A 72089-nucleotide genomic window follows, 5' to 3' on the forward strand; every position below is an offset into this window, starting at 1 on the left:
TCAACCATCCATTCCCATAAGAGAAGGTATAGTTTATGTCCAAACTAAGAGTACATCCAAGAAACACACATGTAACAGCATCTGTTGCTGTCACGTCTTCGTACGAAGCATTTGTATAACGATTGGAATTCATGATATCCATTGTTTTATGGCGCTAAACGATAAGTTACTTTCTTTGAATAAAACCGTATAAGGCCTGAAGACGGCAAAATGAATTGCTGTAACTGGTTGCTTTCAGAATAAAATAAAATATCTTAAAGTATACGGTCGTCGGTGAAGTTCATTGACACTGTAAAGTACTTACCAGCCGATGTCTCCTGGCCATGATGAACCAACAGAGACCCTAAATATATACAGTGATCATGCTGCGAGATTTCGATTACTTCTGTATATAAATGCGGAACTGCATGTACTCCCATTTTGTATCCATATTTTTTCCATATTTTGGTCACTTTTTCCTTATTTTCTAAATTCTCCATATTTTCCAAATTTTTCGCACACTTTCCATTTTTCCCCTTTTTTGCCATATTGTATGTGTAAATATGCAGTAATTTATTATGCCCTTATTGCGTACCCAACCACGTTTTTGAGCATTCAATAGTGATTTTGATGCCTCCAATATACCAGAGAGTTATTACAAAGTGTCTGAAATATCTCTTCTTCCTCAAAATGGCAACCCAGAAAGGAGACCCCCATCAGCATATAATGCTAACTACCAGATCTAAACTTCAGATGTACTAACCAAATAATACAAAAATCCGATCCAAGTCACACAAATATGGCTTCATTCATAACCTCTGAACAATATGGAAACAGCCATTTTGGATTCCACAAGTCTCAGCACAATTTATGTGCATGTTGCAAGCCAGAGTAACATAGGGTGTCAGTCAGCATTGCTCTGTGCACATATATGTACAAGCTGCTGGCAGATGGTATGACGGAGACCACAGCACATGCTCACCTCCCAAAAGCAGCCCCTAGCAGCCAACCAGTGCTGATACAGTTGGCAGGGGATTCAAGGGCACATGTGTGGTGACACACGCTAGGCACATATCCATTAGTAGTAGGATGCAGCACATCTCTCCCTGATGCAAAGTGGTATCCAGTCGATAGAGGAGATGCAAACAGCCTGACAAGAGACTTATACATTGGATCTGGAACAGAAGCAGCCAGTGCCAATGGAGGGGACAGGACGATGTGGCTGGTGGGCACCAGAGCATAGGTCTGGAATGCATGAGGATGGAGGCTAGCCTGAGAGCAGTGGGCCTGCATGGCGCCCAATGACAGCATGGAGACAAGGGTGCCACTGCCATCTCTGTATCATCATCAGCAGTCAGGTCCTAGTGCCAAGGAGATGGGGCTGGACCCACCAGCGATGATGACGAGAGGGCCAGTGGAGATGGCCTGACCAGAACAGCAGGCTATGGCAATGGACCTATGGTTGGAGGTGTACCAGCACCCAGCACTGGAAAGCTGGAGCCCCAGGGCACCACCCATGGAAGAGATAACCACCTCCATAGCAGAGCAACAACAGACTTGAATTGGAAGGTGGCAGAGTGGGCTGCAGTGACAGGGACCACACTTGTGAACTGGTAGGTTCCAGTGGGGAGCAGGGATACAGCTAACTGAAGTGGTGAGCCACCAGCCCATCGACTGTATGAAAGTCACAAAGAGAGCGTCTATGGCGGCGGACAATGGTGATCAGTATCCACCTGGGCCAGCCGCACCCTCACTGGTGATCCTGGCATGAAGCAGCCGGACGAAGGCAACTGGGGCAGCTGCTGGAGAAGGTGGAGGAGCAGAGCACGCATGGCTGCAGGCCATGAAGCAACTCAGCCAGGCTCCGCTCCCCCTAAGTGTGAAGTGATAGGTCCTCAAAAAGTGGAGAGAGGCATCGACTAGGGAAGAATCCACAACATCGTTTCTCATTTGGGACTTGAATGTATGCACTAATCATTCCGCCACGCCACTTGATTGGAAGTGGAATGGCGGAGCCGCAAAATGACGAATTCCGTGGAAGGAACAAAAAAATTGAAAAGTATGAGAAACAATTTTTCTTTCAGTCCCAATATGTTCGTGCCTCTGTTTTTTCCACATCTTTATGTAAAAAAATTGTCTTGAGACGCTTTTATACATTACTAGAGGCAAAAATTTTGACATGAAAGTACTCTACCATAGGCTAATAGAGATGTGTAAAAAATTTTCGGAATTTTTACTATTATTTAAAATTATCACTAATTAGAAGTGGTACAGTGAGTTGACCTTGATCTGCACATTTTCATGATGGTCACTATAGTTAATGTACTTAATGTGAACTAGGAACTCAGGAAAGAGAGCAGTCTTAGAATCTCCCTCTTGAAAACTGCGCACAACACATTTATACTACAGCAGCGTATCTAGGAGAGAGGGAAGGGACTACAGACATGTAGCCATTGTCCTCGCTTAACAGGAAACCAGTCAGGTGCATTGGCGAAACCACCTCTGAGAGGAGTGGGCTGCGTCTGCACAGCTTTAGGCAGCTCTCACACGCTCAGTATGGTTGACACAATAACATTGTGTCAGTATATTGCATGCAAGTGCGAGGTCAAGATCGGCACAATATCGCTGCTCAGTATTTATGTACAGATTAGATTTTTTAGATTTAATTTACTTTCATTCCAATTGATCCGTAATGAGGAGGTCCTCCAGGATGTAAAACAGGTCAGAAAAAACAATGATACATGACAAATATTTACAAATCAAACAAATAAGCTAATGTATCATTCCACAGGTCCCAAGTGGAATGATCGTAATTTTTTAATGAACACTATATGAAAGAATCATTTTACAAACAGTGATGCACTGAATTTAAAATAAAAAAGTTTTTTATTTCTAAGGTAATAAATATATAATAGAACTACTGTAATACTTATTTACAATGAACACATTACTGCACCGAAATGGTGCACAAGTTAGATTGTACTTTATACTCGTATATCTTACACACACGCGCGCGCGCGCGCGCGCGCGTAAGCTACTGAGAAATTCATCAATGGAGTAGAAGGATTTGGCCACCAATAAATCCTTTAGGCTTCTCTTAAACTGAATTTCATTGTTTGATAAGCTTTTTATGGCTGCTGGCAATTTATTGAAAATGTGTGTTCCTGAATAATGCACACCTTTTTGTACAAGAGTAAGTGACTTCAAATCCTTGTGAAGATTATTCTTATTTCTAGTATTGATTCCATGAATTGAGCTGTTGGTTTGAAAAAGTGATATATTTTTAATGACAAAGTTCGTTAAGGAATAAATATATTGGGAAGCTGTAGTTAGCATCCCTAGTTCCCTAAACAGGCTTCTGTAGGATGTTCTTGAGTTCACACCACATACAACTCTTACTGCACGTTTTTGTGCCCGGAAAACTTTAGTTTAGCTTGATGAATTACCCCAAAAAATAATCATATATGACATTATGGAATGAAAGTAAGCATAGCATGCCAGCTTTTTCATTTTTATATCCCCTGTGTCTGACACAATTCGCATTGCAAACAGAGATTTGTGAAGACGCTTCAGCAGTTCTGTGGTGTGCTCGTCCCAGTTTAATTTGTTATCAAGCTGTAATCACAAGAATGTAACACTATCCACTTCTTCTATCTGCTTGTCAGCGTATGTTACGCACATACTCGTGGGACAGCCCATACAAGTTCTGAACTGAATGTAGTGTGTTTTTTTCAAAGTTTAGTGACAAAGAATTGGCTAGGAACCAGTGATTAATGTCCACAAATATTTTACTAGCCGATCTTTCTAAGACTACACTTGATTTGCTATTTATTGCAATGTTTGTATCATCAGCAAACAAAACAAAACAGGATACAACAGCTAGAATTATGCCTTCGTAGTAAATATACCGTTGCTCAAAGATGTGTAACTCGTATGTACAGTGACTGAGTTGCTTGTCTCGCAAAACACAAGCAGAAACTATGGAGAAAAAGCAAAACCGCTGTGGAACGCTTACAGTCGGCATCTCAATGGGTCATGAATTATTCGTGGCAGAATATTTTCGTAAAAAACAGTTAATTACGAACTGAACTAGTGAACCGCGTAATTTATCGTGTACAAGTGCCGTTTTTATGTATTTCTCTACAGAAACTACTGTTACAGACGAAACAACACAACTATTTATTGATTACAGTTTGCAAGCTTACCTGATATTGCAGAGCCTGTTATTCTGAATTACGATGCAAAGTTTCTTTGGACATGCGTGCATGTGACTTTCAAGTTAGTATCTACTTTGCTTTGTTTAAATAGATTAAGTACTTTTTGCAGTTGTTTAGATAGTACAGTTTATTGAAATGCAACAGACCAGAAAATGATACATTTTAAACGCTTGCTGCTATCTCTTAAGCAGCAATGTTGATGACATTTGGATTTTAAGCTTCTTCTTCAAACAGATGACGTATTTTTTGTCCTGGATCTCACCCAAATTAGAAATGGGGTTAGGTAGTGTGGTTCAATGCTCGAGTACATATGAGACAGTTTCCACACATTAAAAAAGTAATCTACAATCGGAGTTGTATCAGTGAGACTCTGTGATCATCGCAGCAGGCTTTCAAAATCTGTTATTGTGATGTCACTACACTATTTTAGCAGAGCTGCCCCTCTACTTTCTTGTGCGCATCTTATTTTCTATAAATAACAAGTGACAAAATAAATAATTCACAGAACACTGGATATTCTTGCATTCATAATCGAATAGGTACGTATTATATTTTGTTTTAGTTAGTTAGTTGTTTAGCAACATGTTCCATGAATTATTTTGCACAATAGATCGTAATGATATGGAACGAGTCATTATACATTCACATCGCACATTAATTTGTACATACGGTTACATTCTGAACATTTCTAACTTTTTTTACAAAAAGGAAAAAAGATATACAAATGTGAGTTAGTAATTCCTATCCACCACCTCCTACACATTACAATAACAGAAATTCTTCTACAGAATAGAAGAAGTTGTCAAGGAGTTTCTCAGTTTGTTATCAAATTTTACTTTGCTGTCTGTCAGACATTTTATTGCACTGAGTAAATGATGAAAAATTTTGGCTGCAGCATTGTGCACCCCTTTTTGTGCTAAAGAGAACCTTAATGTGGAGTAATGAAAGTCATTCTGGTGCTGTACTTGTGTACCTCATTGTTCCTCTTGAACTGCAGTGGATTATTTACAACAAATTTCATGAGGGAATAAATATACAGTGAGGCAGTATTCAGAATGCCCATCTCCTTAAACAGATGTATTGCAAGGATACTGTTGTTGCTACGGTGAGATACTATTTCAGAATACATCACCTACTCAAAAATTTTAGAGAATGATGTCAGCAGTAATAGAGATTGGAAATTATTGCCATCTCTCTTATCACCTTTCTTAAAGAGCAGTTCAACAGCAGCATATTTCAGTCTGTCTGGAAAAATGTGCATTACATATTTCAGGTAAGACTGGGCTTATTACATGGGAACAAATTTTAATTCTCTACTGGAAACACCATCAGAACCAGATGAAGTTCGAGAGAACATATAATTTTCTTAATTTCAGAAGAAGAAGTTGATGATAGATTCATATGACTGAATTTTGTGAAGTTACATTTTCAACATACTGCTGTGTTGTTGCCCTTGAACAGTTTGTCTCTATGCTTTCCACTATGTTTAAAAAATGATTATTAAATGCATTTGCTATCTGTGACGCATAATTTATAGCCCTTCCATCCAATTCAATAGTGCTGATGTGTTGTTTTCTGACTGATTATAATGTCTCTCGCTTCACTACTCTCCAAGTCTGTTGTCGGAAGTAGAGATTTCTGACATTATGTGCATGTTCTTTGATTTTTTAATAACCTTCCTTAGTAATTTTAAGTATTTTTTGCGGTGTGTAACTGCTGCAGGTTCCCGACTTTTTCTTGCTAAAAGATACATTACCCTTTTCCTTTCACAAGATATTTTAATTCCTCTAGCGATCCACGGTTTTGACCTGCTTGTTTAGTGTTCTTTCTGACTGCCTTATGCGGAAAGCTATTTTAAAATAATGATATGAATTTATCATGGAATACGTTAAATTTTATGTTAGCTTTCGGTTCATTATAAATTACATCCCATGTTGTCTCCTGTAAACAATTCTTAAAAACATTTGTCCTGGAGTCATTAATTATTCGAACTGATTTCCACTGAGAGTTGATGGACATATAGTGGTTGGTCGGTTTGTTTGGGGAAGGAGACCAACGAGGTCATCGGTCTCATTGGATTAGGGAAGGCGGGGAAGGAAGTCGGCAGTGCCCTTTCAAAGGAACCATCCCGGCATTTGCCTGGAGCGATTTAGGGAAATCACGGACATATAGTGAACCAGAATTAAATAATTAAACGAAGGGGTTAGACAGTTTCCGAAAGTCATATTGATTTCATAAAAACGGGAATTGAGTGTTTTATTTGAATTTTTTGTTCAAGTGTAAACGGAAAAAATATTGTTTAGTTAGAACAAAACAATTAGAAGACAGCCTGACTTCGTTTGTTTTCCGTATTTTGTTTTGTCGCGAAGCGTTTATGATCCCCAAACTGAATTCGAGACCCAAAATCCTTGCGTAACAGAAGAGATATTGTGAAAGTGCGGGTGTGAATGGTGACTCACCGGCAGCCTCACCGTGTCGGAACATGTTTTTGCTTCTACTGCACCTCACACGAGTCTCTTATATCTACTGCCTGGTACTGAATGTTTTAAATAATTCTGAATGGTTTACGCTAGCGGTAGATGATAATAGTCCCGCTTTCTTTTTATTATCTCTTTTCCGAAGCTTGTTTAATTAAGAAACTGCGTCAACGAAGATGCCAGCGAACAGTAGCCTCCAAAAATGGACGCAAGCACTTATGTAGGTGCAAATACGTCAGCATCACACAGTGGAGGATGCTGTGGAACAGCTGTACAGATCCTGCAGATCGAATATGGAATGTACCTCCTAAGATCTCATCCATATAATCATTAATTGAACAAAACGCAGTAGATGGGCGGGAAAACTAGAACGACAACTTCAAGAGAAGCAAGACTGAAAACTGTCGTTTAAGGTGTACTTCGAAGAAGCGATGAATTTAAAAAAAAAATCGAGAGAGGAATAACAGCAAAAGGGGGGAGGGGCAGATACAAAAACGAATGAGCATAAGTGACGCAGTCCGTCAGGCCGGAAGTATCAGAACTACCGCGCAGACTACTTAACACAGAAAATAGATTGACACTAGACAAAAGAATAACGGAAGTGAAGACGACTGATAGGAAGGAGAACAGTGACTTGCCAGAGGTTCATTTAGAACAATACAGTTGAATAATTGAAGTAATTTTGCTGTAATAAAGGCGAGATTTCACGAGATGACCGAAGCAAGGAAGATATAAAATAGATGGGCGCCAGTGGAGAGAACAAGAGAACTTTGCGTATCACAGCATATCAAATGGTTTTTAGTACTGGAGTGAAATTACAGAATATGTTACTGAAACTTTGTATGAAAGTGAGACAAGGAGTGGGCGGGGGAGGGAGGGGGGACGAGAGGGAGACGAAACTGTAAATATTTCAAATGTAGTGCCACTCAATAGGCTATTTAAAAATATATGGACGGGTAAAACGCAAACTGAAGCGCTAGTAAGAACAACAGGGGAAAAAGTAAGCCTACGTAAATCCTTACCGAGAAAAGGGGAACGACAGTGGTACCTTTGGTACGTAAATCAGATTGAGTTAATGAGCAGAAGAGGGTAAATTTCTTTTGGTGGAAAAATACTAGTTCAAAAGAACTTGCCAAAATATGGATTGAGGTGTAACCGCTGAAGAAGCGAAAGATTTTTGCTAAGTAACAGCGAGATCACACTAGGTCGCCGAGGGAAGAAATACATCAGAAGCAAGTATATGATGACGTTGTGTTTAGTTATTATCTAGAAGTAAAACGTCTATAACATCGTAGGAGAAGGCGGAAAATGGCGTCACACAGTTCAAACGAACAATCCCTACATGAATTCAAAAGAACAATGAGCAATCTAAGTAGTGAAAAAGCGAGAAGGTAACATTCAAACATTTCAATAAGATTTTCATTCAAAACGTTAACATTTCGATAAGAAATTTTTTTGTTTCAAACTGTCATTAGATACTTTCAGTTATTTAATGCAAATGTAACTGAAATTGACAGGTGTTGAGTACATTATATTGAAACTTAGTATCTTCTGTTTAATGAAGAATAAACAGTTTTCACATATATGTAACACCTTTCATCTCCAAGAAAACATTTAGATTAAATCTTCAGTTACGAAATGAAATAGTTTGGGCATGGTTTTTACCACTGAATTACCCACGAAGGCGTTAGATTCGCAGTATTATCATAATAGGAACAGAAGAAATACCTTTTGAGACTTTCTTGGTATATGTTGCTCTCCTGAACGAAACAGGCATTTATAAAACCTGCAAACGGGAGCAGTCAAATACAGCTTCGGAGCAGATTCAGTTGGTATACATGCAAGTATGGAAATGAATGTAAAAGAAACTTAAATGACAATGGTGCTGGTTTCTAGGGTAGTCTATGGTTTCTCTTCAATTTGACTTACGATTCTCCTCTCGAGGTATAAATAAAAAATAATCTAACTCCCTGAGGAGGTCAAGGGCCCCCGTCGGTCTAAAGAAGCAACAATAAATTGTCAGACGCAAGGAAGGACTATACTTCCCACACCATAGGTCGGAGAAAAACACCACCTTAGTGGTCATTTTTACTTTGTCGCGTAACCGCAAACAAACAGAAAAATAAACTGCAGTTTGACCACAGCAAATTTTTTCCGTTGTGGCCCTTTGTTCACTGGCAGCCAACTCTCAGGTAAAGGCTGTGCGAAACGATTAGTGGGAGAGATGGCTGACTGAGTACGCAGATTGATTTGACGCTGCCAATCTACGCCACTGACAACACTCAGTCCAGCACCGAGTGGACGTAATTACGTAACGCTTGCTCTGCAGTCATTCGCTCTCGACTTTTAATGGTGGCTAACCTGTTCCATCCTAGCAGGTGTTTCAACAAAGAGGGAGAAGAGAGCGTGATCCTATCCTACTACAATGGAAAAAAAGCAGGCTTGAGGAGAAGAAAAACAAGAGCACTGCACGCCGATATCACCTTGGAGTGTGGAGATGAGAATTTTCTGTGTGTTCGTAACTGTTTCGCGTAAAGGTTGAAAAAAGCTGCAAGCGGTACAAACTACGAAGGTGTCCAACCATTTTCGGTTGCCAGTAATATCCAGTCGCCACGCAAGTCACGTACTCCAGTCATAATTTCTTAATCTATAGGAAAGTTTTTATGTAAGTGTTTCTATTGTCAGGCCACAAAATCAACAAAGGAGAATTTTAGCTTCGGAAGCTGGATTTAATCACGTTAATTTGCAGTTTAATGTTGAATGAACGTAGATCTGTCATGTACGGTATGCTAACTATCAAGTTGATAAATCAACAAATGAGGTAGGGTTGCCGCGCTGCCGTTCCAACGGCAAAACACAATTTTATAGTAGTGTCAGATATCTGACAATATTGCCTACGTGTAAGGTCGACGACAACGGGAAGGTTCAGATGGATTATTAACCGCAACACTACAAATAATTACAAGTATTTGTCACTCGGTGATGCGAAGAAGAAACAGTCGATAGAACACGTAGAGCGACTGTATTTCACTGGCTAAGCTCACAGCTGTCTGCCAACAACACGTACGTGACCCTGCGGTCAACCAGAAAAGCAAGCGACACATTCTTGAAATACCAGAATTTAATAAGTACGTTCCACGACCTCTGAATGCGCTAAGTAAGTACGATACTGGCTGAAGATCGCAGTACTGGGAGTCGTTTTGGACCAATGGGCTACAAAGTAATGTTGTCAAAAGGAAAATGATTTAGTACCTTCAGGATCACTTTGACCCAAATGGATCAGTAACCTAAGATGATTTTTTTTCAATGCACAGCAGAGTCAATAAGTTTTTATGCCATAGCAAATTAACAAACCAAAAACTATTTCTTTTTTACGTATACCCAGTGACCAAGTTGCTCTGAATATACCCTGTATGTCTCACACGCCGTTGTACACAGTGTGAAAATAATAGAATAGGACCTCAAGATTTTTGACACTCTCTGTAGGGACTAAGCAAAGCTTCTTACCACGTTTTTCAGAAGGGATAGCTGCAGTTGTTTGTTCGTAACAACCCCTTCCCACAATAAAGAGATCGTCTACAACGTCACATCGCAGATGACGCCTTCCGCCCAGCAAAGAAAAAGTGATGTCCACTAGACCTTGTATAGTCTTTACATACATTTTGCAACGTGTCAGTCACGTGCATGAACGTTGAAAAGACAGGAAAGGCAGTGCGTCGCGACACAGGGAAAACCGATGTTCCACGTTTTTATGTAACGTCCCACTTACATTGAGCTTAGCATCTTCACAATTCATTTGAGGATGTCCTACCTAAGCATTTATTTTTATTCCTGACTCACTGACTTTCTGACGTATTATTCTCGCGAACATCAACGTGATTTGCTTCGCAGGTGGAAAGCCCTGAGACGAAGCACTGCTCCCTGTCACACAACTCAGCTGGTCAAGTTCACGGGAGACCTTACACGGCGGGCCCCGCTGTCGTCACGAGTCCCGTTTTCCGACGCAACACCGCACCTGACACGAGCACTTAGTCTAATTCAGCGTATGCGTTGTAGAAACCAAAAGTATCAATATATATTTCTCTCAGACGGAAATAATAATTCTTCGTCTGTCTCTCCATCACATTTTATAGAAATAACGGTGATAGTTCGTGTGACATTCACGTATATTCTACGACTAGTCTTAGAATTAGTTTCTCGCAAGTATAAAATGCTCTGAAACGAGTCCAGTATTCGCATAAAACTGTGCAAAATATAGCTTAAAATTTATCTATTAAGATTTATTTAGAGTTGGATAGGTTTGGATGTGGGAACCGACGTCTTAATAAGGTATGCTCTCCTTTATTTCTCCTAATTACTTATTTCCTTACTGTTATCACCTCTGTAGTGAAGCACCTAGTGAGATGGTACAGTGCTAATGGGATGAGCGATGTTCAAAACCCCTTCCGGCCATCCACATATAAAACTTAGGTGATTTCCCTAATAATTTAGTATGAATGTCAGGATAATCCTTTCCCTTCCTTGTTCCATCCGAACCCGTGATCCGTCTCCAATTACCTCGTCATCCACGTAACACTAAACTTTTTTTTTAATTCAGTCAACCTTCATTTTAAACAGCTGGAAAGAACTTTCCTAGTCTAGTAAGTCACCTGTCAGACTGACATGTCAATTGTTTGCTAAGTCTGCACATCCTTTTTTCATCACATCCAGTAATGTGGAAGAGGTTCATTAACGTTTATAATCATTATAGTGTGTACTGGATACGATAAATACGGATAACTGATATTTGCATTCGTTATTTTATTTACTCCCTCATGAAATGAGAAAATTTAGCGAATAGGTCTGCCGAATAGGAATTACATTTGTGTAGAATAACGACACAACTTGAGAAATAACTTTTTACTACGTGACCAACTTATGGAATAGTTATGGGTAACCTCGATGCTAATTACTTTCGTCGTACACCTGAAAATGACTACAGCAGCTGATGATATTTTTGTCAGTTCAAATTCTCCAGTTTCGAGTACACAGAAGTAATCACCAATTGTCTCCACACCATAGCTAATTCTCTTCATGTACAACACAGTACACACCGAAGCGTAAGAACACACTATTGTATTTAGTAAACAATATCCAGATGTGCAAACGTATAAAATATGGAAAAATCTAATTCGCTTTATTTGAAAAGAAAATGAACAACGAGGCTCAATTCCATGTGACTCAACGACGCTGTAAATAAACCTATTACGAAGCACGTATTTCCGAAACATATTAACATTTCTGCCCAATAAAGAATTCGCATGAGTATAGGACTCAAATTATTTACTCTAGAGGACAACGCTCTCCCACATGACAGGTCTCAGTATACATCGCGGCCCAACTACAGCGGAAAAAAAAAAAACTGGCGTAGGCCAAGGATCGCTTTAATTCAGACACGGAGAATCTAAATCGTGATTTTCGGACAGGAATCTGATTCGCCGTTCTACTTAATGAGAGTCCTGTGGCTTATAGGCTTGCTCACAGCGTCAGGTCACAACTACAGTCTGCAGGCAATACATTGATAACGCAGCATTCGCTTTAAGTCCTTCTCCAGATACTACTGACATCTAAACAATAAAGAAACGAAGGGGAATAATAATGCAGTCTTCACAAATGGCAGTGCATCGAAACTGTTACGAAAAGCACATTCCAAAATAGCAAAAAGGGTTATGCATGGAAGAAGACAGGCAAAATATTTCAGTCGAATGTCGAGATCACGTATAACTGGAGACCATCAGTCAAGACCATCAGTTACTTTAGCTTTACGACTCCCTTGCATCAACACTAACAGAAATTCTCGTCTATATTCGTCACATTAGGTTACTAGTCCAAAGGGAAAAAATATTGGTTCAAATGGCTCTGAGCACTATGGGACTTAACATCTGAGGTCATCAGTCTCCTAGAACTTAGAACTACTTAAACCTAACTAACCTAAGGACATGACACACATCCATGCCCGAGGCAGGATTCGAACCTGCGACCGTAGCGGTCGCGCGGTTACAGAATGAAGCACCTAGAACCGCTCGGTACTACGGCCGGCGGAAAAAATATTCTACGAGTTTTGCAATAGCAGTCGTCACAAGCCATTTCCACAAGGTATTTATTTTGCCGCTGTTCACTCACTATTCCCAGTGAAATACTCATATTCTCCTCTCGCCGCTGAATATTAAACGCTCATTATAATGACTTGCAAGGGGTCGACATTTCGACAGTGCCAAAATTGTAAAGACACTCAGAGAACTTTCAAAGACACTGTTACAAACATTTTCAGAAATGACTGCAACCAGTCGCCTTTTGTAGTGGTAGAATTTTCATTTTACCTTTACAGGACATCATATGAAGCAGTTGGAAGCCTCTGCAAAGTTTGTGCCGTGGTGTGTAATTAACATAACTCGAAAATCACAATTCAACCAGAACAGTGATGTCCGTACCAACAACACTAGAGACAAAAATAATCATTGCTACCCATTACTAAAGTTGTCAGTGGCTCAGAAAGGAGTTCAGTATGCAACAACAAAAAATATTTGATCTATCCAATAACATAAAATATCTGACAGGTAGCAATGCAAGTTTTAAATTAACCTAAAATCATTTCTCCTAGACAGTGCTATTCCACGGATGAATTTCCATTTCAAAATTGATAGCCTGAACAAAAAACACTTAATATCAAGTGTAGCAGCACGTATAGGACTAAAATAGCATTAATGATAACACTAATCATGTATACGTGTCTTGTAAACTGACTCGTCCCACATCATTTTGATGAAAAAAAATCGCTCAAATTATTTATGAAACATGTAACTAACATAAACTACGTTTTACGAAGTTATTTCTGCCCAAGGATTCAAATAACATTACACAACGCCTCCGCAACCTCCTCCACAGTGTTATAAGCAGTCACTAAGAGCTGTGTACCATCTGATGACGAGTCGCTAGGCGACTTGATAGCTGTAGTGTTCAAACTGGCTCTGAGCACCATGGGACTTAACATCTGAGGTCATCAGTCCCCTAGAACTTAGAACTACTTAAACCTAACTACCCTAAGGACATCACACACATCCATGCCCGAGGCAGGGTTCGAACCTGCGACCGTAGCGGTCGCGCGGTTCCAGACTGAAGCGCCTAGAACCGCTCGGCCTGTAGTGTTAAAAGCACAAAAGGCGAGTGATTGCACTCATTCTCAAACCCTTTAGTCATCACAGTCACAGTGTCCCACACATCCATAAATGGAAAAAGCTTTACTGAGACAAACGGTCTACACGAGAGAAGCCTACACGTGCGATTTTGCAATCCTGCACGGCGCACACGAATTCAAGTTATCACAGTACCGACACTAAGAAACTCAGTCACAGGAAGGAAACAAAATCTACGCATCCGTTCGGAAGATAGTGGAACAACGCTGGCACACGCGATCTGGACGCGCGCTGAGCTCCGCGCGACGCTGCGGAATGTTTACGTGGAGACGCGGATGCTGCAGCGGCGGCGGCGGCGGCAACGGTGGGCGCACTGGCCACCGCGGCGGCCGCGGCAGGTGAGAGCGGCCGTGACGTCAGAGCGCTCGTCTCAACCTCATTTTCCTGCAACCGGCAGTGCAGGCTGCGACAGCGGGGGAGGCCACAGAGGGCGGCGCGAGGATTTTCGTCGCGGTGATTCAAAGTAGTTTTCCCGCAGCGCGTCGGGCAGGGCGCTCGCGTCCACCGCCGCCCCCGATCCGCGCAGACGTCCCCGCATTCATTCACGCAGTCGCGCAACAGCCTCCGCCGCTAAGGTCAGCCACCGCCAATCGCAGGCCGCGAAGGAGGGGAACCCCTGTCACACTGACCAATAGGAGGGCGGCCGCGCTGCCGGCGGGAAAAAGGGCCCCCTTCGCCACGGTGGGAAGGAAGGGGGCAGCGCGGCGCTTCGCGGCCGTCGCAGCCCACGCCGCCGCTCCCGATACGTTTGGGGCGAGAAATTTCGTAATAATTGCAGGCGGGCGGCGCGCGCGAAGGCTAGGGGGCGCTCGGGGGCTGCGCGCGGAGTGGGGGCAGCGCTGTATTTAAGGGCCCGCGCCAGCGCCGAGGGTGTCTGACGAGCTGCGGCCGAGTGGTGAAGTGTACGACTAGCGGAGTCAGTGGTCGTGCAGAGTCTGCCGAGCGGCAACACCTCACCTCAGCTCAGCTCAGCTCTAGCTCCCTCTGTCTCTGTCCGTTCGGCGACAGTCACCACTCGCCTGCCAGCCTGGAGTTCGCAGCGTTCGGCGTACTGAGCCACAGCTTCTCCCCGAGACCCTCCAGCCCCAAGACGCGACAACCCTCAGACATGATGGCCGTAGCTGCTGCCCAGAAGAACCGCGAGATGTTCGCCATCAAGAAATCCTACAGCATCGAGGTGAGTTTCCTGTCGCGTCCAAGTTGAAAAAACTGGCAGTTAAAGCCTAACACTAGTATTCGTTCGGGAAATGCAGTTATCTCATACTCTTATGCATTCAATATTCCGAACTAGAATCGCATTCTATGACTATACATTTTCATTAGCTCTTTGCGTCACATGGAAAATTTTTTGCTGGTTCTCCACAAACTTTCCTGTATCACAAACAGTTAACGTCAATTCATAGTTGCAGAATGTGTATGTATTTCGTAATATCTCCCGCAGCTGTAATTGTTAGAACAGTATCTGTTCTTTCAGACCTGCTTGCATATCTGAAGGAAACTGTGACACTGTATAACCACGGGCATTGTAACCATCAGTTATGACTTTAACTTTGTCTGTATTTCAATCTCGTTCAATGTGCGAATCTGTTACTAAAATTAGAAACTTTCGTTTGCCATGAGGGAGGGTGGGGTGTTACCTTCAAAGATAAAGAACTAACTCTAGAGCTGGAAAAGACGCATACTAAATCAAAAACCGAAACCGTTAAATATTTCACTGTAGGCACTGGTGATATGTTGCCTGCGTTAAAATTTTAAATTGTTAAAAGTCGGTATTTCATTAATACTAAAACAAGTTTCTGCCGTTACTCCGATGTTGGCAACGGCGGCCGATTTTTGGTTTTGATTTTCCAATTAGCACAAAATTTAAATCCACCGAAACTAACTCCTGATATAAAAAAAATCCCTCTCAGTAGTTTTTAAATTTAGGGCAGCGTAAAGTCTTGTTTACTTGGAGCGCATAAATGGCATTACAAAACAGTATACCAGTTCTGTGAGATGGAACCATAGTCAAATAAGATAACGCAATCCAATTTTGTAGGAACAGTGGCTGTTTACTTACCTGCCTGAGAAACAACGGCCCGCTAGCAGCATGTAGTTACAGTTCCCTTATGATGTTTACACTGTACCGTATTAGCTTCTGTCGCAATGAAATGCACGCGGAGTGAACGCGGTAAACTGGGAAGCAAGGCAGCTGCACAACTTGTTACCGGGCACTTCCGTACCCATGCCAGGTATTGCAACCCAGAGAACTGTTTCTATAAAAACGCGGATGCTTTCAAATGAACACGAGCACACGGTCTACTAACTCTCTCCATGTTTAACTTTCTTATGACCATTCTCTCCTAAAATTCAAAACATAATTTCGCAGAATTGTATTAAAATGTCACTCTGATTGCAAGAATAATTGCGAAAGATTGTAGTGATAGCTCGGAGCTGACATATTTTTGTCTACATACTCGTCCATACCAAGAAGCTCGGGAAAATTGTCTCCGACAAATGAAATTTAGTTTTAGTTAATAATTGTGGAGTTTACTTTTAATAGATTTATCTTCTGTTCTAAACTTTTGGCTTATCTGTGCATTTAACAGAAACATTCATGTCATCTTCAAAAGCTATATCGCAAAGATTTGTCTTTCTAGTCATTGTGTACTGTCTTAAACTTTGGCACAGCTGAAGAGGAAATATCTCAAAATTCACACATTAAGAGTTACTAAAACATTCATGCCAACTCTCATAAGTTTTACTTACATTTACTGTCAGATTAGTTTTTAAATAACGTAATTTTTTTCGCTCATGACTTCATATACACTTTTCTACCGAGAAATTTCGTTATTTCAGCTGTTTAATAATATTAACGGCACTACTGCGAAAAAATTGTTCACACTTCATGGAATATTCTTTGATGAAAGGATATTAGGATTCCTTTAATTTCTCTAGCGTCGCATAGAATCAGAGGTGCAAAAAATTGTAGATTTGTTTTCTGTAAATAAAATTTAGGGAAAACCTATTTTCGTTGTATAATTACTAACTGTAAATTTCTATAAGGAAGCTAAAATTATCCAGGTTTACAATTGTACTGGTGAGTGTTTCGTAAAATGAGAAACAGCAAACTTGTTCTAAAGACAAAGGCTGGTCCTATCGGAGGTGGTGTGCCCTTGGCTTCTTCAGGCCATCTAACAGGAACAAGGGGAGCTACGGTTTACCGTGAAGTCACTGTAAAGCACTGTTTTTAATACGAACTATTTCCTAAGCGATGTGCTAGGAGCAACTGGGGACTGAACCTGGTACCTTGATTTATGGTCTGACACGGAGCTGCTCTCTCTGCCATAAGGAAAAGAAACTTAAAATTCCAGTAGTTCAGTTATCTTTTATTTCCAAACCCCACGCCTCTCCTCCGGCAGCATATTACTTGGATAAACTGTCCCGCTGAAGGGAATAGTGGACGGAAGGTCATCAAATTCTTCGCGTGGCCATTCCACTTTAAGTTTTCGCCAAATTCGCTTGAGGCAAAGTTAGGGCGGTTCCTTTCAGGGTACACCGCCACTTACGTGGTTCCTGTACTGACGTGACGACTGACGGTAAACAGCCCTCTGCCTTTCTCGGGCAGGGCGCCGCTGTTTGCCGATCGGGCTTCCTCCCGCGCAACACCTCGGTGAGACGCCGTCCCGCTGTGTTTACTTTGGGCGCCAGCCACTCCCGAGCAGCCAGCTTAGCCCCTGCATGCCGCAACTCCGTTATCAACTCTGTCTGCTAGTTTGTCGTCGCGTTGTCACATCGCCTCCAGACAAGTTTAGCCTACAAGACCAGCTCGCAGCATTCTAATAATTCCATTGTGTGCAATATTAAACTGATGCTAATGAAAGTTTCCATTTCCATGAATAACAGATAATCGTTCAAAATACCAGACCACTACTCAGTAAACTGCAATGAATAACCTCTGGAACAAACACGAAATAAATGATAGGTAAGTTACATTAGCGAAGTATTGTCGGTAAGAAGAACCGAGGTAAAGTAGTGAAGAAAAACGTAAAACGAAACGAGGGTGACGTACATCCTGGCTAACGAATACAGTAGATAAACCGGCAACATAGTAAAACGGGAAGCTTCCCGACATATTAAAGTAGTGTACCGGACCGACATTTGAATGGGGGACCTTTGCCTTTAGAGCGTCAAGTGCTCGCAACAAATCGAAAAACTCCTTAATGAAGCAGTTCAGAGTGATAAGTTTTCACTGACATCTATGGAAGTTTGTTTTCCTTGGGGATGAGGAACAGTTGAAAATGAAATTAGTATAAAGGATGCTGCGCGATTTCTCTGGAACCTTAACTCGCCCTGCTAATTATTATTTTAAACGGACATATTTAATGGAAAAATGCCATTTGTTTCAAATACCTGTTAGCTTCTCCAAAACAGAAGTCTTCACTGCAGAAAAACTTTAATCAGGCATACATTGGCCAAACAAGTCATATCAACAGTATTAGCCACACGATGGCAGAAACAGTTTTCATGTAAAGTAAAACTGAATACGTAACTCCTGTTACGTACTGTGAATACTTTATTTCTCGAACATGGTATAATTAGTTCTCCCGTTCAGTCGAACACAGGCACCTGTAATAATTAAGTTAATGACACTCTGCGAGTCGCCAATTGCGGTGAAACAACGCCAGTAGAACATTTAAATTGTGAAGTACCCCATTGTCATCTGAAAGAAATTGGATAACAGGATAGGATGGTTGGCGTATTAAGTAGCGTAGCTTGCGGTAGGTAATTGCAAGATAACTGATAAAAGGCGTACAACAGTGGAAAAATTTTAAATGTTGTCCACAAACCCAGTGAAAGCCGTGCTAAGTGGAATAAAAGCCTAGCCATGCGAGACAGAGGAAAGTGAACGGGAAATTTTCACTAGTGCTGTAGAGGGAAGAGGAGTGTCTAAAAGGGGATAAAACGCTTATTTCTGAGCAGTTTGGTTATCGTTAATTCTTGCTCTTCATTCGTGTTTCGTGAACGAAGCGTAGCAAGAGCGGGGAAATATTGCTCCTTGGGACATCGTTTGTGTATCGCAGACCACTGTGTGAACATCGAACGTTTAGTGGAAGACAATTCTTCTAAATATTCGTACAAAACAAACGGTGAAATTCCTTCACGGAAAAGGAACAGGCAGCTGCAGAAGTAGCGCACCCGTAACAGGTGTCGGCAGAAGCGGCCAGGCCAGAGACTCGCGTGTCCTGCGCGAGGACGGCGAAACCTTGGGGCAGCTTCCTCGTGCGAGGTCTGCTAGCAACAGTTCCCGGTTCGTGGGGAACCAGTTATTGCGAGAAACAAAGAATGTCCTCTACGCGTCGCAGTCACTGCTCTTGACGCAATCTGCGTAGTTTGCGTCCCTGGAGAACGTAGCCAGCCAAACAACCTGCGAGAAACTTCTGCATAGCACCAGCTAAAAAAGGGACTAGTTCGGAAAATTAACAGGCCGTAATAGGGCAATTACAAAACTCTGAACTGCAGCAAAATTGTCACTCTCCCTTAAACGTAGCTGACGCAGTGGTAAAAACCTCTTGAGTAGGTTGAGTATGTGATCATCTAGAGTGGCTTTCCACAGAATTTATATGTTAAATCTTTAGTAAACATAGGATTCTCCATTAACCATTGTTCTCTCATCGCTTGTCATGAAATAGGGATGTTTGGTTAAGTCTCGATTGGATGGTACTGCAAACTTTGACTAGGAGAATTCAGTCTTGCTTGTCGTACTACAATCTAATTCGCGTAAATGAAACGAACAGTTCTTTAAACGACAATCAGATACGTGTCAGCTTCGTCCTGTAACTCTCATACTGGTATTATGTAAATACATTTCTTTGCTGTGTAAACACTTGTCCCTCCATAGCTTCCAAAAATTATATTTTTATAAGTCATTCCGATAAACTAAGATTCTAAACATTTAAAAAAGTTAAGAGGTCAACTTCGGAAACGCGTAAAAGCATATCCTAGAATGGCAAATATTTGAATTCCAGAAATAAATGGTTCGAATCTAGGTACTGTAAAATTTGCATAAAGTTCTGCTGGTGGTTCACTTCCTGTCTGACGACATAGTTCTCCACACTTGACGCCCTTTGGCGGCATGTTAAGAACTCTCCTTTCATAGAAACCAGTTCCTTGAACCATGGTGGGCTGCAAGCAGCATCTGATGTAAAGAATTACATTGAGGCAGCAAAGTTAGTTCGTTTCACTAAGAAAGTCGTCACGTAATGGTACTCTTTGCTGGCCGGCCTTTGTGGCCGAGCGGTTCTAGGCGCTTCAGTCTGGAACAGCGCGACCGCTAGGGTCGCAGGTTCGAATCCTGCCTCGGGCATAGTTCTAAGTTCTAGGGGACTGATCGCGGATGTTAAGTCCCATAGTGCTCAGAGCCATTCGAGCCGTACTCCTTGCTGTTTAACAGGTTCGTTATATCATCCTACTAGATCTTGCCTGCACTGTTTAGTAGTATTGATTCGTCGTAATCGTGGGATGGTCGCTCATATCGGTAGTGTTTAGTGTTCCTTCACACTACGAACGTGACCACTGACACTAAATATGCACTCAGCGTGACAAATGCGTCGTTCTTGCTTAAAGTGCGAAATTGTCCGAAATTTGGGTTCTCCACAAGACTGACGGCAAGGTCGGCGTCCGGTGAGAGTAGCGGCGTCGTCACGTCACGTAAGCGCCAAGGCAAGGCCCGTCCCTTCCCGGCAGGTTCGCCTGTCGTAAGTCGCTGTGCTTATATAACCAGCAGGCCGGCTCGGCTGGTTGCACCAACGGCTGCCTCCGCGTAAATACTCGGGTGCGCTACGGATACTGCATGACGCGCTCCGTCTGCGGCGGAGAGAGATCATCTCTTCGTAGGCATCTAGGCAGAGAATAGTGCGGACACGACCAGCATAGAGGAAGGTCCTGACAGTATGCTCGTTAAATGAGCTAGTCCGTGGTAAAATGTCAGCTACGGGTATCTCACTCACTATACTAACAGCATCTCACAGGGGCGGCACTTTCCAGGCAACTTGCCGAATCTACTTCCGGCTGAGGCTACGAAGGTACTAGATATGCCAAGATGGTTTTTACTTGGACTGCAAGAAATCCAGAAATACCGTGGATGTGAAATGCATAATGCAATGGTTCAGACTAAAGTCTGAGATCAACAGCTTTTGCGTTGTTTATACTGTATACCTCAGCAGGTGTGCGCTGAGACTGCTTGGCATGTCTTTCACCGTGTGACAAAGGCCGACTGCAGCTTGGTAATGCGGTCCCTGACATCCCACCAGGGAGGTTAATAAGAGACGTAGCACGGGAAGGGCACGGACGCAGCTGTGGTTGGCAGTGACAGCCGCGAGGACACGGCCTGTCGCCGGGTAAGTCGGCGTCCACGCCTCGCGCAGTAACCGTGGCCTACATATATGTCGTCGGCATCTGTGTGAGGTAACAGCATACTGCGCGGGAGATACAAATGAAGTTTGATCCAGGAAACAGCCAAAGTTGCAAAACTCAGTTTATCTGACGACTTGCCTGGACAAGCTCGCTAATCATCCAGGCAGAAAGACGTATTCCGTAACAGCATGCAAACAATGCTCATATTGTAAATTTGTGTGCATACCCTTATATCAAAGTCGTTTACGTACAAATATAAAACCTTAACATGGTTTGCATACTAGTACGTAATAAATCAATCTATTCGGATGATTTGGAAACGGGTTAAGATAACCAGCATATATTCAATTGCATAAAACTGAATTTTACTACCTTCTCTACATCAGTGGTTAACAAAATCTGTACTGTTATTGACCCAACATGCTGGAAGCTGAAAAATGAACAGACCGGAATTACTATCTTTAAATAACTCTTTCGCCATTCTCACTCCTCCCCCACCCCCACCAGATCCGTACCTCCACACTAACGTGCCAGCCCAGTTAGCATGCATGATATCTACAAATGCAGACGGGATCCAAAGATGCCTTTCTAAGTAAAAAAACCGGTCTACTACCAAAAACGCCAGAGCATAATATGCTGTACTGGTTGAAAACAACGTTGACGCTTCAGTAGTGAAGTGGCAGAGTGATTCTAGGCGCTACAGTCTGCAACCGCGCGACCGCTACAGTCGCAGGTTCGAATCCTGCCTCGGGCATGGATGTGTATGATGTCCTTAGGTTAGTTAGGTTTCAGTAGTTCCAAGTTGTAGGGGACTGATCTCAGAAGTTGAGTCCCATAGTGCTCAGAGCCATTTGAACCATTTTTTCAGTAGTTATGTTTTTTACACATAATACGACTGCCCTAAGGGAGAAATAGACAACAAAATCAGTTGTTAATAAACTGACTCTGTTACAGACGGACAGAGGCGCCTGTGTGGGAGGTATGTGAAGGCATTTTCCCCCGGCCTGGAAGCTGGAGCACTGTTTAATTCATTGCAGAATTTTTATATACTTTCACTAACAATCTTGGATCTGGTTTTGTCACCCATAAAATTGTTCATGTAGCAAATTCGCTTCTCTTTACTCTTTCTACGCCCTCCCCCCCTCCCACTCCTCCCCGTGGATAAATTACTGCTGATAATAAAGACTACAACATAACTAATAAGCGCTAGTGTTCTTGACTGCACTGAGCATTTGAAATGAAGAGACAAAACAGAACTTACACAACTGAAGCCTTACAAGCCAAACTTTTCTAGAGGTGACGCGTTCGTCTCGGTAACGGAGATAACGTGAACGTTCGCAAAAGCAAAAATCGTCGTTCCCTCATCCCAGAAAGGTGTGCAGCCATCTAGGAAAAGGCAAACTTTGGTACAGCAACCTCACCCGGGATGGGAGCAGACGCTCTGTAAGTATGCGTTGCTGGGCTCCTGCCGCGTGGAGGATCCGCGTGGAGGCGTGCCTGAACATCTGAGTATCGATCACGGGCGACGGGCGAGTGAATGCGCCGCCGGCCACAAGCCACAAGGTTAACGGCATTTCACGGCGAGGGCGGGCCCGGCCCAGCCTGCCGAGGTCGCTGACAAGTGTGCAGAGCTGGAGGTGGCACAAAGGTGTGCGGCGACGACCGTCCCAACTGGAGCACCCGCAGTCTCTTTGTTCGGGCAGCCACTCTCGGGAAACATAATTTCATACCATCTTCTCCTGAGACAATCCATCGAGAAAGACTGACCTTTAGCATTACCAGTCTGCGGACACACAAGATGCGTACGTGAACCTTAAGTCATCTGACGTGCTTCTAAAGGTCTTTCAAGCGGGTATTTTTTATTTTGCATTAATCATAGGGGACGAAGGAACTGGACGCATCTGTAAAGGCGGTTTCGACGAGACTAGTTATCGCCAATGGCATAGCTCATTGTACAGTCGGAACGGTTATATAAAGTTGGATATCTTGTTTAAATTTCCAGCATGTAATTCAATCTCTAGAATAGGGGTCTCCAAACTACGGCCCACGGGCCGGCAAACCGGTCCGCGTTATCTGGCCGGACATCCCCGGTATCCGGCCTGCCAAATATTTGAGGTGGTACCTATACTGCCAACAATTGAGTTTCGAGGCGTATCGCGACCAATACACCGCGACATTGGCTATGCTGCTCGCTAGAAGACTACATAACTAAACTTATTGTTGCGCCACTTGAAATAACAATGCGTTGACATACTCAACCTGTTACGTCTTGCAGTAATAGTGTTGCTAACAGTGATTTTGAGATTTCGTTAACTTTGCAGGACGCTTTCGTGAAGAATGTGCAGTGACATACTTTTTTGTCGGTGAAATTCGCCAGAGTAAAATACGCCAGAATTTCGGTCCTGTACGTCCACCAAGCAAAATTATGTAATTAAATAAAAATCGTAGTTCGTTTCAGTGCTAGCTATTCCCACAACCTTAAATTTTTGCGATTTCATCTTTACTTTAGCCTTCCATTACGGTGATCATGGAGTGCTAGGGTGCTTTAATCCCACTAGGTAGATCTTAGCCCTTATGACTTCGTGGAGGAGTCAATGCGGCCCGTGGACTAAAAGGTTTGGAGACCCGTGCTCTAGAATATAAATGTTGTTGCTACTAGGTAACACGCACTGACTCAGTATTACTGTGAGAAACTTTCTAGGATAAATACTAGGTCAACAAAGGAGCACTCATTTTGGACCTGTAGACTTAACGTTTGGTAGCCACAGTATTTGTTAGAGTAGTCTGTACCCCCCATCAATACTGCTTTAACAGTGTTGAGTTCATTTCTGCCCTGGGTACGCCAAAGATGGGCCCTTAAATTAGACGTAACGTATCAAGATTGTATCTTACGAGTGATAATATGTAGCTCGATTACTAGGTGGCACAAAGAATGCCGGCAATGTGACAGTTCTCGACGCGCGCTAACACTTGCAAAAGACGTGATTCCTGTCGCTCTGCGGATCCCCGAGCCCGGCAACCTGTTGCTGGCGGCGGAGGCGGGCGGTAATTGGGTCCGAAGCTTCCGTGGCGACAAAGGCGGCGGCGGAACCTTTTAAGAAGGTCGGAAGCGGCCCGGCCGGCGCGGCGCCCGCGTCACGCTCGACTTGCCTAACTGGGCCCTCGGCTGCCTTTCTATTCCGGGCCCGTCGCTGTCCCCGCTATAATGGCCACTGACTCGCTTGCCGCAGATTGTTCTCCAATAACTGTTCGTGCAGCGCGAAAGGCGCTCCGTCCTCAGCGCGAAAGGGGGCAGAACGAGGAAACTATTTCCGCCCTTTAAGATGAAATCTTAGTGCGGATCGCAACGGGGCACTATTACCGATGTCATACACAAAACGAAACGAGGAACGTGATCATCTTAGATTTCCTCTTTCCTATAGGGTTCAAATGTCTACCGATGTGTAGTATTTGCATCTGATAAAGTGGCGCCCTAAAATAAAGAATATGCTATCAAAGTATGCGCCCAACGAACTACATGACGATGATAGATACTAAAATACTGAATGCCGATAGCTGTCGTGATATATGCCTGTAACAGCTCAAATAATCCACAGCAAAGTACAACTTGTTACAGAAGTAACAATATGGTGACATTAGTCATACTGAGACATTAGGCTTTCGTCCTAAACATGCCACTAAGCGAGAATTTAAAGTAGCGACTTCGCGCAGCTATGAACATTCCTGCAGTGTTACACACTGATTGGTGCAAAGTCAGTTCTACAGTTAGCACCTAGCCAAACCACACGTAATTACGGTTTTCTTGGATCACCCTACTTAAAAACTTTAGTCGTAGCATTTCAGGTATTAGTGTCTAAAGTGTATTATAACTCTTCATAATTAACAAATAAAAGCTGATTTACATGAATGCAAGAATTAGGATTCTCTCGATAAAACACTGAGTCTCACTACCGCGCCTTATTTCTCTGGAGAATTTTTCTTAGACACGCACAGCACGTTTTTCCATCGTCCCTCACTGCAAGACGGATTCTCGCAAATCCCACGGGGGAACGATAGCTCGCAGGAAGACGAGCGGCAAGCGAATCGAATTCTCGTATCCCCAGGAGTGTGACCCAATCACGTGCCATGGAAATGGGGCTTGCTTTGTTTCCGGACAGCTGTACTGAAATTGACAGAGCAATGAAATGGACGTACTGTTGAAACTTAGGCGGTCTCCCGTAAAGAAATGAATACTTCCCTCACAGCTCTCTCTCGCTGTGAAGTGATACCGCAGCCTATGCATACCCTTTAGTTATCTTGGAAATTATTTTGCCGTTGATAAAAAAGGTATCACTACTTCGTAACTGTTACGACAGACCCGTTAGCTATTCAACAATTCTATTGCGGACACGGAGAGGTTAGTCCTCGCAACGCGTCAGTTTTGCATAATGCGTAAAATATTAACCGCCAAGAAATACGTATCTCACAGTTTAATTTTTGACGGCCGTAAAGTTTCTCCTTAAAACACGTCCCAGTTTCGTTCATTAAAATAAGACGTGGGTTTGTCTTCACGATTTCCTGTTAGGTCGCGTGTTAGAGCATCAGCTGCCAAGACAAAGGGCAGTCCTCTCGGGAAATTGGATCCCGCCACCCGCACAAAAGCCTCTCGTCTCAGAATTGCCGCCTCGCTGACCGTAGCGGAAATTACTCAATCGTAAGTTGGACGTGACTCCAGATTCAGGTCTGGGACGTCAGTTGCAGGCTGCACGCTGTGTGGAAGTGAACTTAGGAAAACCAACTCATTCTGAGTACACACGTTTAAATAATTTATGTACAAATAGTCCTTTTAATATAATCCTTTAGCAATTTCTGCTAAACTGACTGCCTACTTCCTACCGCATCTTACATTCCAATTGTACTAATCTATAAGTATCTCCCACAGCTTGCGAGTGTAGATTATCTTCAAAGACGTTCTGAAGGTCTCGTTACGATAGTGACACTGTAAGGTGCCAGGGCATCAGCACTTACACGTTAGATTAGCAACTTTTGTATTAATAATAATGGGACTGGCAAGTGCATCACATCATGACTGATATTGAATTATGATAAATATGAGGCACTCTCGAGCATTATTTCCTGCATGTTTCCATGCTTAAATCACTAACTTACAGCGTTGGTGAAAAGTGTCGGAAGTTGAAATGTGGAATATAGTGTCTGCAGATGGCCGCAGCTCGCCGGGCCGCCGTGGGCGGCAGGTAGCGGTCACCGGAAACGCGGGACAATACGGCGCTTTTGGGGATAGCGCGGCATCCGGAGCCACCTGTGCTGGGCAACACGTGACGAAACGGAAATTTAGTTTGCCTAGGGGTGTTATGACCTACTCGATCATTGGGTAGATCTCGGAAATGCCGTTGGCGGGATTTCGGCGATGATAGTATTCTTCCGCCGCGTTTTCGTAAGCGTGGGAGACGGGGAATTGTGGAGAAGGTGGACTTCGCTTTCACCCATCGAGAGATACGAACTTGTAGACGGCGTCTTGGCTATCGTCTTCGAAGGGAGATATACGGTCTGTTTCGCAGCACTGCACCAACGGGTGTTCCGTGCAGAGTTCTGCGGTTACAGCTCTTTCTGTGCTCAGAAGAGAGATTTTCACCAACGCCTAACCACTTCCAACAACTTACCTAATATTCTCGATCTAGAAGTTATCCTTGCGAGGTGTCGAGTATTTATCAACGTAGATGCCGGTAATAGGGGGCGCGTAATTGCAAATTGTTAATGTGCCATTCTCAGGAGTGTATGGATGGACAAAGAAATACATTTTTTTTTGTTAATTTTGTGAGTTGTGGGGAATATCAAATTAAAATGCCAGTATTACAATCGAATTATCGACCTCATTGTAGCTAGCATTTACCCTGTCCCAGTAAGCTTTACATGTACTCTCGTCACTGGACAGCTTGCGCAGACGGGAAGGAAAGGTTTGCGGTCTTCTATGTCAGCGACGGACAAATAAGCTTAAAACACGGAAGCTGAATTTCCATGACTTTGTTATAATTTTACTAGTGATGAATTTTCCAAAAATCAACTGCAAGTACATAGTAATTGATATTGGCTGAGTGAACGGCTAGAAAGTGAACCACCGACTGTTTTCTTTTCCTTAATGAGACGATTCGGTCAAGTAAAAACGAAAATATGGTCACGTTCGGTGGTATTCTTTAGTAGCTAGCAAAGAAGTGAACGATCGAACGTGCGGCTGGTGGAATGTGCGGGCGGCTACGTGCCTGGAGGTGTAAGGCGGGCAACCCGCGGCGCGGCGCTGCGCCTGCAGCTGCGTGGCCGGCAGCCAGGCAGCCAGCCAAGGCCGTGCGCCGTTACCAGTTATTACGGAGGGGCCCGGCCAGTTCGCAGGGCGTGGCCTGTCACACGCGGGGTGCTCGCAGCCGCTACGCCAGATCCTTATCTGCATTCTGCACCGGTGACTTTCCGCAGGACGCCGTTGCGTCACCGCGGTGCAACGGCGCGACACTGCACACCTCCTCGCAGTGTTTGCGTAAGCCTGCCGCGCTAGTAGCAGGCCGGCAGGAAAGTCTAGCCGCGCCGCCTAACCTTGGCTTACATGTCCAGCGTGCGGCGGCTAATGGTTCTCGGGAGAACGAACCACATATAGTTGGAGGCCAGAAGCGAATGTAAGTTCGCCGCGAGCGGCCGTTGGCTGGAGAGAGCTGTCGAGCAGTGACCTCGTGGCCAACCTGCGGAGCAGGAAGCCGCTGCGGGCAAGGTCTGCCACAGTGTTTACGCCGCGGCAGGGGGCGCGGCGCTAGTGGGGGCCTCGCAGCTCCCAGCTGACAACGGCTCCATTATGGTCCTCAGAAAGAAGCGCGAGGATGATACGAATGAAGCTAAGTCTTCATCTTTGATCAAAACAGCTAAATCATAGTTGATACCATACGGCTATTTTGAGAACGAAGGTAAAAACTCCTGTCTTGCTTCCCTCACTTCAGTTTACCATAATCCCCTAAATTTATTAGAGCTGAATGTCGAAGATTTCGGGAGGACGACGGTTCAATCCCGCGTCCGGCCATCCTGATTTAGTTATTCCGTGACTTTCCTAAATCGCTCCAGGCAAATGCCGGGATGGTTCCTTTGAAAGGGCACGGCCGACTTCCTTCCCTAATCCGATGAGACCGATGACCTCGCTGTCTGGTCTCCTTCCCCCAACAACCCAACCCTCGAAGCTTTCACGAAACTCAGCGCCTTCCTCTAGCTCTCCTCAGTGCGGTGCCATTATTCATTCTTGTACTTAGAAAGCAATTTTCTCCCATCTTCTAAGTACCACATTTTAGATACTTAAAGTAGTAGGTGTTCAAATGGCTCTGAGCACTATGGGACTTCACCTCTATGGTCATTAGTCCCCTAGAACTACTTAAACCTAACTAACCTAAGGACAGCGCACAACACCCAGCCATCACGAGGCAGAGAAAATCTGACCCCGCCGGGAATCGAACCCGGGCGTGGGAAGCGAGAACGCTACCGCACGACCACGAGATGCGGGCAGTAGTAGGTGTAACACAGGTACTATAAGTATCTGTGAATGTACCTACCATACATGGAACACAGTTTCACTTCTTGAAGATAGATATATGACGCAGTTCACTATACCCAGTCAGCACATAATAAATCTAATAACTAATAACCCGGCGTTAACAGAGAAATAATGCCAGTCGCGTAGGTGATAACCACTTTCTACGATTTGGTGCTTTCCACGTACTCGTATTTACTGCTTGTCAACCCCCAGGTTTCTTTATCGTAAAAACGATAAAATAAAAAACTTGTCTATGAAATTTTACCTAGTCCCGGATGTTTTTCCCCTCTTCTCGTGGTAAAACTGACGAACCGTCAGCCGGCCGGTCGTCTCCTAATGGCTCGAGCATCGATAAGATAGCGGCGGCAGCTGCCGCGGCTAGGGGAGCCCCGCTTTACGTAACGGCGGCAGGGAAAACGCCACCGGCCGCCACAATGCGACCAGTGTGTGGACTGTGTGCTGAGCGCCTTGCGCCGCCATGTTCCAGAACGGCTACCCGTCCCGGCGCCGCTCTCTCGTGGACGACGCGCGCTTCGAGACGCTGGTGGTGAAGCAGACCAAGCAGAGCGTGCTCGAGGAAGCCCGCCAGATCTACAACGGTGAGTCGGCAGCTTAGTCTGGAAACCCGTAGCCTCAAATCTGTAGTCTTCCAGCCGTGTGCTAAAAAATTGAAATCAATAGTTACGTCACGTACTTCCATTTGAATCCGCAGCTAGTTGTAAATTTCACCTTAATAGTACGCATGAAATGGTATTAGTAGACTGTTACGCTTTCAGTGTGTAGTTTTTTTAACAGTCCTTAATCCGCCTTGTTTGTTCTTGTATATTAGCCCGCTTTCGTCTTACCCTTGCATGTGGATGTTATCACCCTGTTTAGATGCTCCAACTGACTCTGCTGAGGTAAACGACGTTCAGGAGAAACATGTCCCCGCCGCAGAAGAAATCGAGAACACATCGCAAGAGGAAGTATCCACAACAGGTAAGATCGTTTCCGAGCAAATTTCCTGCATCACGAAATCTTTGCGCTGTCGGACATGAAAGTTCTTGTAGCCGTTTCCTTTCTAAAACACGTCCTTCTGAAGAAACTACTTCTGCATAATTTAGTGATAGCTAGGTCCGTGCGTACCCAATATTACGGAACTGGTACGATTGGTAAGCTGTCATTTTGACCAGAGTAAAAATACGAAACACTATCAGTGCACTTCATTTGTGTAGAACGAACTAAATTACTGGATGACGTAACTCGATTACGCCTTGACACACTTAAGTTACAGATTTTGGTCAATCTGAAATCGAAACTTCAAAAAGATACGTAGATGACGATGTATTAAGATTCTGTAGCAAAAATATATGGAAGGTGGGAAATCGTAACGCGTCATTTACATTGGTCATTACACACACCACCGCAGAGTAAACGGGCAGAAAAGATAATTGGTTGTTTTCTTTCTAGGGAAACCGTCGCTGAATTTACCTTGTAAATGATTTGGGAATACCTAAACAGAGTTTGACGAGATTCTGAACAGTTCTTCCGAAAGCTAGTCAAGTGGCTTAATATCTGACTTGAATCTCTGTAACGGTTTCCTGCGTATCTTCTTCCAATATGTGGTGGATAATTTCAAATAAAAAGCGGCGGCAACTACTGACATTGTCTAGTCACAAACCACCGATTCAGTTTTTCACTCGCTCATTCTAACAGACTGGTACGAACGAAACAAGCTTGGCCATCCGCGGATAAAGCTTAATTAACGGAATGGGATGTGAATTAGTGCCGAAACCGTAACGAGGTCAAACAGTAATTGTTAATAGAAGCTGGTCGTAATGTCAATGGAAGGCAAGCGCCGTGAAACACTACGATCGGACTTGACCCAGTAGTAACAGCGTGGGGTATCTGACATGTCCGGCAGCTGCAGAATGTTATCCCGCATGAGCGCTTTGCATGACTGATGTGCTGATGTTGTTGTTGGCGCCGCGCGCTGCAGAAGTGACCGAAGACTCTAGCGAGCCGCCCAGCGACGCCGTAGAGCCGCAGCTACAGGAGACACAGCCGGAGCAGCCCGTGCAGAACGGCCACGCAGCCAGCGGCGAAGCAGGTCAGTCCCTCTCCTAAGAACCAGTTGATATCGAGCCTGAGGCTAAGTACTCCTGACACTATCCGTATCTTGCCAACATTGTGGTCAGGTATGCCACACCTCGACCTCTATTTACCCTATAGTATGGAGCAAATGTAATTTCCTGAAAAAAGCCCCCAGCCATAGACATTGCTCAGCGCTTCCACAAACTTAAGAGACAGACTGAGACACTACACAGAGGAAGAACTTCTGTCTAGGCAGAACCAGCTCCAGCAGAAAGTGTCACAGTATGTGGAAAAGAAATGTAGTTTACAGCCTTCACGCCCTCCTGCGTTTCTGCCATGAGATATTAACCTGCTAGGCCATATTACCATACCTTCGTTTTCATTTTTCTACTACTGTCATAGCAATCCTTCGCGTGTTTAGTATGACAAAAGTGCACCCACTAAAACCATTAATTCATTTCCTAGGACGATCCTGAAAATAATTCGGTTGTCGTGGCAGCTCAAGCTCAACACAGCCTGAAGAGGCACCGCTACGGATAACTACGCATAGCTGATAAGGTTGAGAATATCTCATTAGCCGGCCTTGTTCGAAACATTGCAGTGACAGTAGCAACATAAACTCGCATGATTCGTTGTACGTAAACTTTTGAGTCCACAGTCCATTGCCGCTATGCTTAACGTTTCACAGTACGGAAGAAATAAGCACATACGAAATTCAGTGGCGGAATTCTGAAGAGGAAATATAAAAGGGGCGTAAGTGTTGGAGCCCTAAAAGAGGGTAAATGGAGTGGAAATTCACTTGCTGCCACCTTTTTGGTCGTAACACAAAAGAGCTGCTGTTAAGGCAAAGCGGCGGGAGTTGGGTGGAGGGTCACGGTGAGTGGTTGGGAGTGGGGAGCTGTCGAGGGGAAGCGGACGAAAGCGGTCAGGGGGCCGAAAAGACGCAACCTGCTGCTGTCAAGGAAGAAAGTCGATGGCACGCTCAGGTACAGTATACATCGCGTCCGTAAGAGACTCTGATAATTACCAAATTCCAGAATGAAATTTTTCACTCTTCATTGCTATGTGCGCTGTTACGAAACACCAGTAATATTTCTTTCAAGACTGCAAGTCTCGCAGGAGAACTTGGAAGTTCGGAAGGTAGGAGACGAGATACTGGCATAGGTACAGCTGTGAGGACGGGTTGAGAGTCGTGCTCGTGTAACTCGGCTGGTAAAGCACTTACCCGCAAAAGACAAAAGGTCCCGACTTAGCCTCGCTCCAGCACACAGTTTTAATCTGCCACTATTCGCCCTTTTCACACGCCCCAAGCAGCTTGGTTATTGTACTTCTTCGCAGAAGTTTAAAAAATAAAAAGGTTAGACAATCGGTGTCATCTGCTTATATACGATAGGAATATGGCTTAATTTGCTCGGATTTTCTTAGAGGATTCGGGTTTCTATTGAAATTAACTGTGACGCCATTAATACACACGAAACTTTCCCGTGGGTAGTAAAATGGACCAATGGAACAGAAGCCTTTGTAGTATTCCAGTCTCCCTAATGCAATCATGTGACGAAAATGAATACTGAAGGAGAAAGCCTGTTCCCGCACTGGCGGTGCGCACAGCCACACTTCCTTACAAGGCAGCAGTGGGCACGTGCCTTCGTGGGGAGTCACGCCGCGCTTTCTCCCAGCACGTCACTCACGGCGAGAGTACCGTCACACTCGTACGGCAATGTGTGTGTCGACATTTGACAGCCATTACCACAAAGGTCTCGGGAAAACATTTAGGAAGAATAGGGAAAAACAATGAAACTTCAAACGTCGTTTCTGTACATGTAGCATCTCAGATGTTGGCAGTAGAGGTGCCCTGTCACGTTACTAGAAATTACGTTACCGAGGGAATTTTTAACGTCGGTCGGATCTGGTTCATAAAGTTCTTACGTGCCTATAAAGAATCTAACTTCTCCGCAGTGGTCTCATGGTTAGCATCGCGCGGTCCCGGGCTAGATTCCTGAACGGATCAGGGATTTTCTTCGCTCGAGGACTGGGCATTTCTTGTCCTAATCATATATCATCTTCATAGACGCCGTAGTGGGGTCAAATAAACTAGCACCATGCGGCTGAACAACCCCACGTAGTATATCTCCCTACCATTCCACTCCCGAACAGCGAGCGGAAAAAACAAACACCTAAACCTTTCTGTTCGAGCTCTGATTTCTTATTTTATTTTGATGATCATTCCTATCTATGTAGGTTGAGCTCAACAAAATATTTTCGCATTCGGAAGAGAAAGTTGGTGACTGAAATTTCGTAACAATCTCGCCGCGAGGAAAAACGTCTTTGCTTTAATGACTTCCATCCCAACTCGCGTATCATATCTGCCACTCTCTCCCCTATTACGTGCGAATACAAAACGAGCTGCCCTTTTTTTGCACCCTTTCGATGTCCTCCGTCAATCCCACCTGGTAAGGATCCCACACCGCGCAGCAATATTCTAACACAGGACGAACGAGTGTAGTGTAAGCTGTCTCTATAGTAGACTTGTTGCATCTTCTAAGTGCCCTGCCAATGAAACGCAACCTTTGCCTCGCCTTCCCCACAATATTATCTATGTGGTCTTTCCAACTGAAGTTGTTCGTAATTTTTAGGTACTTAGTTGAATTGACAGCCTTGAGAATTGTACTATTTATCGAGTAATCGAATTCCAACGGATTTCTTTTGGAACTCATGTGGATCACCTCACTTTTCGTTATTTAGCGTCAACTGCCACCTACCACACCATACAGCAATCTTTTCTAAATCGCTTTGCAACTGATACTGGTCTTCGGATGACCTTACTAGACGGTAAATTACAGCATCATCTGCGAACAACCTAAGAGAACTGCTCAGATTGTCACCCAGGTGATACCTTCGTTCCAGTTGACTCCTACGTTTGAACAGCAAATAACCCTTGTGCGGTTCGTTTGCACGAAAACAGGGTTAAGTTAGATATTCTGGAATCCGATATAAGACGCAAATTGCATCAGTATTCTTGATGACTTGTCACAGTTCACTGGAAGCTCACCAATGGCAAACCACTCTCACCGGATGTGACCCTCTTTTCTCGCAGTACGGAGTTAATAGGCTGCGTAACAGCCAGACTTTCAAGAAGTTTTGTACGACAGTAGCATATTAATTCTTGCAATGTGTTAAGCAGATACTTCAGATACTTCAGATACTTCGTACTTATTAGGATCACGAAAGAATGCAATTTAATATTCACTTTATGTACTACACATTCTAATGTACAATCAGTTTCGGGATGAAAGAGCCAGCTCAAGAGCAGTCGTTACAGATGAGGTGAATTTTCTCCATAATCTAACAATTTTCAGCAGTTATCCTCAGTGCTTTAGATTCCACACAGTACTTGACATTTAGAGAACTCGTGTATGAGAGTAATTTGAAATAATTTGTCCTACGTCAAGAAGCAAGTTTCTAAAATAACACGTAATAAACATAACGAGCCAGTTGTGAGATACCCATGGCTTCAATTCATGTCTATTGCATTGATATCCCTAAATGCAGAGGAGTAATAACAGCTGTAGTTCAGTTTGAGCTAACGGTAGCCACGCTTACTCGAGGGACTGTGACGTGACGTTTGCCTGGTGTGGTGCAGATGCGGAGATGACCGAGGAAGAGGTGCTGCTGGCCAACGCGGCCAGCGAGAGTGCAGAAGCCGAGCAGGCCATCCAGAAGGCGGCGCTCGTGCTGCGCATGCGCGAGGGGCTCGGTTCTCTCGCCAGGATCCTCAAGACCATAGAGGTAAGTCTGTCCCAGAGCGATAAAACTAAGGCAATACTTGTGGATTTTTTTCGTAAATCGTCTGAGAACGGTTCAGAAATTACATAAAACTCAGGTTCATGAACATCTGCCAACAGACGGTTATAATTAAGTTCTTTAGGATGACAAAGCGCGCTTAACTCTTTGAATAGCCCGTTGACAGAGGAGAGCGAAACAGTCAAAACAGTGGTGAAAAAACCTTTGATTCGTTGGCAGGTGACCTTTCTCCACTCCCGGCTGAAGGCGTTTCGCATTAGTTAAGTGTCGCGGCCGTAGCTCTCATAGCCCACCTGTCCTGTGATCTGCCATTAATTACTTAGCACTTTATCTACCGTTAAAACAATAACACGGAGCTTCATTGTAAACTCATTTCATTTTGGTCAGTGTCTGCAGCATACGAAGATTGATATTCAGTCATTGAATGAGTTTTGTTTTGTGTCCTTAGCAAGATAACTAAGCTGCATTTGTCTTCGTTGTAGTTAATTGCTGAATCAGTCGTGCATTGTATATCTAAGAATTACCAAGTAAATGCTTACTTACGCGTGTAAGCAGTCGTGCAATTGCCTTCATCTGCACGTCAGTTAATCGATGATTATAAAGATAAAAATTTTCTGCTTCAACATGGTTTCATGAGATCCTGCTATGTGATGGAAACGATTCCTAGAACTTGGTCAGCAGATACAACCTGAACCAGAGAATGTCGGACAGAGGCTAGAATGTCTGTTTGAAAATATCGAACTGACAGCCTTTGGACTGGTGGATATTTCTCAATCCCTCGCGTAAAATAGTGAGTCCAGATACATTGTAGTTGTGCAGCAAGACTAACGTAGTGTTATGGTAAAGAGATTGTAAACCCATTTCCTCGAGACAGGTAAAGGTTGCGTTTGTACGTGAACCACTTCCTAACAGCAACATGTATATGCGTAGCTTAGTTCTCACAAAACCTGGTAGTTTCGTTTGCAAACGTGTTACGCGTTTAACCAGCGGGCCCGTTGCCTTGTTGATCAGTCTCGTTGATACGTTAACTGTAACGTTAACTACATTGGGAAGAGGACCTGAATGTCAGCAGAACGAGAGGCCTACCTTATTTGGAGAAAACTGCAGTGAAGCGATTGGGTATGCGTTTGTTGAACTATGCTCAAGTGATTGGAGGACGTGTAGTTATATCTCGGTCGTCCCGAGTTCCAGCTAGGTATTTTAACCTCGGGTTCAATTGGCGTCACTCTGAAATTTGTTACATTCAGAAAGAAAAGTGCTTCCCGTCACTCACCACGAATATTTTCGTAAGTTTGTTCGCTGGAATTAATTGCTAGACAAAGAGTGTAGCTTGCTACTATTGGCAAAGATTTGTATTTGGGGCAAAGAATTTTAATATATTGGTATGGTCATCTCGCAATCCTCAAGACAGTATTGTGTAGTGTTAATTTAAAATTTCGCGAGAATAAATTACACGTTTTCCACATGTGTATAAAGTTTACGACCTTCCTGGCTTTCTTCAAAATTGTTGCCCGAAACTGTTGCTAAAGAGTCGTGCAAAATCGGATAATTAGTGAATAAAATTTCTCTAAATTTTAAGACTGTTTACAAGTGTAACTTACTGACCGCCTCGTGTCTCGCCCGGCAGAACTTCAAGGGCCAGGTGTGCCACCTGGAGACGCGCGAGTCGCGGCAGGAGAGCGGCAGCCTGGACGTGCTGGTGCGCGTGTCAATGACGCGCCAGGCGCTGCTGCTGCTGCTTCGCTCGCTGCGCCAGAGCGCCGCCCTCTCAGCCGTCACGCTCATGGCAGACAACAGCGTCAGCATCAAGGGTGAGTCTGCGCCCGGGAGCGTCCCACCCGGTATTTCTCACCACCTGTACAGCTCGGCAACTGACACACATACACATACATCTCCGTACTCGGAAGGAGAACACAAGTGTCCCAGCCCGATTCCCCAGAACCTGCGCTCAGTGGAGGAAGGATCAAAATAAGCTACCGGCCGACTGCTGTGGCCGAGCGGTTCTAGGCGCTTCAGTCTGGAACCACGCGACCGCTACGTTGCAGGTTCGAATCCTGCTTCGGGCTTGGATGTGTGTGATGTCCTTAGGTTACTAAGGTTTAAGTAGTTCTAAGTTTTAGGGGACTGATAACCTCAGATGTTAAGCTACCCCAGTTTTTTTTCTGGAAACGACAATTTTCGAGGTAATTTGTGCCTGCTAGCGAGAAAACACGCCAACCGAAGTAGCGGTGCAGGGGCTAGCGTAGCGGTTGCCCAGTCTTGTGGCCAGTGTTCGAAATCAGATTAATTTTCTTCAGTTTCTCGTTTATCTACCGAGGTCCGTATTTTATTGCACAAATATTTTGCGGTGAATATTAAAATAACGTTCTTATTTGTCTAATTGCCCCTGAATCAATTAAAGTAATGAATGAGAATTTTTTGAAATGATTTGCGGTGAAATTGCTGCAGTTTCGTCACAACATAATTTCCACAAATATAATCTATTCGCGGTCTGTCGCGAAATTGGTGCCCAGCGTGAAGTCTTCGGCACTATCAACGATGTTTCTTCCCAGAGAGATCCAAAAGAAAGGTGGTCTGATAAACCTGGATTTCAGCAGTGTCGTTGTGTTCAGAATTTCTGTCCAGAACGTAGCAACGATTGGTATCATCCAGCAATACAGCAAATCTTCCTAAATAATATACATAAGAATGAAATATAAAAAGTTAATACAAGAACTGGCGTAAGAATGAAAAGTAAGAATAAGTATTTAAAGATTGTAAACCTTGACAAATCATACCACATACGTAATAAACGTAAGCCAGTTATTGTGAAACATTTGTAATTTTATAATTAATATAATACCCTTGTCTCCCCAAACTTGTAAAAAAACGTTCTATTTACCCTCTACGAACATAGGTACATGATATTAAAAAATAAACAGTAATCGGGTTTTGAATACAGGAAGCACAACTGATGTCGCGACGCTAGCCACTGTGCAACCAGTTTCGATGAACTTACTCTGCGCTAAAAGGCACCTACGGTACCTAGAAAACTTTGAGTATCTAGGATAAGCAGAGACACGTGTTAGCTTACCTTTGAAACACGCCTTTATTTCAAGCAATTCATCCTCTTGGATCGAGATTGTAAATAGTGTACGCAAGGTACTGTAATCACAAGTTAGAGATACGTCTTACTTAAAAACAAAAATTTGGCGCCAGTAAAATTTCGTTACGTACGCATCAACTGTGAAAAGACAGCAAAAAATTGTATTACTTAGCACGGCTGTAACCGTACATGACTGCGTAGACGACAAAACATGGACTGCACATTTAGAATATGCTTCTCAGAACCGTCCTGTCTAGTGATGCAGAGCTACATGTTTGGGTCGCGCGATAAATAGTTCTGCGGTTGAAAGATTTTTTCGGGTTTCTCAACACTGCGAGACATTTCAGTGACGCAGAAACTAATTCAGTTACCTGGAAAAAATTTCCTGTTAGCATTCACTAATGAAATAAATCTGAAGGTATTTACATATAAAGCAACGGCTGCTGCCAAAATTGGTTACAGGCACTAACTTACGGAAACAAAAGTTGTAATTAGGCAATTTCGATAATGCCACAAATTGACTGGGTTTCTTGTCAAAAAATGGTACTTCTAAACGAAACAGCCACCACGGAAAAAATGACTGCCCATAAACGACGCAGCTTAAAGGCTGGTCTTTTTTTACATCAAAGAAAAACTTCTGTGTCTTCAGGAAGTTTGGCCGCTTGCTGTGAAATTTGCATTTTATATATAATCGTCTTGGCTTGTTGAAAGCGGCGTGACGGTATTGACAACGGATGTGTGCTTGTTCCACAGATCCGTGGTTTCCGCGCCACGCCAGCGACCTGGACAACTGCAACCACCTGATGACAAAGTACGAGCCAGAGCTGGACATGAACCACCCTGGCTTCGCCGATAAGGTGTACCGCGAGCGCAGGAAGATGATAGCCAACATCGCGTTCGCCTACAAGTTGTGAGTACCTCACTCCAGGTAGCTTTTCTGCCTTGCCGCGCTGCTGCCGCGTGTAACTGTCTGAGACACTGGTTGTCGTCCACAGCGGAGACCCGATCCCCCGCATCGAGTACACGCCCGAGGAGACGGCCACGTGGAAGCAGGTGTTCCGCGCCACCATCGAGCTGCTGCCAAAGTACGCGTGCGTCGAGTACCGGCGAGTCTTCAAGCTGCTGCAGCAGGCCGGCATCTTCACCGAGGAGCGCATCCCGCAGCTCGAAGAGATGTCCAACTTCATGAGCAGTGAGTACAGCACTCGTTCGTCGCTGCAGCCTACGCTTCTCGTAATAACTCATAGCGAAATCAGTATTAAAATCTTTCACGACCGCTAAGTATTTCTGAAATGGCAAGCTTAGACGATGTAGTGTTTTATAATCACACTGGTTTCCAAACGGTACGTAAGACAGGTTTCAGCAGGACTCTAAAGCACAACATTCACTTAGTCTGATTATTTCACAATCCATATTCGAGGAGACTTTCACTTGGCAAGACGAAAATGCCTCCGAAAAAAAATCAGAACGAAGTAAAAACGATGTAAAATTTAGGTTCAAAAGTGTTCGGGTGTAAAAAGCTACTACTGAACACAAAATTACTCTCGGAATAAAGATAACTGGCTTTAACTTAACTTACGTTAACTTTCTCGAAGCTTTCAGTAAAAGTTACTAAAACAGTAAACGTCCATAGATGGTTTGGGTAATACTGTCATTCACTAACAGACCGGCTGTGTTGCTGTCTTGGAGTCCCAAATCCGTACGCAGCATTTCTGTCCACACTGGAACCTCAGTATGTTTTATTCCAGCTACTGTTAATTTCTTTGTAAATTCACTTCTGCCGAGTTCCGAAATGTCAACAGAATTAGTCAACATCGGACGTTGACTTGGACTGGATCTGAAAGAGATACAGATTTCCTTTATGAAAACTCCCACAGCAGTCAGTCCTCAAAAACTGAGCGGGAACAGCAGCAAATACAGATATGATTAGATATGAACTAGGATGAAGTCACTGTTGTACCACGACCTTCATCTATTGTAGTTCGACTCTCCGGCACATGTGAAGTTACCTTCAACAAACGTATCACCTGATAATGTAAAACCCTGAAATAACTAGGTAAAATACGCAGTGGTAGTTTGAATGAAATATTATTACTCAGTTATCAGTCAGTGTGTTACAGCCATATCAAAAATTCTAGCGCTAAGTTTATTCCGTCATCAGTCTTATGACTACGTTAGATGAGATTAGTCATTCTCTAGACCCATAAGAGGGAATCCTCCTGGGTGTGGAACACGTCAGATAATTACATTACAAAAATGTAATTAGAAAAACTTGAGTTTCATTAATTTTAATGATCCTTAGTCAATAAACAGTAAAATTATGTACATGAATTAAATTTAAAACTTCTAATATTTACGGCTTTAATTCTTACATCTGCTTTCATTAAATCCATCATTCAGAGATTTGCTAGTTTCTTGGCTATTACAACCAAATATTGTGAAAGATTAAAGTAAACTATTCATTTCAGTGATCCTCGGTTAAGAACAGATTATGTACGAGATTTAAAATTAAACTTCCACTATTTACAGACTTAAGACTTACGTCTGCACATGTGACACCCCCACGATTTCCCCTGCAGTATAAACTTGTTTACCTCAGAATAACTTAGACCAAAAGCCTAGTTTAATAAATGAATGTATTTTGTTTACCTATTTCCTGCCCTCTTATGCTCCCTACAGCACAATGGAAGTTGATGTTTTATCGTACCCACTATCGTCCTGTACCACCTTGTTTCCTTTCGACGCCGATTCTGCGCAGAACATCTGAATTTCATATCAATTCACCAGATTTTCAGTATTCTCTTACAGCACCACGTCTCAAACGCTTGGATTCTCATTTCGGTTTTCCCACAGTCCACGACTGAATTCCATATAATGCTGCATTCCGCACGGATATTCACTTAAACATACTCCACAAAGCCTAGCTTTGATATTAAGATTTTAATGACTACTGCTGTCTTTTGCACACTCTCGTAATTACTTCATTCTATTTAAAAGCTCTTGTAATGGTCCCTCACTTCCATTGAGGATCACGTACCCTTCCACTGTTTATCCTACACCTACACCTGGCCCTCCCTGCCATTGGCCACCGAGTCGCTCGCCACTACCTGGCCTGCTTGCCTGCCCGCAGAGCACACGGGCTTCCGGCTGCGACCCGCCGCCGGGCTGCTGACGGCGCGCGACTTCCTGGCCAGTCTGGCGTTCCGCATCTTCCAGAGCACGCAGTACGTCAGGCACACGTCGTCGCCCACGCACACTCCTGAACCGTGAGTATCTCGCATCTCTCTGCTTAGTGTTTGTGCCTCTCATCTGCCTAGCAACAGACATTTCGTAAAGATTAACAGCAATGCTCCATTGCTTCATTTCAGACAGGGACCTCCAGGTTGCCTGCAGTAGTTAGCTTGGTTACAACCGTAAATCGTCAGCCATTCTTAAATTTCTATGTTGCCAATTGACTGTGTGGAATATGGTTTTCATAAATTTAATTCAAAATCTATCACACACACACACTTAAACTGCCAAGACAGTTTAAACGTTGCCAAAATTTACAGCTCGATTTCTTTATATTCGTTACTACGAATAACTTGTTACCGTCTTACACATCTTCGGCAACGGCCACGCTGCAGTGGATACACCGGTTCCCGTGAGATCACCGAAGTTAAGCGCTGTCGAGCATGGCCGGCGCTCGGATGGGTTACCATCTGGCCATTATGCGCAGTTGCCATTTTTCGGGGTGCACTCTGCCTCGTGATGCAAATTGAGGAGCTACTCGACCGAATAGCAGCGGCTCCGGTCAAAGAAAAATCATAGCGACCAGGAGAGCGGTGTGCTGACCACACGCCCCTCCTATCCGCATCCTCAGCAGAGGATGACACGGCGGTCGGATGGGCCACTTGTGGCCTGAAGATGGCCTTCTCTAGAACTGAGAATTCTGTTAAAGCTATCGTAAAAACTCTCATGACTCGGTACTGAGATACGTTATGCCCCACTTGTCAAGTATGAAACTCTTACCACCACATGTTACGGGACTGTTATCCAATTATCAACTACTTAAAACTTCTATGCCTAAAATGCACCGCCAAAAGTAAAAACCTTGCAGTTTCAAGCTGAGCTTGAGTAACTCACACAAGATGTCACAAGAGGAGTTTCGCGTTCGACAATGCATGTCTGCTACTGGGTTTCCACTTACGATGCCTAATGGCGTGGAAGTTTAAGCACTTTATAATGGAATAACGCAGTCCCGAAACATGCCGTGGTGAAAATCACACGTTTGACAACTGGTGTGTAAATTCCCAAGTACTGAACAGTAGAATTGTCTGCTGAAGCTCCGTTTAAGTAACGGATAGTTTAACAGTTTGGGTCACCACAAAAATTCTACTTTATCTTCGGCAAGATATCAACCTGAGCAACAGAAAAAGGCTGTCTCAAGAAGTAGGCTTCTGCTCTGCAATTACAGAAATATTTGGGTTGGGCTGTTCTTAATAAATTGTAATACCTTGATGTCATGATAGACACGTAACTGGTTCATGCAAGAGTTAGTGTGCAACTGTTACAAAAACTTGAGTCTACAACATTTAATTCTATTTGGACTGGCAACATCGGTGTCACTTCTTTCTACTTAGTGCAAAGAAAAACTGACTTCCCTAATTCCTCCTTCGTCCTTCGTAAGCCACATCAGGACGACAAATTTTAAATGTAGAACTACCCCATTTGTTGAATGTAGATGTGAACACGTGAAAGCGATGTGCCATGATAATCAAAGGAAACTTCAGCATGAAAAAGTAACATATTTAGAACTGTCCTTGCCACATGAAGTATTCCTCCAATAGCTTCATACTAAGCTTTCCAGACGCAAATTATTAATTCAATGTGCCAGTTACGGTGTTCATACAGGTGAGAACTATTCTTCAAAGCAACACTGTTCACACAGCATAAAATAAGACTAGGGAAGTAAATAAGTGTACAAAATTCGAAATAGCGATTTTACGCTGAAAAGAAAAACAAATCAAACGTCTGGACTGTACATCCACCGTAAAATGTATTATCTGAAAGACGGGAAACACGATAAACAAATTAAAATAGACTGAGTTCAGAGAATTCAGTTAACTAAAGACCAGTGGACGGTCCAGTAACGACTGTGATAAGCGAATGGTGGCGATGTCGGGAAGTCGCCTTTCGAAGAAAACACGCCATCGACTGGAAATCCCTGTCACAACACATCAGCCGAACACCTGCCAAGAGTTAAGCAGAACACGCTTCCTTCCTAGCACTAACGAAATATGAAATTCGTTAGCCTTAAAAAAAAATACTCCGTTAACCAAATAATACAATAACGTAAGCTAAGTCCTTCAGTAATAAGACAGACTGAACTTTCAGAGAAATGCAACAAAATGGAAGCTCCGTGAAGATGGTGTTTCCTTTTGAGAATCTGTCGGTAACATTTCTTATTGTGGTAGACGTATACTAGAACGCCGTCCCTGCAAATGTAAAGATGTCGATTTCGAAATACTCCATTACGAAAATGACCTGAACGTCGTTTAGATACTCTCCCATCACATAATCAACCCTGGAAACTGCCACTTTGAGTGACGTTAAGTTGGAAAAATGTGAGCGGGGAAATGATCTCAGTTTAAAGCATTAGACGTAATTTGTTTGGTTGTCTCATTAAAAGATATTCTCCTTAGATTACGCTTGGCTGTAACGTAAAATAAAAGTAATTACATTGTCAGAAACCTCAAACAGCAATGTTTTAATGTTTTATCGGGTCTGTAAGAGGTTTCAAATCTCCAAACTAATTCCTAAAACGAGCTAAGATTGCACATTCACAGCCTACCCATTGCTTTGTTGCGTCCTTGTGAAGATTAAAAAGTGCTTCTATGCACGCACTGGTTATTAGCTGAAAGGTACAACTGCAATTAAAATATAGGCAGTTGGTATAAACATAAATCGTGCGCTTTCAAAGGAAACGAATATGCAGGATTTCTAATTAATGCATTTTTAGGATATGCACCTCATACCTGCTACTTGTCCCAGAAGCTAATATGACTTACGCTGCTGAAGAGATTAAATCTTTAACTTCTGTAACTTTAAGCCAACGTCAGGCATTAAACAGATGCCTTTTGATCTGACATCAGTGTTCCATTAAATCTTAAGACATTTTTTCCCCGAAACTTCTTAGTTGCAAATAAAGAGGAATAAGGAATATAAATATGAGAATAAGACAACAAGAGTTTTAAAACCGAAAGCAAATACGCAAAAACAAACATTAGCTAGGCTACTTTAGCCGAGAAACAGGAAACGTGAACTCCAGCTCCAATTAGTGTTGCTCACATGCAGTGATCTTGCACTGATTCGATCGGTCAAGAATAGGAAAAGTTTTAGGTTGTCTGTTCTCCACAGGTTGCTCGATACTGAGTAACCCCCTTAAGATTATAAGCTAATCTTGTTTCTCTCCGCAATCTGTTGGCGTTGCAAAGAAGAAAAAGAACAGCGCACTCCCCTTAGAAAAGTTTATTGCGTAATGACTAAAGTAAAAACTTAATGGCGTGTTCAAAATTAACCAACACGAATGTGGAAACTCCAACGAACTCAGTACCCATAGGCGCACTCTGCACCACACCGTAAGTTTTCGCACTCTGCCTAAAAATATTTCATTTTTGTGTCAAACCTAACAAGCTAACACAAATCGAATCAGTGGGCTCACAGAAAGGAATCAGGTCATTTCTCTTCCAGCTGGGAATATCGCCCAGAGCGGGAGTTGGGCACCGAACTGGTGGAGGGCGAAGTCTTGCCCCCCTCCCCTCCCAGCCCCGCACAGCTCCCCAGGGACGAACAAAAGAAAGAGCCGGGCTGCGGCTCAATCTGAGCCGCTACTCTCAATTAACGACCCACGCAAGCCGTCCCTCGGAGGCCGATCAGAAAAATTGCCCGATCAGAGGCTAATAAGATTCTCAAAGAGAATGTGGCTTATTTTCCTTCTTTTCCTCTTTCAGCTCTTCAATGCTGAAATGCCTTCAGGCAAAAATTTCTGACCGAGAAGTCTTTTGGGAGTTAATTCAGCTATCGCAGGACACGAACTGATTTATGTTCGGAAAACTTCATACCTACCGTTTTACGCATTAGTCAATAAAAGAACACATTTAACGAGTATCGAGCGAGCTAGTGTAAGAATATAACGGAAAAACGTTTGCGGTAATAAATTACCGTTCTGGAATGCAAAAAAATTCATTCGCAATCGAAGAAATAATTCGTGCCTACATGTCGAATTGGAATAATCCTTAAGGAAAACTTAGGTATAATTGTGACTTTACCTACCATAGTAAAGTGAAATTATTTTTGCATCTCGAAAGTCAAATAGTACGACGGAGACGGATGAGTCTTCAGATTTTTTCGCGAACTAACAGTCTGTGGTTCTGCATCTTTTCAGAATTAAATGAAACTCCATCCAGATAAAAACTGAGAAAATCTAATGATGGTGCTAAGTTAGAGCATACAGGCGTATAACACATCTAGCGCACTTCTGTTTCTGCAACAAGTTCGAAGAGTAATGTCGTTCCAATCACGAATGAAAGTTAAAAATGGTCGTAAATTTTTTCGATGTCCACTTCTAGTTACCTTTCGTGTCGTACCTTGTATAATATACACCTAAAGTTTAGCTCCTTCACAAACGCCTGAAGGTATCGATTTCTGACCCTCTTCATAGTTTCTCATCAAATAAGCAGTATCTTCTTTCAAACGATCCAAGTTTCATTACTGAGATTTTACGGGCGTCAGCCCATGGTCCACAGCATACTACTGTTTCATCTTCCAGTGCCGGAGACATCAGGTGTAAACGACTCGGGAAGCAGCTAGTCTCAAATAAGCTCAGCAAGCTGAACTGTTTCCACACAACGATCAGTTCGTGACGTCATTACATCGTTGCCTACGTTTGGGGAGCTGCACCGATGTTTCTTGGTTTTTAGCGTCTAGTGTCGAATAGTTGACACTGTTCTATCACAAAGGCCCACAATGTGTCTACTTTCATAGCAAAGAATTGAAAGTTTTCTTGAGCTTTTGAATTTCTATGGCCTCTACATCCTAATGTGCTAAAGATTAGATCTTGGTAAAACCAGTGTCAGAAACAAATTTTGTTGTTTTAGTTCCAACGTGCTAATGTTTGGACGCTGCAAAGGACCAGCGCCCACCAGTTGCCACAGCAGGAGTACACAAAATCCTTTGCACTTGCGGTGAAATGTGCATAACTACGAAAATAAGCGTCAACACTCGCCGTAAGAAATAAGAGCAATTGGCGCCTGGACAATGCGGATAAATCAGCAGTAGCAGAACATGCACTGGGACCAGGAACCACACATTCTGATACTGCGGTTTTATCAATATCTAATCATTACTATGCTTAGGATGCAGCGAGGTCGTAAAAACTGAAAGTCTGTAATAGGAGAAGACTGAAATTAGACAAGTTGTGGGCCTTAGTGGTAAATAAAACAAACGCGCCAACTCTTCCTCACTACATTCTATACAACATAGTTCGGTGCTATTCCGCTGTGGTAGGCAGCGGTCTGATATCACGAACAGACTGTTGAGTGGATACATAGAAACAGCTCGGTTTTCTGCGGTTCGTAGAGACAAACTAAATTTCTGAAATCTCGGGTAGTGTGAAACGTCCCCTTAGAACAATTATACACGACTGTGCTTAAACTGACACAATATTTTTATCGCAACGCAATCTGACTTTCAGTAATCTCTACAAAACAATGGCCCTGACTAACTTTAACCTATACCTTTCACAAATCACTTAACTCACCTCCAACTGCGCAACGCTACGCGCTGTTCACATCCAGCTGCCCAACACTACAATGGCAGACAACAATGCAAACTAGCCACAGACTGCACACAGCACAGCCAGTGATTTTCATATAGAGCGCTACGTAACGTTGCCAATAAGTAAACATAAACAGCGTGCTTACAAGTGGAAGAGGTTAGAGAATGCCTTGGACCACGGATTAATACGCAATAAATATTAGCAATGAAATGTCAAATGTTAGTGATATCTGCAGAAGAAAGAGATGCCTCCCGTTGAAACACAAATGTGTGTAGAGAGAACAAATATTTCCTCAAAGAATCTGCACCAATTAGTAGCAGACGCACTGAATATGGTTTAGGTTTTAAAGAACAAATTTCTGCACGAAGAGTATTAAAGTTCTAAGTAGTAACGCCCAACAATTTTATCTGAAAAATTTTTGACGTCCAAATTGTTTAAACAGGGCCGGTAACTTTTCCAAATAGGAAGTCAGCTCACAAAAAAGGCTTCCACTCCTATTTCATACAGGGCTTTCAGCTGCGAAGTCTGCAGCAATGTGGCTTCGAGTCACACAGCAAAGTAGCAGTGTCGCTTCATCCTCTGGAGATTGTTCCGTTCCACCCTCCTTTCTGAACTGTTCTCCCGTGACAGGAACATCATCACGCCGCATGCAATCGAATTACGTGGAAGCAGCGACTGGAATGACATCGCTAAAAGCCCGGGGTTAATTGGCCGTCAGTGGGGCGCTAGATGAGGAGGGATCCATTACGGGCGCGCTTAATGCAATCACGGCGGGCAGCAGGCAGCCGGCTGGCCCGGCGCGCCGTGTTGTTGCAACCCGCGCCAGCCCGCCACGCTGGACTGCGCCCCGCTGCTCGCTCGGAAGAGTTTTCTTTCCGCCTTCCCCTCCCCTCCCCCTCATCCCCTCAGTTATTAAGTACAGTAATAAAAGCAACTAGCTTCTCTTCTCTGAACCACTTCTCAGAACCACTTCTCAGGTTGCGAGGTTTAACTTCGCACACTTGCAGGTATTGGTATCACTCTTAAGTTGAGGCTTCAAAACCAAAAATAGACGCGCATCTAACAAGGGAACATCCCAATCGCACCCCCCTCAGATTTAGTTATAAGTTGGCACAGTGGATAGGCCTTGAAAAACTGAACACGGATCAATCGAGAAAACAGGAAGAAGTTGTGTGGAACTATGAAAAAATAAGCAAAATATACAAACTAGGTCGTCCATGCGTAAGATAGGCAATATTAAGGGCAATGTGAGGCGAGGAGCTCCGTGGTCCCGTGGTTAGCGTTGAACAGCTGCGGAATGAGAGGTCCTTGGTTCAAATCTGCCCTCCACTGAAAATTTTGCTGTCTTTATTTTCGCAAAGTTATGATCTGTCCGTTCGTTCATTGACGTCTCTGTTCACTATAATAAGTTTAGTGTCTGTGTTTTGCGACCGCACCGCAAAACGGTGTGATTAGTTGACGAAAGGACGTGCCTCTCCAATGGGAACCGAAAACCTTTGATCGCAAGGTCATAGGTCAACCGATTCCTCCACAGGAAAACACGTCTGATATTTTGTATACGACACTGGTGACAGCATGTGCGTCACATGACAGGAATATGTTGTCGACCCACCTAACTAGTACACTTGGCGAATGGGTGGCAAGTTTCTTCTACCTTGCCCGATTTAGGTTTTCTTGTGGATGTAATAATCACTCCAAAAAAGGTGATGAAAACATGAGTTTTTCACATAAACTGAAAATAAAAAGTTAAAATTTTCGGTCGAGAGAAGATTTGAACAAAGGACCTCTCGTTCCGCAGCTATTCACGCTAACCACGGGACCACGGAGTTCCTCACCTCACGTTGCCCTTAATATTGCCTCATGGACGACTCAGTTTGTATATTTTGCTTATTTTTTCATAGTTCCACACAACTTCTTCCTGTTTTCTCGATCGATCTGTGTTCAGTTGTTCAACGCCTATCCACTGTGCCAACTTATAACTAAATCTGAGGGGGGTGCGATGGGGATGTTCCCTTGTGATTTCTAAAGAGCTCAAAGTGCAAATTACCCAATACAATATACTGCAGGGATGCTTCTGCAAAATCTGTCTAAACAGGCTCATTCGCCGTAGCATGTATCCTGTATTAGTGTGTCGCATTTCAGTGATCAGGTCCTAAAGACGTGTTCCTGACTCCGTAATTTAGCTAACGCAGATCTGTGCAGATATTACTGTGGCACATACTGCCTTAAAAAGTAGTTTCCTGGGTGTAGATCGTAATTTGACGTTGTACCGTAATTTACCATTTCGGATTGTTTCTAAAACGCTAATGTGCTAAGCGATAAGATTTACTGCCGTTCATTGCGTGGCAACTTGTCATCGTGAGCTCTGGTAAGTTACAATAACTGTTCAAAAACATCTTTCAACAAACAGGTAACTAGTACTCGTGTGGTTGAACATAGGATGCCAGTCTTCGGTCCAAAAAGCTGGTTTGATGCAGCTTTCCGTGCTACTCTATCCAGTGCAATCCTCTTATCTCCGAATAACTCCTGCAGCCTACACCCTTCTGAATGTTTACTGTATTCAGCTTTGTCTCCCTCTTCGATTTTTACCCCCCCTCACTTTCCTCCGGTGCTAAAATAATGATCGCTTAATGTCAGTAAATTGTCCTGTCAACCGATGATGCCTTCCTTTCGTCAACTTGTGCCACTAATTTTTTCTCCCAAATTCTGTTCAGTACCTCATTAACTACGGGACCTACCCAGCTAATCTTCAGCATTCTTCATCACCGCATTTCAAAAGCTTTCATTCTCTACTGTAAACGATCCACTTTCGTACATGGTTACACTCCATTTACATACAACACTCGTTTATTTTGTTTCGTATCCTAATCTAATTGTCATCACCTGAATTATTTCCACTACATTCCAATATCTTTGTTTAGCTTTTATTGGTCATCTTATATGTACTAAAGACTGTTCTTGCAGTTAAACTGCTATTCGGTCCTTTGCTGCCTGTGATAGAATTAGTGACTTCGGCAAACCTCAGTCCTTTCCTTCTTTCTGAACTTAAATACCTACTCGAAAGTTTTTACATTCCTCCAGTGCTTGCTCAGTGTAGTGATTCAGTAACGTCGGGGACAGGCTAAACTTATAAAGTGCTTGCCATTCATGTCCCTCAATTATTACAACTATCTGGTTTCCGCACAAGTTGTAAATAGCCTTTAGTTCCCTGTATTTTACCCCTGCTACCTTCAGAGCTTCAAAGAGTATTTCAGTCAACATTATCCGAAGCTCTCTAAATCTACAAATGCTATAAACGTAGGTTTGCTTTTCCTTAATCGAGCTTCTAAGGGAAGTGTGGCGTCAGTATTGCCCTGTGTGTGTTCCTACTCTTTCCGCAATCCCAACTGATCTTTCCCGAAGTCGGCTTCTACAACTTCTTCCATTATTTTGTATTCTTGTCAGTATTTTGCACTCGCGACATAACGAACTGATAGTTCTGTAATATTCACGCCTGTCAGCACCCGTTTTTTTTCCAGAACTGCAATTATTATATTCTTCTTGGAGTTTTGAGCGTATTGAGTCTGTCCTTACCTCTGTTTAAACGTGAATTCACTAAAAAGTTGGAACAGGGATTCCTAATGACACTTCGTGTTAACCCTAACGTAACAAACGGTTTCCTGTCTTTGAGAAACTTGCAAGAAATCAGCAAAACTGGAGTTCTTAAATCGGTAAACACGGATTGGGCAGTTCTACATCTACATGATTACTCCGCAATTCACATTTAAGTGCCTGGCAGAGGGTTCGTCGAACCACAATTATACTATCTCTAACATTCCACTCCCGAACAGCGCGCGGGAAAAACGAACACCTAAACCTTTCTGTTCGAGCTCTGATCTCTCTCATTTTATTTTGATGATAATTCCTACCTATGTAGGTTGGGCTCAACAAAATATTTTCGCATTCGGAAGAGAAAGTTGGTGACTGAAATTTCGTAAACAGATCTCGCCACGACGCAAAACGTCTTTGCTTTAATGACTTCCATCCCAACTCGCGTATCATATCTGCCACACTCTCTCCCCTATTACGTGATAATACAAAACGAGCTGCCCTTTTTTTTTTTCTTGCACCCTTTCGATGTTCTCTTGATAACTTGAAAGTACAAATTACCTTTCCTGGCGCAGTAAACTTGAGGGCATCGCGGAACCGTAATGTCTGGTGACGGATACACTACTGCACAGACGGCGCTCAGCTAAGAGGGAACGCTTTCTTCCTTTCGCAGCGACTGCATCCACGAGCTGATCGGTCACATGCCGCTGCTGGCGGACCCCAGCTTCGCGCAGTTCTCGCAGGAGATCGGCCTCGCTTCCCTGGGCGCGTCTGACGCGGAGATCGAGAAGCTGTCGACCGTGTACTGGTTCACGGTCGAGTTCGGCCTGTGCAAGGAGAAGGGCCAGCTGAAGGCGTACGGCGCCGGGCTGCTGTCGTCGACGCGCGAGCTGCTGCACGCCGTGTCCGACAAGCCCGAGCACCGGCCCTTCGAGCCCTCGCTGACCGCCATCCAGCCCTACCAGGACCAGGACGTGCAGCCCGTCTACTACGTCGCAGAGAGCTTCGAGGATGCCAAGGACAAGTTCAGGTGCGTAAAACTCTCCTCCTCCCACCACAGGCCAGCTCTACAGCGTTTAGCCACTTTGTTTCGCAAATGATTCTAAGAGGTGTTGAAACGTCCCCTTAGAAAAATTTATAAAAGACTGTGCTTAAACTGACACAATATTTTTCTTTTAGCGCAACGCAATCTGACTTTCAATAATCCCTACAAAACAATGGCCCTGACTAATCTATACCTTTCACAAATCACTTACCTCACCAAAAATCTCCGTTACTCGAACTACTGCAATACAGCGAGCGCCACTACTGCCAGCTAAATAGAAGATTCAAACTACGGAAGGCACTAACTACTGATAGGGATAGTTAGCAAATGAGATTTTAATAGAGAACAATGTATTTACCTTAATAGTCATAACTGACATCCAGTCTTACAAATTTCAAAACTCCGCCATCTCTCTCCCCACATCCACCACTGCTGGCGGCTCACCTCCAACTGCGCAACGCTACGCGCTGTTCACATCCAGCTGCCCAACAGTACAATGGCAGACAACAATGCAAACTAGCCACAGACTGCACACAGCACAGCCAGTGATTTTCATACAGAGCGCTACGTAACGTTGCCAATAAGAAAACATAAACAGCCTACTTACATAAAGTCTACTTAGTGTCGCAGTAACGCCACACTGGCCTCGTGTTAGATATAGCAGCGGTTCACATTTCCATTTGGCCACCCAGATTTACCTTCTTTGTGATTTCGACAAAAATTAGAGAGATGCTTTCCCCAAGGCTCGGCCGATTTCCTTGCCCACTCAGTTTGCGCTACGTGTGTAATGACCTGCTACTACTAACTGATGGCACATTAAATTTCTTTTTCACATATTCTTGTACACACAAGAGTTGGGTGTTCCCATCAAGTAGTTTTGCCACTATTTGCGAACTTCTCTACTCGAAAATTATGTAACGGCGAACGACAAAATACTTAACGTAAAAACAGATGAGTGTCCTTCCATTCCACTTCAGAGAAGAATTCAGTACAACCTAGTTTTTAATAAAATACTATTAGATCATTCTCGTGGAACTTCCAAGTCAGAAATTAACCCAGTTTCGTGAAAATTTCTAGGTAAAAGGCATGTTCATTGGAATGCTGAATGTTCTGACAGATTTCCCGCGCGGAAGTTAGTGTTCAGGAAAGCGGCTAAGCATTAAAAAGATGATCGCACTAAAGTCCCCATTGCACCAAATTTTGCTTTTGTGTAATAGCCCTAAACTGTTGCACAACAGCATTCTCTATGCTATGTGATGCTGATGTATTACTACTCTTAGCCCGTCAGTACAATGAAACTTGTTCATATATTGTTTGCCATCTTCGTTACTCTCCGTAGTTAAAACGAAGCTTCAATTTGTTTACGAATAATGAACCCTTTCCAAGTAGTTTATTAAGCAGTTGGTAAGAGGGCCAATGCGAAAGATTCAGCAGAACTTACCTAAAAGCCAACGCCCTGTAACGCCCATAAACTTAGTGTAATTACCCGATTAGGAACTGAAATAGTGTCAATCGGATATACCTGTATATCAGTCTTAAAATCGGGCTGTATTTGTCGATAAAAAATTGGAGCGTTATGTTTACTATGACTAACCCTGCAGGACAGAATCTTCCCCCATCCCCGCAAAGAGGAAAACAGCACTCCGTAACGTCTCGGAACTGCGCAACGCGTCCTTGGAGCGACATTGCGTGCGCTACGCCCGCACTTTCGCCGCACGCAGTGGGCCGGCGGCGACGCGACTTTCGCCTGTACAGTCCTCGATGGAAACACAGCTCTCGACAGCTGTGAGAACACTAGTCACGTGCGACACCAGCTTGCCAGTGCGTTACCAGTGGAAAATTGCCACGGGGCGTTACCGCGTTTTTCACCGCACGAATTTCCCACAGCAAGTGAGATAGCGGTTTTAAAATTTCTAAAAATATTTTAACCACAGGCGAGCCGTAGCTATTAAATGGCGAAGTTCATCTCTTACAGCAGAAATGAGCCGTAGCCAGCTGGAAAGGACATAGCCACAACTGAGGCTAGAGGAGGGGAGGGGATAGTAAATCGAACGAGCGTACTGAAAGCTGAATGTATCTGATATTACACACTGATAAATAGGCAGACAAGACGGAAGCTTAAGAGTGTGTTAAACCAGTGGAAACGCAAAGGGATATAAAGGGCAAACCCATCAAACGCCTAAAAAGTTCCTCAAACGGAATCATGGACGATTTGTCCTGATTCCTACGAAATGGAACACTCATTGGTGTCGTGATGATTAAATCTGAACAGAAGAATTAAAGAAATGGCTATAGTACGATACTTCCTTTTGGTACTCTGGTTTCTTGTTGAGCAAAGAAAGACAGTTAAGAGAGCTACTAACTAAATGCAACTGAGCCGTTAGATTCTGAGCTTAAACTGTAGTGTGCTCATTTAAACGTCTACATCTACATACATACTCCGCAATCCAACATACGGTGCGTGGCGGGGCGTACCTCGTACCACAACTAGCATCTTCTCTCGCTGTTCCACTCCCAAACAGAACGAGGGAAAAATGACTGCCTATATGCCTCTGCACGAGTCCTAATTTCTCTTATCTTTCTGGTCTTTCCGCGAAATGTAAATTGGCGGCAGTAAAATTGTACTGTAGTCAGCCTCAAATGCTAAATTTCCTCAGTAGCGATTCACGAAAAGAACGCCACCTCTCCTCCAGAGACTCCCACCCGAGTTCCTGAAGCATTTCCGTAACACTCGCGTGATGATCAAACCTACCAGTAACACATCTAGCAGCCCGCCTGTGAACTGCTTCTGTCCTCCCTCAATCCGACCTGATAGGGTTCCCAAACGCTCGATCAGTACTCAAAAATAGGTCGTATTAGTGTTTTATAAGCTCTCCTTTACAGATGAACATCTTCCCAAAATTTAACCAATGAACCGAAGACTACTATCCGCCTTCCCCAGAACTGCCATTACATGCTCGTCCCACTTCCATATCGCTCTGCAATATGGTGGTATTTCGCCCAATAAGGACACGTTGGATTGCTTCAGACCAGTTCGTGGCATCAAATCGGAAGGCCTGATCGGGATGGAAGCCATAAGAAAATATTAATATACCGTGGCTCCCTGATACTACCGTTGACCATGCGCTGAATTTAACTGCCACGAATTGTCAGCACCGACGTGTCTTTTCATCTTCTTGTTTGGCCTCAGCTACACACGACCGTAAGATTTGAGTGCAATGGTGTCTAACGTGTGGTTTTGTTCCGCAGGAGGTGGGTAGCCAGCGGCATGTCCCGCAAGTTCGAGGTGCGCTACAACCCGCACACCCAGCGCGTCGAGGTGCTGGACTCCGTGGAGCGGCTGGAGGGCTGCCTCTCGCAGCTCAACCTAGAGATGCTGCACCTCAACAACGCGCTGGCCAAGCTCAAGGCCAACTTCGCTTAAGGGACTCTCCTCGTGACCTCGTTTTCCCTGCACTTCACCACGTACTTAGCGTCCGCATCGTCCCCATCGTTGTACCCATTGTATAGTTCCCGCTCGTAGCCCGCTGCAGATCCAGCACACGCTAGCGGTGCAGGAGAGACGGCTGCTACCGGTGACTGCTTCCGTCAGACGGGAGTCGAGCGCGCGTCTCTGTCGAGTAGTTGCGACGCTGGCGGGCGGCGCTGAGTGGCGAGTGTGACGTCCGTGCCGGAGGGCGAGCGCCCCTCTGGGTGGCGCCAGTCCGGTGCGGGCGCCGCAGCGCCCACGTGCCGCCGCGCCCGCCATCTGTTAGCGAACTGCCGCTTCGAGTGACTACCGGGACGCGACTCGCTGTCCACTAGCAGCGCGTTCTCCGTGCCACTGCAAGGGGATTCCCCGCAATAAGAGATGGGAAATGGGACCAAGTGAGCTGCGTACTAGTCTCGAGGCGCGGCTTCTGAGCGCGGCCTGCAGATCGGCGGCGGAGGACGAGGTACGCGCAACTGTGCGCTGGGGCCCTGACTCCACCCCGCGTATATGTTCATGCGTAAGCTGTCCTTCCCGCTGTGCTGAGAGGCTGTGCCAGGAAGCGCCGAGGTGGGGAGAAGACTGTTCAGCAAGTCCGTCTCTCCTCTGCTGTATAAAAAATAAATTAGCTCGTCATTCTCGCCGTCATATCCATTTGTAAATTGTATAAATGTATCACACCTTATGTATTGTAGCTGTAGAACTATTTTATTCTTGGGCGCTTGACCTCCTTCGTGCGTTCGATCTATTTATCTCCAAAATCATGATCCAGAAATCATTCCAGCTTTCTAACTTCTTTAGTGTGCTGTGTAGAGAAGTGTAATTATCTGGACTTAAACGTAGGCAGTTAAATTATGATTCTTTCCTTACCTACCAGGAGGGTTAAGCGTTACTGTGTGAATGTTCTGTGTGTGTTTATGCGTGTGAACATAAATGTTTACTGTTTATAATTTAATGTTCTGTTTTTGTAACAATTTTATGGAATGACAGTGTTTGGTTCTTGTCAAATACTTCGTTGCCATCTCTCGTATGTATTATTTCACATGGCAATTGCACCATAACTACTGCAAACAATGAAATATTTACTCACGCTATAAAATGCACGTGCACATTATCTTTGTTCCTTAGTGAACAGATGTAATTTCAAAGTTACAAAATGTATTCTTCCTTTAAACACTGCATGTAGCTAAGAAGCTGTCAAATCCTGCTTATGTGCTATGGAGTAGCTTCGTCTGTCACACTATCTAAATGAAATTAGAGGCTATTACTGCATGAAACAAAGCAGAATTCAGACTTGCAGGTGTAGAGTTCTACGATACCCTTATCTGGTTAGAATCTAAGAGCTGTTTTATGATTATTCTGTTAATGCTACGTGCACTAAGTGTCCAAATATCTGCTAGTATTCCATGTGATACGTATGTACCTAATTTATCTTTGCAAATAAAATGCATATATTTAAGCCGAACGTTGTTATTCAGCCACCTGTCTCTTCCTAAAACCTTGTTAACACATACCTCACCTGAGCCACAATCACTCAGTAAATAAAGTAAATTAGCCCACACACAAATGTGGAGCAGATTAGAAAATAACTATTGGAAAAATTAAGATCAGATAACTGTCGCCTTAGTAGACTAAAATGTGAAGTGCAGAAAAATCTTTGTAAATCGTAAAATACAGAGTTCAACTACTTCAGCAATGTCGTATCTTTCCACGCACAAATTTGCCCTTAACATCCTGAGTTACCTACTTCAGCTTCGAGGAAGCAAAGGGAAATTGGGGGGGGGGGGGGGGGTAGGTATAGTTTGAAATGTAAATAAAGTAAAATTCCGTAAACTTCAGACAAAATATCGCCTCGACCAATACTGATAATGGATCAATAACATCTGGACAACATATTGGACATTAATATGGGATACACCGACCTTTCGTCTTTGCTTGAATTCTGCTCGGGACACTTTGTGAGGTGTTTGAATAAACAGCTCAAACCAGAGGTCATTGATGCTGGACGCGGGATTCCTAATTCATCCCAAAGGTGTTATTCTGGGTTCAAGTAGAGACTGTGAACAAGATAGTCCTTTCCAGGAATCATACTATCCACAAATATTTCCCTCACAGATGCTTACACAGGTTCCGTCGTCATGCTGATAAAATCTTCTCTACAGACTGTTCGTCTACCACACAAAGCTGTGAAAGTGTTCATATTCTTCCGCATTTAGCGTTTTCATGAGCAAAGCAAGCGCACAACGCCCACAAAAAGCACTCCGATACGGAAACCATCACCATCTCCGTGGCTTCACTCTTGGAACTAGACATAATGGTAGGTTAATGTTCTCAAAGCATTCGCCAAGCCTAAATCGTTCCAGGCTATTACCACAGGGCAAAGCCGTATTTATCAGTCCAACGACGACGTTCTGTGTCCCACCTCAAACGTCGCTCAGCGCAGACTGCAGCAACGCGTGGTTGAAGAGTTGCTCGACAAGTGTACCCCATTCTTCTAACCCTTCACGCACAGTCATTGCATTAAACGGACTGCTGGTAACCCTTTGGAACTCATTACTGAGGTTACAGTACGCTTGTTCGCCCACTGCTTGAATACTGCTCAGCAGTGTGGGATCCGTACCAGATAGGGTTGATAGAAGAGATAGAGAAGATCCAACGGAGAGCAGCGCGCTTCGTTACAGGATCATTTAGTAATCGCGAAAGCGTTACGGAGGTGATAAACTCCAGTGGAAGACTCTGCAGGAGGGACGCTCAGTAGCTCGGTACGGGCTTTTGTTGAAGTTTCGAGAACATACCTTCACCGAAGAGTCAAGCAGTATATTGCTCCCTCCTACGTATATCTCGCGAAGAGACCATGAGGATAAAATCAGAGAGATTAGAGCCCACACAGAAACATACCGACGATCCTTCTTTCCACGAACAATACGAGACTGGAATAGAAGTGAGAACCGATAGAGGTACTCAAGGTACCCTCCGCCACACACCGCCAGGTGGCTTGCGGAGTATGGATGTAGATGTAGATTTCGTGCTATTTGCTATAGCCAACCACTGCAATGATCGATGGTTCCTGTTGGTACATGGTCGGCCTGGTCTTGGTTTAGCTATGGCTTCGCGTCTCCATTTCACAATTACCTCACCAACAGTCTAGTTTCGCAGCCTTAGAAGGGTTGAAATATCCCTTATTTTGTCGCTTAAGCGACATCCAGTGATTAGCCCACCTTCGAAATCAGTGAGCATTGCTGACTAATTCTGCTGTTACTGCCTTTCCATTGCTAACAAAATTCGCAGACCTTTTATACTGATGGGTCTGCCTCAGGTGACATCTAATGGTAAATTCTGCATTATGTAGGCGTGTACTGAAACGTTAGACCAGATGTTTCGGACAAATACTTAACTCGAATTCTAACGAAAACAAAATTTTCTCAAATATTTGTTCTAGTGTTTCAGACGCAATAACTTTAAGAAATAAATAGTTCAGCTCAATAGCATAGCGGACATATGCCCTTGTAATCTAAAGTTTAGACTTCGAAAACCTACGCGATGGTGAAGCACCGCATTTCGTTACCCTGACGTTTGCCTTGTGGCGCAGCATACTCTGCAAAGTTTCGCTTCCGGTTAGCCTTGGCATAGGTTTTTTTACGGTGCTGTAAACTGACCACATTTTGGTCAGAAGTGGATCTTCTTGACAATGCCATGTGTCTACATAAGTGGTAAAATTAAAAGTATCCTCGCGAGAAGTAGCAAATAGCTACTAAACATCTTACAAGACTGTATACTTTTTTCTTATATATGATTTACCTTAGCCGTATAGACAGTAATTTCAGATTCCAAGGCAGAAGAAAAATTTCTTGGAGGCTTGTAAAACGAATTAGGGTTTCTTTCCTTGTTGAAACATATTTCCAGAAACTCTCCATTTAATCAACCAACACAGCAGCTTAATTTTAAGGCGAGTAGACGTTGAAGTCTCGAACAAGAGGGGTATGAAATTTGTAAGAGTAGATAACTAAATCCACTATTAAGACATGACTCTGTTGATGGCCAAACACAAGATGGTTCAAATGGTTCTGAGCACTATGGGACTTAACATCTGAGGTCATCAGTCCCCTAGAACTTAGAACTACTTAAACCTAACTAACCTAAGGACACCACACACATCCATGCCCGAGGCAGGATTCGAACCTGCGACCGTAGCGTTCGCGCGGTTCCAGGCTGAAGCGCCTAGAACCGCTCGTCCACCGTGGCCGGCCCAAACAGAAGAGTATCATGACAGAAGCAGTTCTGTTTTAATACTGGGTGCCACTTAAGGGTACTTGACCATGGGAAGAGATTGTAACGACATAAAATAGTTTAAATGCTTGTGTTATGATGGGCATTGAAATCCCTGAACTGCATGAGTCAGTCAGTGTTTAAGAAATAAAAGTGAAAGAAAAGGCATTCCGTAAACGTAAACGCTACATTCAGGGGTAAGGGGAAAGGTTCCATAATGTGAATTCTTAACTATAGGAATACATACATTGTACATGTAGCCTTCCAGGCATATTAAAATAGTTGTTCTCCTTCAGATTCTTTGGAAGACGTTATTGCAAGAGTGAGTTTATGAATGAATACCAACATTAGGCTGAAATACTTACGTAAAACTGAATCTCTCTCAGCTGGGATGCTGTAACGTCTTCCTAAAGCTACCAGTTGTCTGCAGAGAGCTGCAGTGGAACAAACGGAAACATTATTTCTTACCGAGCGAGGTGGCGCAGTGGTTAGACACTGGACTCGCATTCGGGAGGACGACGGTTCAATCCCGCGTCCGGCCATCCTGATTTAGGTTTTCCGTGATTTCCCTAGATCGCTCCAGTCAAATGCCATGATGGTTCCTTTCAAAGGGCACGGCCGACTTCCTTCCCCGTCCTTCCCTAATCCGATGAGACCGATGACCTCGCTGTCTGGTCTCCTTCCCCGAAACAACCAACCAACCATTATTTCTTATCGCTTAAAGATGATGGCAGACCCGTGAAGGGACCCCTTTCTGAAATCTTTGGAAAATGAATTGCGGAGGGACAGACAATGACAGTGTGTTCTTCTCTATTACTGGTCACGAGTACGACTAGCTGCGAGCCATGGCAGCAAACGAGCTCAGACTCGAATTCAGCCCTCTTGTTAGCCGGACTCGCGTTCGAGAGGAACACAGGAAAAAACGGTGCCCGCCGGCGGGAAGATGAGCCTCGTGGACTGGGACGCGTTCTGTGGCGACGTCGCACACATCGTCGAGGAAATGAGGGCAGGAGGGGAAACACGGAAGGGTGCGACTTGACGTCACCGATGGTGTGCGGTGAAAGCACCGCACAGCTCGCTTAGACTGGCTTTCGCACGTGGGTGTTGTGTGTTCTAGGCACATTCACTAACAGGTTTCCGGAGTTTGCTTTTAGCTGTAGACGTTTGTAATCGTCTGAAATACAGTGCAGTGTTTCGTTTTAAAACCATGATAGCTTTTGCGTTTCTCTTCCAATTTAAAACTCAGAATGGAAATAAATATAATTTGCTATAAAGACGTTTTCCGTGAGATCTCTTCAAGAAAAACTGGAAGTAGACATTCGAAATCACAAAATTATATTCAATCGTTTTTACAGTTAAAATGGTTGCGAAGGACAGAGTTGCATCTTATATAAATGAGCGGCATATTGAACAAGTTAAATAGAAGAGGGAAATTTTGAAAGGACTCATTCACTGATGCAGTGTGCACACTAGCGCTCACAAGCGCACGCACATTCATTTTCTTCCAAGTCTTCTGAAAGAACTTTGGCGTAATATGAATTCGTTCAAAGAAAGTTGCCATCACTTGCCCCAACTAACGGAACTTGTCGTCCAGATTGGTCAACACAGTTAAAGAAAGAACAGAACTGTTGCAATAGTTTGACAGTGTCCGGGATAATAGTGACAACTGGGACGGCGATGCAGTGGTGAAGTAACTGTTGAACTTCGGTGAGAAACAGAGTAAAGGTCCTCTTCTTTCAACAAGCTGGAACTTATTCACCTGCTTTACTCTAAAAACTACAAAAATTATAAACTAAATCTTCCTGATGATATTTCACATAAACTGTCACTAATTCATGGATCTCTCTTGTTAGACTATGTTGCTTTGAAAAGGAGTTCATTATACTGTACAATTCACCCGAGTTTTCTTCAAAGAATGTATGTAAGTTGGCTTCATTAATGTACGAACCAGGCCTGATTTAAGGGTTCAATGAAATGCGTATATTATCAACTTTGATGCTGACAATAAATTCCGTATGCTACATCTTCAGTGGAACGATCTTTCTTGACTGTTAAAAGGATCAACACATATCTAAGGAACACACAGTCGCAGGAAAGACTAAGCGAGTTAAGTCTACCTTCCATAGAGAAGTAAATCCTTATCACTCTGAAGAGTAAGCACCTCTTTTACGACAGTGTCATTCAAAAATGTTTGTGCTTGTTCCAAGAGGTAAGAATTGAACTGATGTATAAGTGACTTTTTTTGTAAGTAAATCTGACCATTTACAATTTTTTATCAAGGTTCATTCTATTCTGCTGACCAGGCTCTATTGCCGGTGCTTCCAACAATTTTGAAAGGAACAAGCATAGCTGTCCAAACGGTGTCCAGAACAGAAAGGCGTAAGAGTGTAGTTTTTTCACTAATTGCCTGTACTTTCCGGAAACGTGATGGCCCTTAGCTGGTGAACATCCAAAATATTGTTGTTGAAACCACAGGACGTCCACAAACTAAAACAACAGTGTTCAAACCTCGTAAATACTTTTAATAGGGGATGCCTCTTTTAACATAAATCACAAATGTGTTTGCACCTAATTTTTAATTCCCATTATGTTTTTACAGACACGGCAAATAATATCACATTTTTAAACACTAATCTTGGAAAGGTTTTTGGAACATTTTGCAGCTGTCATTAAAAATGTCACTGATTCTGAGAGCAGATACAATACTGAAAGCGAGTGTTTTGTAATTGTTTTCCAAAACAGTGTTGTTTGCTAAAATAATTTATCATCTGGTTCTGTTATCGACTAAACGAACTGAAATTGTTTACTCAGTTCAAAAAACTAATTTAAAAGTGTTTCCTAAAAAATGTAATTACACAATTTCAGTAATAAATTACAGAAGAAAAGCTCAGTTGGTAGAGCACTTGCCCGCGAAAGGCAAAGGTCCCGAGTTCGAGTGTCGGTCCGGCACCCAGTTTTAATCTGCGACGATAATTTATTGCTTATGAAATGCCGTTTACCACTGAAAGAGACAATAAACGGTAGCAAATTAAGGCAATGGAACCTGAATAATTTAAACCCCAGAGTTTTTCAATGAACTTAGACAGACTACTAGGCAACGACTGGCTCAAGAAGGAATCCACTACAATACGGATAGATATTTTTGAGAGAAGAATTGATGAAGGTAGCAGAGGATGTAAATCGGAAAACGGTACAGTAGACATTCTTGAATTTAACTGACAACAGGGAAAATATAAATATTCAGTAAATAAAGTAGGGCATAGGAAATAGAGATGTCTAAAAAATGACGTTGACAGTGTGTCAAAAACCGCGACTGCAATTTTGCTCGTGGAAAACATAGATTCCGAAAGTAAATAAGAAAAAGAGGAAAGAAAATTTTGCTCTAAAGAGAAGCAACTGTGTGGTTCATGGTGTGGGTTCCTGTAGTCATGTCCTAGTTCATGAACCACGGGCAACGTATGAGTGGCCAAGTAAGTGGTCCCGACAGTCGGGATACCAGTTACTTTGGAATAAGGCTGGGCATCTCGGACATATTCTGAGTCGTGGTCACCTTTGTGCTCATACGGCAAAGACTACCAAATCCACCGGTTAGTCCCTCAGCCGTTAGGGGTAAAACCCAGTGGGACTCGGGGCAAGTAAGGCTAGCAACCTGCTTCCCTGGTACTTTAAATATGATGCTGGCAACAATCAGAGCAAAATGCCTCGGACCTTTGGAGGTGACGGAGTCCCACCTCCAACTGACAAACCAGGGACTCCTAAGATACGACTTGGCAAACAAATGGTAATGAGATGGGGAGCTATTAATATCAATGGGGGCTACTCTGGTAAGAAGGTAGAGCTGGCAGAGGCTGCAAGGAAGATGGGGCTGGACGTTTTAGCTGTTAGTGACATTCGGGTAAGAGGTGAGAAAGAAGAGAAAGTGGGAGAATACAAGGTCTACCAGTCAGGAGTCAAAGCAGGAATAGCACAATGGGGTGTAGGGCTTTACATCAGGAAAGAAATGGAACCCAGCGTAGTTGCAATAAGGTATGTAAACGAACGACTGATGTGGATAGATTTGACAGTGTCTGGCAAGAAAATTAGGATTGTGTCAGTATATTCGCATTGTGAACGGACAGATCAAGATAAGATGGATAGTTTTTATGAGGCACTCAGTAATGTAGTTGTTAGAGTAAAGGACAAGGACAGTGTTCTGCTCATGGGTGATTTTAACGCCAGGATTGGAAATCGAACAGAAGGGTATGAAAAGGCTATGGGTAAATTTGGAGAGGATATGGAGGCCAACAGGAACGGGAAACAACTCTTGGATTTCTGTGCCAGTATGGGCTTAGTAATCACAAACTCCTTTTTTAAACATAAGAACATTCACCGGTATACTTGGGAAGGCAGGGGAACCAGATCTGTCATTGACTATATAATAACAGATCAGGAATTCAGGAAGGCTGTGAGGGACACACGTGTATTCAGGGGATTCTTTGATGACACTGATCATTATTTAATCTGCAGTGAAATTGGGATTGTGAGGCCGAAAGTGCAGGAGGTCAGGTCCATATGTAGGAGGATAAGAGTGGAGAAACTTCAGGATAAGGAAATCAGGCACAAGTACATACCAGCGAACTCAGAAAGGTACCAGTTAGTTGAATATAGTCAATTACAGTCATTGGAAAAGGAATGGACAAGGTACAGGGACACAGTACTAGAAGTGGCTAAAGAATGTCTTGGAACAGTAGTGTGTAAAAGTAGGATGAAGCAAACAGCTTGGTGGAATGATACAGTCAAGGCAGCCTGTAAAAGGAAAAAGAAGGCGTATCAAAAATGGCTACATACCAGAACCCAGGTAGACAGAGAAAGTTATGTTGAAGAAAGAAACAAAGCCAAACAGATAATTGCAGCATCCAAGAAGAAATCGTGGGAAGACTTTGGAAACAGGTTGGAGACTATGGGTCAAGCTGCTGGAAAACCATTCTGGAGTGTAATTAGCAGTCTTCGAAAGGGAGGTAAGAAGGAAATGACAAGTATTTTGGACAGGTCAGGAAAACTGCTGGTGAATCCTGTGGATGCCTTGGGCAGATGGAGGGAATATTTTGAAGAGTTGCTCAATGTAGGTGAAAATGCGATCAGTAATGTTTCAGATTTCGAGGTAGAATGGGATAGGAATGATGATGGAAATAGAATCACATTTGAGGAAGTGGAAAAAATGGTCAATAGATTGCAGTGCAATAAAGCGGCTGGGGTGGATGAAATTAAGTCGGAACTCATCAAATACAGTGGAATGTCAGGTCTTAAATGGCTACACAGGATAATTGAAATGGCCTGGGAGTTGGGACAGGTTCCATCAGACTGGACAAAAGCAGTAATCACACCAATCTTTAAACATGGAAACAGAAAAGATTGTAACAACTACAGAGGTATCTCTTTAATCAGCGTTGTGGGTAAAATCTTCTCAGGTATTGTTGAAAGGAAAGTGCGAGTATTAGTTGAGGACCAATTGGATGAAAATCAGTGTGGGTTTAGGCCTCTTAGAGGTTGTCACGACCAGATCTTTAGCTTACGGCAAATAATGCAGAAGTGTTATGAGTGGAACAGGGAATTGTATCTATGCTTTATAGATCTAGAAAAGGCATATGACCGGTTCCTAGGAGGAAGTTATTGTCTGTTCTACAAGATTATGGAATAGGAGGCAAACTTTTGCAAGCAATTAAAGGTCTTTACATGGATAGTCAGGCAGCAGTTAGAGTTGATGGTAAATTGAGTTCAGGGTTCAGAGTAGTTTCAGGGATAAGACAAGGCTGCAACCTGTCTCCACTGTTGTTCATATTATTTATGGATCATATGTTGAAAACAATAGACTGGCTGGGTGAGATTAAGATATGTGAACACAAAATAAGCAGTCTTGCATATGCGGATGACTTAGTTGTGATGGCAGATTCGATTGAAAGTTTGCAAAGTAATATTTCGGAGCTAGATCAGAAATGTAAGGACTATTGTATGAAGATTAGCATCTCGAAAAGGAAAGTAATGTCAGTGGGAAAGAAATATAAACGGATTGAGTGCCAAATAGGTGGAACAAAGTTAGAACAGGTGGACGGTTTCAAGTACTTAGGATGCAGATTCTCACAGGATGGCAACATAGTGAAAGAACTGGAAGCGACGTGTAGCAAAGCTAATGTAGTGAGCGCTCAGCTACGATCTACTCTCTTCTGCAAGAAGGAAGTCAGTACCAAGACTAAGTTATCTGTGCACCGTTCAATCTTTCGACCAACTTTGTTGTATGGGAGCGAAAGCTGGGTGGATTCAGGTTACCTTATCAACAAGGTTGAGGTTACGGATATGAAAGTAGCTAGGATGATGGCAGGTACTAGTAGATGGGAACAATGGCAGGAGGGTGTCCACAATCAGGAAATCAAAGAAAAACTGGGAATGAGCTCTATAGATGTAGCAGTCAGGGCGAACAGGCTTAGATGGTGGGGCCATGTTACACGCATGGGAGAAGCAAGGTTACCCAAGAGATTCATGGATTCAGCAGTAGAGGGTAGGAGTAGTCGGGGCAGACCGAGGAGAAGGTACCTGGATTCGGTTAAGAATGATTTTGAAGTAATAGGTTTAACATCAGAAGAGGCACCAATGTTAGCACTGAATAGGGGATCATGGAGGAACTGTATAAGAAGGGCTACGCTCCAGACTGAGCGCTGAAAGACATAATCAGCCTTAAATGATGATGATGATGATGATGATGATGAGAAGCAACTGTCAAGAGTTTATTTGGCAAACCAGAACGAAGGGAAGGCTGGAAGGGGAAAGGAGTGTGTAGAGAGGAGAGGAGAAGGGGCTATACAAACCAGTAGGAGCACGAGAGAAAGGTTTTGACAATCAAGTGAAAGACACTCTTTGAAACTCTCGCGGTACCGCAAAACACAGGGACCCAAGATTATCTACAACTTGAACAAAAACCAAACTACAGCTCAAAGACTTCAAGGAAGGGTAGAGGTAAGTGAGAAGCAAAAGTAGAGAGCATATAAAATGCAGAGTGCCAGTAGCAAGAAAAGCGTTTCTGAATAATAATAGTTCGGTAGTATTTTATGAAGGTATTTATGTGGATTGTTGCTTTGGTTAAAGCAGGCTCAGACATGGTAATTGGATGTCTCTATAGGCCCCCTGGCTCAGCAGCTGTTGTGGCTGAGCACCTGAAGGATAATTTGGAAAATATTTCGAGTAGATTTCCCCACCATGTTATAGTTCAGGCTGGAGATTTTAATTTGCCGGATATAGACTGGGAGACTCAAACGTTCATAACGGGTGGCAGGGACAAAGAATCCAGTGAAATTTTTTTAAGTGTTTATCTGAAAACTGCCTTGAGCAGTTAAACAGAGAACCGACTCGTGGCGGTAACATACTAGACATTCTGGTGACAAACAGACCAGAACTATTTGAAACAGTTAACGCAGAACAGGGAATCAGCGATCATAAAGCGGTTACTGCATCGATGATTTCAGCCGTAAATAGAAATATTAAAACAGGTAGGAAGATTTTTCTGTTTAGCAAAAGTGACAAAAAGCAGATTACAGAGTACCTGACGGCTCATCACAAAAGTTTTGTCTCAAGTACAGATAGTGTTGAGGATCAGTGGACAAAGTTCAAAACCATCGTACAATATGCGTTAAATGAGTATGTGCCAAGCAAGATCGTAAGAGATGGAAAAGAGCCACCGTGGTACAACAACCGAGTTAGAAAACTGCTGCGGAAGCAAAGGGAACTTCACACCAAACATAAAAATAGCCAAAGCTTTGCAGACAAACAAAAATTACGCGAAGCGAAATGTAGTGTGAGGAGGGCTATGTGAGAGGCGTTCAGGGAATTCGAAAGTAAAGTTCTGTGTACTGACTTGGCAAAAAATCCTAAGAAATTTTGGTCTTATGTCAAAGCGGTAGGTGGATCAAAACAAAATGTCCAGACACTCTGTGACCAAAATGGTACTGAAACAAAGGCCGAAATACTAAATGTCTTTTTCCAAAGCTGTTTCACAGAGGAAGACTGCACTGTAGTTCCTTCTCTAGATTGTCGCACAGATGACAAAATGGTAGATATCGAAATAGACGACAGAGGGATAGAGAAACAATTAAAATCGCTCAAAAGAGGAAAGGCCGCTGGACCTGATGGGATACCAGTTCGATTTTACACAGAGTACGCGAAGGAACTTGTCCCCCTTCTTGCAGCGGTGTACCGTAGGTCTCTAGAACAGCGTAGCGTTCCAGAGGATTGGAAAAGGGCACAGGTCATCCCCGTTTTCAAGTACTTAGGATGCATATTCTCACAGGATGGCAACATAGTGAAAGAACTGGAAGCGACGTGTAGCAAAGCTAATGCAGTGAGCGCTCAGCTACGATCTACTCTCTTCTGCAAGAAGGAAGTCAGTACCAAGACTAAGTTATCTGTGCACCGTTCAATCTTTCGACCAACTTTGTTGTATGGGAGCGAAAGCTGGGTGGATTCAGGCTACCTTATCAACAAGGTTGAGGTTACGGATATGAAAGTAGCTAGGATGATTGCAGGTACTAGTAGATGGGAACAATGGCAGGAGGGTGTCCACAATGAGGAAATCAGAGAAAAACTGGGAATGAACTCTATAGATGTAGCAGTCAGGGCGAACAGGCTTAGATGGTGGGGTCATGTTACACGCATGGGAGAAGCAAGGTTACCCAAGAGACTCATGGATTCAGCAGTAGAGGGTAGGAGGAGTCGGGGCAGACCGAGGAGAAGGTACCTGGATTCGGTTAAGAATGATTTTGAAGTAATAGGTTTAACATCAGAAGAGGCACCAAAGTTAGCACTGAATAGGGGATCATGGAGGAACTGTATAAGGAGGGCTATGCTCCAGACTGAACGCTGAAAGGCATAATCAGTCTTAAATGATGATGATGATGATGATGATTCAACAAAATAAGGTTGTTCAAACACTGTTGGGCTGCTTGCTGAAGACATGACCTGGAAAGGGAGAGGATAGAGTAATATTTTCTGCTATAAAATTGGACGTCGAACAGATGTGCAGAACTATAGACCTATATCTCTAACGTCGATCAGTTGTAGAATTTTGGAACACGTATTGTTCGAGTATAATGACTTTTCTGTAGACTAGAAATCTACTCTGTAGGAATGAGCATGGGTTTCGAAAAAGACGGTCGTGTGAAACCCAGCTCGCGCTATTCGTCCACGAGATTTAGAGGGCCATAGACACGGGTTCACAGGTAGATGCCGTGTTTCTTGACTTCCGCAAGGCGTTCGATACAGTTCCCCACAGTCGTTTAATGAACAAAGTAAGAGCATATGGACTATCAGACCAATTGTGTGATTGGATTGAAGAGTTACTAGATAACAGAACCCAGCATGTCATTCTCAATGGAGAGAAGTCTTCCCAAGTGAGAGTGATTTCAGGTGTACCGCAGGGGAGTGTCATAGGACCGTTGCTATTCACAATATACATAAATGACCTTGTGGATGACATAGGAAGTTCACTGAGGCTTTTTGCAGATGATGCTGTGGTGTATCGAGAGGTTGTAACAATGGAAAATTGTACTGAAATGCAGGAGGATCTGCAGCGAATGACGCGTGGTGCAGGGAATGGCAGTTCAATCTCAATGTAGATAAGTGTAATGTGCTGCGAATACATAGAAAGATAGATCCCTTATCTTTTAGCTACAAAATAGCAGGCCAGCAACTGGAAGCAGTTAATTCCATAAATTATCTGCGACTACGCATTAGGAGTGATTTAAAACGGAATGATCATATAAAGTTGATCGTCGGTAAAGCAGATGCCAGACTGAGATTCATTGGAAGAATCCTAAGGAAATGCAATCCGAAAACAAAGGAAGTAGGTTACAGTACGCTTGTTCGCCCACTGCTTGAATACTGCTCAGCAGTGTGGGATCCGTACCAGATAGGGTTGATAGAAGATATAGAGAAGATCCAACGGAGAGCAGCGCGCTTCGTTACAGGATCATTTAGTAATCGCGAAAGCGTTACGGAGATGATAGATAAACTCCAGTGGAAGACTCTGCAGGAGAGACGCTCAGTAGCTCGGTACGGGCTTTTGTTGAAGTTTCGAGAACATACCTTCACCGAAGAGTCAAGCAGTATACAGGGTCAGTCACCTAACGTTACCGCTGGATATATTTCGTAAACCACATCAAATACTGAAGAACCGATTCCACAGACCGAACGTGAGGAGAGGGGCTAGTGTAATTGTTTAATACAAACCATACAAAAATGCACGGAAGTATGTTTTTTTAACACAAACCTACGTTTTTTAAATGGAACCACGTTAGTTTTGTTAGCACATCTGAACATATAAACAAATACGTAATCAGTGCCGTTTGTTGCATTGTAAAATGTTAATTACGTCAGGAGATATTGTAACCTAAAGTTGACGCTTGAAACCTCCGACGATCAGTTGCGTGTTGTAACAAACACGGGCCACGGTCGGCGAGCAGCATCTGCAGGGACATGTTTACGATGACGACCGTGTTTACGAGTGTGGCTGTAGTGCACTGTTGTGGTTTGGTCTAGCTGTCGCAGAGTCCGCATGTAGCGCTTGCTGCTATTGTTATTCTGCATTCGTCTCCGCACGCAGACCAACTGTAGTACACCGTGTTACCAGACGTCTGTGATAGTGTAATGTTTTAGGAACTGTGGCCATGGTGTATTCGAACTCTGAAAAGGCGGAGATGATACTCATCTATGGCGAGTGTCGACGAAATGCAGCTGAAGCCTGCAGAGTGTATGCAGAACGGTACCCGGACAGAGAGCATCCAACGTGCCGCACATTGCAAAACATCTACCGTCAACTGTATGCAACAGTTATGGTCGTAGCACGCAAACGGGTCCGTAACAGGCCCTCACAGGAGAAGCGGGTGCAGTTGGTGTGTTAGCTGCTTTTGCCATGAACCCACACATGAGTACACGGGACATTGCGAGAGCCGGTGGACTGAGTCAAAGTAGTGTCATGCGCATACTGCATCGTCACCGCTTTCACCCGTTTCATGTGTCGCTACATCAGCAATTACATAGTGATGACTTTAATCATTGAGTGCAATTCTGTCAATGGGCATTAACAGAGAATGCGTTGCAGTTCTACCTGTTTACCGATGAAGCGGGTTTCACAAACCACGGGGCAGTGAATCTACGGAACATGCATTACTGGTCCGTGGACAATCCTCGCTGGCTCAGACAGGTAGAGCGACAGCGACCGTGGACTGTAAATGTATGGTGCGGAATCATTGGCGACCACCTCATTGGTCCTCACGTCATTGCAGGGGCCCAAACAGCTGCAACATACATCGCGTTTCTACAGAATGATCTGCCAACGTTGCTCGAAAATGTCCCACTGGAAACGCATCGACGTATGTGGTATCAGCATGATGGTGCACCTGCACATTCCGCAATTTACACTAGGCTGACCCTTGACAGGATGTTCGACGGGGGTTTCATAGGACGTGGAGAACGCATAAATTGGCCAGCCCGTTCTCCTGATCTTACACCTCTGGACTTCTTTCTGTGGGGTACGTTAAAGGAGAATGTATACCGTGATGTGCCTACAACCCCAGAGGATATGAAACAACGTATTGTGTCAGCCTGCGGCGACATTACACCAGATGTACTGCGTCTTGTACGACATTCATTACGCCAGAGATTGCAATTGTGTGCAGCAAATGATGGCCACCACATTGAACATCCATTGACCTGACATGTCGGGACACATTCTATTCCACTCCGTAATTGAAAACGGAAACCACGTGTGTACGTGTACCTCATCCCTCATGGTAATGTACATGTGCGTCAGTGAAAAAGACCAATAAAAAGGTGTTAGCATGTGGACGTAATGTGCTGTTCCAGTCTCTCCTGTACCTAAGGTCCATCACCGTTCCCTTTGGATCCCTACGTAATTCGGTGCTCTCCGATACACACGATCGAACAGCGGAGGAGTGGTACTCAAGCGTCAACTTTAGGTTACAATAACTCCGGATGTAATTAACATTTTACAATGCAACAAACGGCACTGATTACGTATTTGTTTATATGTTCAGATGTGCTAACAAAACTAACGGGGTTCCATTTTAAAAACGTAGGTTTGTGTTAAAAAACATCCTTCCGTGCATTTTTTTATGGTTTGTATTAACACTACCCCTCTCCTCACGTTCGGTCTGTGGAATCGATTCGTCAGTATTTGATGTGATTTACGAAATATATCCAGCGGTAACGTTAGGTGACTCACCGTGTATTGCTCCCTCCTACGTATATCTCGCGAAGAGACCATGAGGATAAAATCAGAGAGATTAGAGCCCACACAGAAGCATACCGACAATCCTTCTTTCCATGAACAATACGAGACTGGAATAGAAGGGAGAACCGATAGAGGTACTCAGGGTACCCTCCGCCACACACCGTCAGGTGGCTTGCGGAGTATGGATGTGGATGTAGATGTAGATGCAAGTGAAACACGGACGATGAGCAGTTCTGTCACGAAGACAATGCACGCTTTAGAGATGTGGTGCTAAAGAAGAATGTTGAAGATAAGCTATGTAGATCGTATAACTAAAGAACAGGTACTGAATTAAACTGCAGAGGAAAAGGAAATTATGGCACAACTTGTCTAAAAGAGGGGATTAGTTGACAGTACATATTCTGTGGCAGCAAGGAATTGTCGGTTTCGTAATGGAGGCCAAATTATAGAGAGCGAACGACATTACATTTCATCTGTCACTACCTGCGGATAGTTTATCAAAAACTGATTTAAAGCCGTAACTACCGTGTCTTCAATTCTTATTTCTTCTTATTTGTTTTGTTTATGTTCATGTTGCCCCCGTAACGAAGTATATGCTGGAAACTAAAATCTGTTCATTTCTGTTTTCTCTCTCTCTCTCTCTCTCTCTCTCTCTCTGTGTGTGTGTGTGTGTGTGTGTGTGTGTAGTTATTCACGGCGAGTTGTAGAAAGTTGGATGCGATTGTAATAGCTGTCAGAGAGTGGCTGAAAATTTTCGTGTTCAGCTGATTCGAGTTTTGATTTAAATGTTTTGTGGGCGGGTTCATGTAAGA

At 43.6% G+C, this 72089-nt stretch overlaps 1 protein-coding gene across 1 annotated transcript; it reads left to right on the forward strand.

The window, feature by feature from the left end:
* The first annotated feature begins 14775 nt into the window (after positions 1–14775).
* On the forward strand, positions 14776–54919 carry LOC126187480 (tyrosine 3-monooxygenase). Its single transcript, XM_049928586.1, has 11 exons — positions 14776–15082; positions 29346–29457; positions 29735–29836; positions 30837–30947; positions 34572–34717; positions 36360–36543; positions 38571–38727; positions 38813–39009; positions 40948–41083; positions 50897–51253; positions 54518–54919. The coding sequence occupies exons 1-11, from the start codon at positions 15014–15016 to the stop codon at positions 54690–54692; spliced, it is 1746 nt and encodes a 581-aa protein (XP_049784543.1). The 5' UTR covers positions 14776–15013; the 3' UTR covers positions 54693–54919.
* Positions 54920–72089: the final 17170 nt, after the last annotated feature.

The sequence above is a fragment of the Schistocerca cancellata genome, chromosome 5, assembly GCF_023864275.1.
Source record: "Schistocerca cancellata isolate TAMUIC-IGC-003103 chromosome 5, iqSchCanc2.1, whole genome shotgun sequence".
Classification (NCBI taxonomy): Eukaryota; Metazoa; Arthropoda; class Insecta; order Orthoptera; family Acrididae; genus Schistocerca; species Schistocerca cancellata.

Excerpts from the sequence above, each read along its gene's own strand:
- LOC126187480 (XM_049928586.1), top strand. The coding sequence starts at position 15,014 with ATGATGGCCGTAGCTGCTGCCCAGAAGAACCGCGAGATGTTCGCCATC. Across the intron at positions 30,948-34,571 it reads CGCAGCCAGCGGCGAAGCAG|ATGCGGAGATGACCGAGGAA; the intron begins GTCAGTCCCTCT and ends GGTGTGGTGCAG. Across the intron at positions 51,254-54,517 it reads GATGCCAAGGACAAGTTCAG|GAGGTGGGTAGCCAGCGGCA; the intron begins GTGCGTAAAACT and ends TTTGTTCCGCAG.